Here is a 72,089-nt window from a genome sequence, read left to right as displayed (position 1 = left end):
TATATACAAAATATGGCAAGTATCTTTCTACTAATCCAAATTCAAGATGAGCCCACAGTATTGACAATGACATATCCTAACTTGACACTGCTCGTAATAGATAAGAAATGTTAGGTGAGAAAACTAGGGTATTTCACCCCTAAAAATTATCATATTCTCTATCACATTGAAGCTCGCAGAATGATGTACGTTTTCAGATCAAAAAATTGTGTGTGCAACCCATGTAGAATGGGAGTACTCTTTTCCTTTGTACCCAGGGACGGATCATCATAGTGGGTTGGACGTGCTCCAGTCCACCCTTAATTTTTTTTATTATAAAAAAATAGCTATGTATGTATTAAAGCCCAGCCCAATTAAAAGAAGACAAAACATCACCTATTCACCCATCACTCACAACAAGCACGTTTTCATCTCAGCATGAGTTAGTTATTTTAAGAATGAAATGCCTCTTTTAGTTAGTTAGTTAGTTTAAGAATGGAATGCCTCTTTTATGATGTAGACATGCGTTTTGAGTTAGTTAGTTTAGGAATAGAATGCCCCTTTTATGAGGTAGACATGTGTTTTGATCTCAAGTTCCATAATACATAATTACATATTCTATTTCTGATTTATGTCGTCAATTAGTTGAAACAAAAAAGTTAGATTTCTTTCTTATGATTTATAGATTGATTTGTCTAGTGTTGACTCTTCATGTTTCTACTGCAACAACGGAGCGAGTATTTTCATTTTTGAAGATTATTAAAACTCGACTTCGAAACAAGATAGAAGATGAGTTTTTTGATGATTGTACGATTCTCCACATTGAAAGAGAGCTTTATGATAGTATAAGTACATATTCAGTAATTAATGATTTCTATGTTTTGAAGAAGCGTATGGTTCAATTTGCATAGTCTTATCTAGTATTTGCATTGTATGTTTCATTGTTTTGTTGTTGTTTTCTAGTCTATGTTTATGTATAGATATGCATTTTGAAAGGGTAAGGCTTACTATGTCCCCCCTAACTAGCTAGGTGTATCTTTTTTATTTGTTAATGAAATTTACTCATATCGTTGAAAGTTTTTTTGATTTAGCCCCCCGAGTTTTAAATCCCGGCTCCGTCCTTATTTGTACTACCAAATCTAATAATCTATATAGGGGGTTTATACCTTCGGTGTAGTAGAGATCATATACCCTACACTCGAGATCAAGATTCGGTTCCCAACCTGGCATCTCCTTTCGATCAAATATTAGATCTCCTTTGTACCGAGAAAAAAACATCCACCAAATATCCTCGGGATAAAAAAATTGTAAGTGGAGACAACCGCAGTAAGATTGTAAGAGTACCATCTCTCAATCCAACTATATATCTTTATATTTTCTGATTTCCCCATTTATTTGTCTCCCATCTTATCATCTTTTTACTATTATCCCTCTTTAAAACCCTCCATCATGGCCTTTTCTCTCTTTCACCATCTATTTCACATTTCTGAAAACCCCAAACCCCAAACACATATACTGTACAAGAGATAGTAGTTCATCTAAGAAATGTTGGAAAAGACAGTAGTTTATCTAACATGCCCGAGTAATAACCTGATTAGCATCTGAGAAGCAGCCAAAGGTTGAAAATATATTTGGCTGCTGCTTTTATACCAACCTCGAACTGATGACTCCATCTCTCTCGCAGCAGCTGAAGCAGCAAACTCCTCTTCAGCCTCTCCTCATCACATGAAGTTGGGCGGAAGCAGCTTGCACTTCAGAATTCGATTGAGCAGCTTTTGCATACTTGCGTAAAAAAGCGTGCGATCGATCAACAGATCTTCAATGTTAGGTGCAAGCTCTTCTTTTGCAGGGCCAAATCCTATATCATTATGTTCTAGCATCAATGTTGCATGCTTGCATTCACATAGGAGATGATCACAAGTGCCAATGGATAATCATTGGCAGGTGGGTTTTGGTTAGATTCTAATCCAGGGCTTTTAAATGGGTTATGTGAGGATAAACACTGTTGCACTTTCTTGATTAGTATTATTATTATTATTTTTTTAGTTGGAGGAGAGAGATTGAACTTGAGTGTATTATGGATAATTTTACGATCCTTTCAACTGAGTTATCCAACAACTACTTCTTGATTGATATTGTTGATTGGTATTAGGAATGCACGGGAATTACATTATGCACATGAAATGAATAGTGCCTAATTTTAAACACCCTACTCACCAAAAAAATTTGTCTAAACCCCCACCCATCTAGAAACTCTTTCAAAACCCCCTAAAACTTATAATCCTAAATTACCCTTCTGACGCATGCTGACGCGCGCTGACGCATGCTGACACATGCTGACGCGCGCTAAGGCATGCTGACACATGCTGACGTCACTGTAACTGTATTTTGGTGAAACTGTTTTTTTTTTTTTTTTTTTTTGAAATTGAAGTTTTTGCTAAAACTCAATATTTCACTAAAACTAAAATCAAACACTGAAATTGAATTTCATTACACTAAAACTGAATTTCAAAAATTCAGTTACACTGAAACAGAATTTCAAGAATTCAATTACACTGAAACTGAATTTCAGAAATTCAGTTACACTAAATTGAAGAATTCAGTTATGAATTCACTTACTGAAACTAAATTAAGTGATGAAACAATTACACCTCGACTAAAATGCAATTACACCTTAATTAAAAAACAATTACACCTTTACTAAAACAATTACACTTCACTAAAACAGTTACACCTTTACTGAATTCCGTTTCACTAAAAAGAACACAGCAACCTTATAAAAAAAAAAAACAATAACAATACAATAAGCCATTGAGATGAGAGGAGTAGCCAACAATACAACGTCGTCCGATCATCTCACACGCGACGAGTACACGACAGTCGCCACTGCCTCGATCTGTTTCTACCTGCAAATTTGATTCATCATATTTCAGAACCATAATTTCATTCAAAATTCATTTAAAACTCATGTTTCACGAGCTGAAACTGTTTCACGAGCTGAAACTGTTTCATGAGCTGAAACTGTTTCACGAGCTGAAACTGTTTCACGAACTGAAACTGTTTAATCAATAAATGTAGGCTTAAAGTTCCCTATACACAGTTACAACAACACACAATGAGATTCGATTTGGGGTTTTTTGATTCATCAGCAATTGGTCCAATCCAAACACATAGCATTGAAGAGTACAATGAGGAGAAGAATATTAGTACCTGACTCGACGGAAATGGCTGCCGGAAAAGCAAGATCGCCGGCGGAGAAGCCGCGGCCTTTGTGGCTTCGATCTGCCGCCGTGGCTGATCAGATGGAAAATCCGAGCACACCATCGTGCTCAGGACGTCGAGAGAAAGAAGGCTTGGGTGGTTTGGCATTCCAACTCTGCCGAAAAAGGCAGATCGCCGGCGGAGAAGCCGCGGCCTTTGTGGCATCGATCTGCCGCCGTGGCTGATCGGATGGAGAATCCGAGCATACCATCGTGCTCAGGACGTCGAGAGGAAGAAGACTTGGGTGGTCCGGCATTCCAACTCCGTCGAAAAAGGCAGATCGCCGGCGAGCACCACCGATCGTAGTCGCGGCGATCTGGCATCGACGTTTAGTTTAACGGCACGTGGAGGGCATAGGGAGGAAGAGGAAGGAGATGCGAGTCTGATGGGACCGGTCTCGCCGGCAACCGTCGCCAGACGGCGGCGCACGCGCTGGCGACAGCAGCGGGGAGAGAGAGAGACGCAGAGGGGATAGAGGCAACAGATAGGAGAGAGAGAGAGAGAGAGAGAGAGAGAGAGAGAGAGAGAGAGAGAGAGAGAGTATTAGTTGGCTGAAAATGAAAATAAAACAAAAGGGGTAAAACTGGAAAATTAAAATATAGGGAGTCAAAGTTGACTGGGTATTAGTTGACTAGGGGGTTTAGGAAAATATTAAGTGTAAGATTGGAGGTTATAAGAGAGTTAGATTTTGGGTGGAGGTTATGAGAGATTTTATCTCTAAGTAGGGGGTTTATAATTATTAACATTGAAATGAAATGAGGTATTAGATGGGATTACATTATGTTGGTCCAACCCAAGATGTTGGTGTGCTGAACCATTAATTGGTCACCATGGAAGTTTGTTGAGTTGGCATTGGAAGTGCTACCTTCACCATCCATTATGACCAATATTATGTGTTTATTTAATTATTTTCTTCGGTTAGCAGACAAGAATAGAGTAAGTCTCGACAACAACAGTGGAGCTTCTATGAAGACCTGGAACATTGACATATGATCTGTTTTAGATAATGTAGCAATGGAAAATATACTATTTTGTACTTTCAGATATTGTAGTAATGGAAAATCTATATGTAAACAGTTGGAAAAGTTTGTTATATAATGAAATATCAAATTATCAATAGCAAGATTGAACAAAACAAAGAACGCTCTCCTCATAAGTATTCTTTTTTTGGTCAAAATCCTTATAATTATTCAACCATTGATTATGGATTAACTGTCTGATTATAATATGGCCAACATCTGCAATCATTTGGGGGAATCAATTTAGTGTCTTGGATAACTGGGTTATAGGGCTTTGTGGGCTTTGTGGGCGGGCTGAAAATATTAATATTTGTTATGGCGTTATAGAAACACTGGTGGGCCAGAAGGCCCAGAATTGAATATAATTTTTTTTTTTTTTTTTCTGCAAGAACATATCTTGCCATGGAAACTTAAAGTTGGTAAATCATCCCCTATCTCCACAAAAAAATAAAATAAAATAAAACCTTAAAAAAAAAAAAAAGGGTGGGATTGTTCCTACCACATGGTAGTGTCAAGTGGCAGGATATGTGGATAACCCACTTGAAAATGACATGTATAATTTCTCAAAAGAATAATTGACATGTATTAAAATTTGGTAATAATTCTTTTTTGTTTTTAATTAAAAATTTAAAACTTAAGTTTTGCTGGACATTGGCTTATAAAATGGGCTAGCCGGCTTAGGAAATGAAGGCCCATGCCCTTCAAGTATATACTGTTTCGGGCCTTCGGCCATAAGGTTTGGATAGGCAGGCCGGAACAACTTTATCCAAATACGTTAGGCCATGCTCTGACGAAGAGCCTAAAAACATTTGTAGCCTATGGTTGGATATTGTATATATATATATATATATATATATATATAAAGATTTTCTTTAGGGCGGACGTGTCCATGTTTTTTATTTTTATTTTTATGGATTCTCGTCGTCCAGTACTCAGTGATTGTACTGAGTGATCAGCAGTGAATTTCTTATAATAGCTGAGCATTGCAATAAGCGCTCGACACCGTTTCCTCCGCCGATTGTTTAGGGTACTTCTCGAACGGTTTACCTTATACTCTTCTAGGGTGTAGAATAAAACTTGTGAAGGCTGCATGTTAAGTTTAGCAAAAAATTTTGAAATTAAAACCTAATATAAAGCCGATAAACCAGTACCGAGCACTCGGGAGAAGAAGAAAATGACAGTACCGAGCGCTCGACGCTGGAAATCCGTGAAAAAAGAAAGCGGATGCCCACCCTAGAGAAAGACTGTATATATATATATATATACACATCCCCTTACATTGAGGGATTATTTAAGGGATCTCTTGTGGGGCTGGCCTACTCTATATTATATTTTGATGATCAGAACTATTTGTTATTTTTTTTGTCTCCATTGAAGGATTGTCTTTGCAAAAAATTAGATTAATCGGAAACCATTTGATCATTGATTAAATGGTCACAATTTTAAATGTTTATTGAAAATATATATTTTGTTCGTCTATTTATTTGATCAAAGAAAAAATGACAAAACCAAGTGCTTGGTGATAAGATTCAGCAAAAAAAAAAAAAAAAGTGGACGCATCGGCGCCTAGAGGAAAACTGTATATACATATATATAAGAATAAACATTGCTATATGCAAAATAAGATTTTATTATATTTGGCGCAAAAGTGTTAGGTAGGTTGACAATTATGGTACATCATTAATGAAAAAAAATGTTACTACCATTATAGATTTATATCATTCGCTCGTATCAATAGCAGCTGGCTGTAAAGTTCTTAGATTATATAAAACGCATGGCAAGTATTTTTGGCTACCCAAAATTCAAAACATGCGCGCTCATAGTATTGACAATAGCATATTCTAATTAGACACTACGAATATTCGCAACAAATAAGGAATGTTAAGTGGGAAAACTAGGGTTTTTCTCCTCCATAAAATGTCATATTCTCTAACTCTGAGACTCGCCGAATAATGTAGATTTTCATATATGCAACCATGTAGAATGAGAGGTACTCTTCTCCTTTGTACCAAGTCCTCCGCCAAACCCACATAGGGCTAAAGACCAAAGTCCGGTTCCGTCCTCCCCTTCCGATCAATCTTTAGATCTCCTTTGTACCTAGAAAAAAATCCTCCACCAAGCACCGTAAGAGGATCTCTCACTCCAACTATATATCCATATATTTCCTGATTTCCCCATTTATTCGATCTCCTCCCATCTTATCATCTTCAACTGTTTCTGATCCCTCTTTAAAACCTTCCATCATGGCGTTTCCCCCTTTCACCATCTATTTCATATTATTAGAAACCCCAAACCCAAAACACGTCCATCTACAAGAGAGATCGATGTATGAAAAGATAGTAGTTTATCTAAGAAAGGTTGGAAAAGATAGTAGGTTATCTAACATACCCGAGTAGATAGCCTGATTAGCATCTGAGAAGCAGCCAGAGCATGTAGATATATTTGCTGCTGCTTGTATACCAGCCTCGAACTGATAACTCCGTCTCTCTCGTATCGAAAGAAGCAGGAAAATGCACCTTCAACCCCTTCATCGTCACTTGAAGTTGGGTTGGGGACGAGAGCAGCTTGCAGTTGAGAAATCAGTCCAGCAGCACCCTGAACAGCATATCTTGACCGCTCGATCGCTTTTTCACTCAGAAAGACTTGTGTCGAAGAGATGATCGATCACAAGTGTGTTAGAGGATTCATTGACTGGTGGGGTTTTTGGTTAGATGCTAATAATCCAGCGCTTTTAAATCGGATATGTGAGGGAAAACCTGTTGCACTATCTTGATCGACTTGAGGTACAGTCCTATGGTGGTCCAACACAATTAAAGATTGTTAATTGGTGTTGAACCTTTGGTCACCATGGAAGTTTAGGGTAGGAATTGGAACTGCTGTTTTCACCATCTATTGTGACCAATGTATTAGGTGTTTAATTAATTTCTTCGATTAGCAGACAAGAATAGAGCAAATCTCAACAAATACAGTGGCTCTTCTCTCAAGACCAGGAATATTGACATATGACCTTTGTTATATATTGTACAATGGAAAATATATATTATTTTCTACTTTGGGATATCTAATTATGTATACAGTCATTATTAAAATGTATGTAGACAGTTGGAAGAGTTTGCTACTTTGCTATATCAAATATCAATAGCAATATTGAACAAAACAAAGAACGTCTCTCCTCATAATTATTGAACCACTAATTACGGATTAATTGCCTGATAATAATGTGGTCAACACTTCCAATTACAACATAGAAACTATGAAATTGGAGGGCCACAACTGTATATAATTTTCTTTTTTACTCAAGACAAAAAAAAAAAAAAAACCTTTAGTTTTTAGATAATCAAAAACTATAGTAACAAGTGTATGCAACGCCTTTCTCGCTCTAACATAACAAAATTGGGTGGCATTGATCCTGTCAGATCAGATGGTAGTGCCAAATGCGAAGAAGTAAGAAGATAAGTTGGATAACCCACTTTAAAATGGTATATTGTTTTTTTTTTTTTTAATTCTAATTGAATATTTTAGATATCTTGGACTTAGGCCTGTAAAAGCCCTAAGAAAGGGAGGCCCATACTTTATTTAGTATGAATTGTTTTAGCCCTGGGGTTGGACGGGCCGAGCCACCAACTCTATCGCAAATAGGCTAGGCTCATATCCTGCTCAAGGTCTTAAAAATCTTCAGGTCTATAAGTGAGCCATTATGCCGAGTTCATTTGTCCCAACCAAATGCACCGCTTGTTGGGCCATTTGGCAACTCTTTGTTTAACAAAAGAATTATTTTGTTTATGAGAGAGTTTAAGCCTAGGATCTATTAGGTTCTCACACCATATTAATTATTTATGCCACTTGAACCAAGAGTTTGGGCCAGCCCATAGTCCTAAATATAAGTTTGGGCTAAAGCCAACCCATAAAATATTGGTTGTTTTTGCAGCCTATTTGCAAACATGTAATCTTTATTAGGTTGGTTGTTTTGCTACACACCAATGTCATGTGTCATTAATTTCCCCTCACCAAATTTTCTCCTCATATCTTCTCCACATGTGTTAGTTACATTATCACTTATTGTGAAAAATACATTGTATACGAATACTTAAAATTTTGAAAGTTTGAGAAAATTCTAAGAATTTAGGCAATTTCTAGCTAATTATGTCAAAAATTTTCTTTCATTTTTTATTTTGATAGAGAATAAGTGTAGGTTAATCTATTAAAGTTGAATAAATTGTATATATATAATATATCATTATGATTAAATTTTGCAAAATTGCAAAATAAGATTTTATACCATGTTTGGCGCAGAAGAGTTAGGTAGGATAACTTTTATGGTTTATCATTAATGAAAAAAATGTTACCACTAATCGCACATGCGTCGCGTGAGAGATCTAAACCGTAAATTGATCATGTGAAACTCATAGTGAGATCCATGGCTGTGGATGTTTTACACATCCGCACATGTCAATACTAGTAAAGAATTTAATTATATACAAAACCTGACAAGTATTTGCCTAATCACTAAAATTCAAAATGCGCCCTCAATTAACAATGGCATATTTTAGTAGACGTTACGAATATTCGCACAAATAAGGAATGTGTTAGGTAGGAAAACTAGGGTTATTCTCCCTATAAAATGTTATGTTCTCTAACTCTGAGACTCGCCGAATAATGTAGTGTCAAAGAATTGCATATACAACCATGTAGAACGAGGCTTACTTTTCTCCTTTGAACTAAGTCCTCATGTCGGAGCTTATACTGCATCTACCAACACACTCAAAATCAAAATTCGACTCTCATCCTCCCCTTCCGATCAAGACCTATATCTTTGTACCCAAAAAAAACCTCCACCAAACCTCGGAAGAAAATTTGTTGGTAGGAATATCTTACTCCAACTACATCTTATAGGATTTCATAGTTTCCCCATTTTATTCTTCTCCCATCTTGTCATCTTCCATTAATTTCCCTATTTCAAACCCTCCATCATGGCCTTTTCCCTCTTTCACCATCTATTTCATACCATTGAAAACCTCAAAACACCTACACAAGAGATTGTTTGAAAAGATAGTAGTTTATCTAAGGGATGTTAGAAAAGATAGTAGTTTATCTAACATACCCAAATAAATAGCCTGCTCAGCCTCTGAGAACCAGCCTAGGCGGAGAAGCAGGGGGCACCCTTTCAACATAATTACCAGATGGTGTCTAGCTCCCTATTAATGCCATTTCAGAGTAAGAGATCTGGCTGCTTGTATGCCCACCTCCAAGAGCAAGCATTCTAAGACTGGCGCTGCAGCTGGAGCACCTAATTGTTGGTGATCCAAAACAGCTGGGTAGTGGTAAACTGGTAACGCAATGCTCGCAGGTTCCAGTTGGGTTTTGATCAGGTTTTTAATCCAGGGCTTTTTTATAGGTTATGTGAGGGTAAACATGTTGCACTATCTTGATTGGAATTGTTGGTCATGTTGATCTCAGTTGCTGCATTACTCATATTCATAATATTGTGATTGGATTGGTGGGATCTCACATTGTCTTATAATGCAGATAAGATTCTATTATGCTGGTCCAACCCAAAATTTTTGGTGTTGAACTTTTGGTCACCATGGAAGTTTCTTGGGTAGGAATTGGAAGTGCTACCTTCAGCATCCATTATGATCAAATATTATGTATTTATTTTCTTCCGTTAGCAGACATCAATAGAGCAAAGTCTCAACAAAAACAGTGGAGCTTTTGTGAAGACCTGGAATATTGACATATATGTAATCTGTGTTAGATGTAGAAATGGAAAATGTTTATCTTGTACTTTTAATATCTCAATATGTAAACAGCTCATTATCAATAAGAAATTGTAAGCAGTCGGAAAAGTTTACTTTATAGTTTATTCATACGAAATGAGTTAAATATCATGCAATATTGAACAAAACAAAGAAGGATTTTCTCATAATTCAACCATTGATTACGGATTAATTTCCTGACATTAATATGGTCAACATTAATTATAGTGGCTCAATTGATATAGGGCCTCATAAAAAAATTTCTTAAGTAACGGGTGTATATAATAAATTGGGCCAAAATATGTTGGATAACCCACATAAAAATGACGCCTATTCAAATTTGGTGATAATTTTTTAATGGAGGGGGGTGGGGCTATTCAGACCACCCAAAATCACTCAGTTGACCACCCTTTTATTTTTTTGCCCATTTTTTTTATTTTGCCCCTGTATTAAAAAAAAAAAAAAACTTATTTTCCAATTTGGCCGGCCACCCCTCCCCGCCGCCGGCGCAACCCCAACCCTCCCAGCCGCCGGCGCGACTCCACCCCTCCCATCGCCGGTTGACCCTACCCCTCCCCATTGCCGACGCGACCCCACCCATCCCCGATCTCCCTTCTCTCTCTCTCTGCCTTCTTCCTTCTCTCTCCCCTCTCTCTGCCTCCCTCCCTCACCGGATCACCATGGGTGGCCGGTATGGGGTAGCGCCGGCCACCCATGGTGGTCTGGTGAGGGAAGGAGGCAGAGAGAAGGGAGAGAGAGGGAAGAAGGCAGAGAAAGGGAAGAGAGAGAGAGAGAGAAGGGAGATCGGGGTGGGTGGGTCGCGCCGGCGAAGGGGAGGGTGGGGTCGTGCCGGCGGTGGGGAGGGGGTGGGGTTGCGCTGGCGGCGGGGAGGGGTGGCCGGCCAAAATTGAAAAAAAAAACTCCTAATACAGGGGCAAAATAGGAAAAAATGGGCAAAAAATTGAGGGGGTGGTCAACTGAGTGGTTTTGAGTAGTCTGAATAGCCCCCCCTTTTTAATTTCTAATTAAAAATTTAAGTCATCTTGGACATATAGGCCCATAAAATATGGGCCTAGACGGCCATAAGAAAAGAAGGCCATAGCCTTATCTAGTACAGACTTTTTTATCCCTGAGAGTTGAATGGGTTATGCAAGACCAACTCTATTGTAAATCGGATGGGCCCAGGCTCTGCTCAGGAGCTTGAAGACATTTGGTCATGTATTCGGGCACTGAGCGAGCCCATTTGGCCTTACCAAATGCACTTGTTGGTCAATTTGTCCCCTCTTTGTTTATTTTTTATTTTTTTTGTAATGAGGCTTGAATTGAGATCTTATCGGCTCTCACACCATATTTATCTCACTAGAACAAATATTACCACCAGTTGCACACGCGCCGCGTGGGTGATCTAAATCATATATTGATGTGAAATTCGTTGTCAGATTCAAAACTATACATAATTTATATCTATGACACGTGTCGATTCAGTACAATTTTTAATTATATGCAAAATGTGACATATTTTTTTACTACCTCAAAATTCAAAATGCGTGCCCAGTATAATAGAAATGCTATCTTCTAAACAAGGGTTTAAATTTCGAAGTTTTCGGCGAAATTTCGCCGAAAATTTCGTTTTTTAGGGGTTCCGAAATTTTATCACGGATTCGACTATATTTCGAAAAATTTCGCCGAAATATTCGAAATTTCGCCGAAATTTCGCTCGAAATTTCGAATGACCCAACAGCACTTTTTTTGAATTTGAGCGAAATTTCGCTCAAATTTCGCCGAAATTTAGCGAAATTTCGCTCAAATACCCAGAACACTGTAACAGACTAACACTAACCCGAGCAGCCGAGCTCAAAATCTCAAATATGAAATACCCAGTCTAACCCTCGCTCAAATACCCAGCCCAACCCTAAGTCCCTCACTGCCTCACATTCTCACAAATCAGTAAAATCACAAATTCACAATCGGTCTCACCTGCACAGTCGATCTCAAACCCGATCTCAAACCCGATCTGCCGCATCCTCCGTCTTCTCGGCTCTCTCTCTCGCCTCTCTCTCTTCTCTCTCTCTCGCCTCTCTCCTCCGTCGTCTCGGGTTGCAGCAGCGTCGTCTCGGGCTCTCGGGTTGCAGCGGCGTCGTCTCGGGCTCTCGGGTTGCAGCGGCGTCGTCTCGGGCTCTCGGCTTGCAGCGCCGTTCTCGACTCATCCGGCCCCCTCGAAGCCTCCGGCCACCTCGAAGCCCCGGCGTTTCTCGAAGCTTAGCCCCCCTGAAATTTCTGAAATCAGTTTGTGGGCTTGTGGCTAAGTCTCAACTCTCAAGTCTTTGTCTTTGACAGCTTTGTGCGATCTGCAAGTGTAAGTGTGTGAGTATTGACTATTCAGTCTATTTGTGAGTATATGAATATATGATATATCTGTCTTGGAGACTTGGAGTATATCTGTCTTGGATATTCAGGCTAAGTCTCAATTTCGAGTATATGTATATCTGTCTTGGATTTAGTAATAGACATTAGACAGTCAAAATGTGTAAATTGAATAATTGATCTATATGATTATATGATTTATATCTAAGTATATGATGTATATCTAAATTGATCTGATATATGATGTATATCTAAATTGATCTGAGTATATCTAAGTATATCATTTACTGATTTACCCACTTTTAAATATTATCTAACATCAATTGATCAATATCATATTTTGGGTTTATATGTAAATTATATTGATCTTGGGTTGATTTATATAAGATAAATTATATTGATCTTGGGTTGATTTATATAGATTTGGAATTAATTGTATAATTTTGGGTTGATTTTGATTTGTATAATTATATGATTTTGGGTTAATTTTAAATCTTTAATCGTATAATTTTGGAATTGATTGTATAATTTTAGGTTGATTTTGATTTTTATGATTTGTGTAATTTGTATGATATATAAATATTGATATGGAAGTTGAAAGTGGTGATATGATATGATATGATATGATATGGAATTGGAATTGGTATGATTTGTTAATAATTAATATGGAATTTGTATGATTTGTTAATAGAATCTAATATGTATCATGTATGGGATTTGCCGAATTGGTAATTTAAAATTAGTGAAATTAATATGGAGTTGGTAATAAATTAATAATTAATATGAAATTAGTAATATGGAAATGAAATTGGTAATATGATATGAAATTACAAATTAGTAATATGGAAATATGGAATTGCCAATTGGTAATATGAATATGATATGAAATTACTAATTAGTAATAAGTTAATAACTAATATGATATTAATTTCTTGGTGATATACTGATATGATATTAACATGGAATTTAATTGTTATTGTTATTGTGTTACTGTGTATGTCTTTTTGTTATTAGGAATTTAGGATTCAATGGCCAGTGGAGGGAGATCACGTGATCCAGCTTGGGATCATGCCGATCCATTACCAGGTAGCAGACAAGGTTCAGTATGCAAATATTGTGGCCTTGTAATGAAGGGTGCTGGAGTGACACGATTAAAATACCACCTTAGTGGTTTGGATCCTGGACACAATGTGCAACGATGCAATAGTGTCCCACCAGAAGTGAGACAATTCATCATTGCAGGGATGCAACACAAACAACACCAAAAAAGCAAAAAAATACAAAGGATGGAAGAGCTCAGAGAAGAGCTTCGAGGACAAAGTCAGATTGAGCTGAGTGATGATGAAGATGATGATGATGAAGATCATAATGATGATATGGGGCCTCAAGAGCGAAGAGAATTTCGATCTGCACTTCGAGCCTCTAGAGCAGCAGAATGGGAGAGAGAACACTCACATAAAGTCCCAAATAGGGGACAAGGTTCTGGGTCTAGTAGTGGTGCACAGATGCAAAGAGCATCAAGCATGAGGGAATCACGAGATTCACGACCAACACCTCCAGTGGCACCAAGCTTGTACAAGGCAGCTCAAGCACGCCAAAAGAGTGTTAAAAATCTCTTTTCCGGAGGGTCAATCAAAGATGGGATGCAACGCTTGATCAGCAAGTTCTTCATATATGAAAATGTTCCTCCTTCAAAAGCAGCATCTCATCATTTCAAAAATTTGGTGATAGGATGTCAACAGGCAGGAGTAGGAGTGGAACCTCCAACACCCTATCAGATACGCACCGGATTTTTGGACCAGGAGTTTCAAGAAATGCAAGAGCATGTTAACAAATTGAAGACTGATTGGGCAACTTATGGTTGCACAATCATGTGCGATGGTTGGACAGGTCCAACCAAACTGTCTATCATTAACTTCATGGCCTACTCAAGAGGGAAGTCGGTATTCCTTAAGTCCGTTGATTCTTCAGATTGCATAAAGGATCATAAATATATTTATGGGCTACTGAAGGATGTAATCACGGAGGTTGGAGAGGAGAATGTTGTTCAAGTTGTGACCGACAATGGTTCCGCATTTGTCAAAGCAGGTAAGAAGTTAATGAACAAATACAATGTGTACTGGACGTCGTGTGCAGCACATTGCATTGATCTAATGTTTGAAGAGATGGGGAAGAAAGAGCAGGTTGCTAATGTGATTAAAAAAGCCAGAATGATCACGAATTATATTTACAACCATAACTGGTTGTTGGCAAAGATGCGAGAGATCACGAAGGGAGATATTGTTCGTCCTGGTGCCACCCGATTTGCTACAAACTATATTGCATTGGATAGTTTGTATGGTAAGATGATGGGGCTGAAGCAATTGTTCACCAGTGATGATTGGGGTCGTAGCAATTTCCGGCGTTCAGATGCAGGCATCACCGTTGAAAATATAGTTCTTGATCACTCTTTTTGGCAACAGGTGCATAAGGTGTGCGGTCTGTTTGAACCTCTCTACGTAGTTTTACGTATTGTGGACACAGAAGTGTATCCTACAATGGGATCCATTTATGAGTTAATGCGTGTCGTGAAGGAAGAACTAGAAAAAAAACAGGGTGCACGGTGGGTAATAAAAATCATCAATGATCGATGGTTTAAAACGTTACAACACGATTTGCACGCAGCAGGTAACCCAATAATTTATTTGTTATTTTGGTTCCGCATTTTTTTAATTGATTTAGCTTTCAATTAATGAACTAAATTACTAATTATATATTTCTATATTTACTTGATGCATGATTGCAGCCTATTATTTGAATCCTCGCTATCAGTATAGACCTGGCGTTGGAGATGATGGTGAACTTATTCGGGCTGTGCACAACGTATTCTCCAAATTGGATCCCGATTCACCACAAGTTGGCCAATTTGGAAATGAGGTAAAAATAATTTGCCATAAGGCCCATAAGAATCCTTACGAAAAATATTAATACTTTATAGAATTTGATTGTCTTAAATTATATATTTGATTGATATTGTATAATTTGTATTGTATTTGTATCTAGTTAACTTATTTTAAAGATGCCCGGAAAATGTTCGGAGAGCGAGCTGCAAAGGCCGCTAGATCACGAATGTCTCCTAGTGAGTATACATCTTACTTGTATTAGTTAGATTAACTTAATTATTTATTTTTATAGTTACACTTACACAAACAAATTTTTCATTTCAGGTGAATGGTGGATCATGTATGGGAGTGATGCGCCTACTGTGAGGAAGTTAGCCATCAAAGTTTTATCACAAACGGCGTCATCATCAGCTTGCGAAAGAAACTGGAGCACTTTCGCACTCATACACACCAAACAACGAAACAGGCTCTCATATAGTAGGTTAGAAAAAATGGTATATTGCTACTATAATATGAGGCTTGCACTTCGAGATAAGAAAGCAGAGGAGGATCGCGTTGATGAATATGATCCGCTGGATATATATGATGCTGCTATAGGGGATGATGATGTGGAGGAAAACCAGCTTTATCAGTGGATTAGGCCCCTCCATTTAGATGATGATGCAGGCAATCCAGACCCTGATATTGCAGCTCAAGCACGTCAGGAAGGTATCAATGTGGACAGAGTTCTAAATGAGGAGGTGAGCCCTACTACAAGTTTGAATGACCTTATGCAAACAAGGTCGACACATCGTACTGAGCCAGTTCCCACTAATCCTTCTCGATCAGGCAACTCTAGCACAAGATCGGGCACTCCTACCAACAGTGGAGGTAGAGGTAGTGGTGGTGGTAGAGGTAGTGGTGGTGGTGGTGGTGGAAATGAAGATGTCACTGGACATTCTCAAGAGTATATGAGCCCATTTTCTGTCGAAGCACACTATACACATGCAACACAAGATGAGGATCATGGGAGTAGGCGTGCCGGACCAGGAATTGGTGCCATAGGAAAAGACTATAGTCGCAGACAAAGAGGTCATGAGAGTTTGGCACAAGAAGAAGAGGATTCATTATCCACCACTTTTGGCTCTATGGGGGTAGGAAGTGACAATTACAATTATGGACAAAACCCTCCAATATTCTACCCACCACATCTGCCTTACTTGGTTGAGTCTGATAGTAACTCATTGGCACAACAAGAGACAACCTCTTCAAATGAGTATGCTTATGGGCAAATTCAACCACAACAGGTTCCTGATCCATATGGTTGGCATGTTGGCAATTACATGCAAAATTATGCTGGAGAAGTATCTTGGGATGATTATTCTTCACAGTACACCTACTCTGGACATGATGATACTGAAGACAGCGGAAATTTTGAACCTCCTAGAAACTCTATGTGGTATTGATTACTTTTGTAATTCATGTGGCAATATTATAGTAAAAATAAAATTGAGGTGTTATTGAAGTAATTATTAATTAGTGAAGCATTTTTTTAACAGTATTTGCCTCCAGCGCGCATTATATTCATCATATATCACATGAAACCTACCATATAATTTGGTTTTTTTCAATGTTTTTTATCAATGTAGTAGATAATATGTTAAATAAACATATTGTGAAGTTTCATTCAAAATTTCCGTATTTTGATAATAATTTCCATCGTTTCCGTCGAATTTTTGTCAAAATTTAAAAATCTTCGAAATTTCCGTCGAAATTTCCATCGAAATTTCCATCGAAATTTCCTCGAAGCTCGAAATTTTATTCCTTGCTTCTAAATAGACACTAAGAATATTCGTAACTAATAAGAAATATTAGATGAGAAAACTAGGGGTTTTCACCCCTATAAAATGTCATATTCTCTAACTCTAATGGTGTGTTTGGATGGAGAAAAAAAAACTTGGAATTTAAACAAAACTCAGCATTTAAGAAATTACATGCTCTAATTTCCTTGTTTGGATCCATAAATATAGAATTTTGTAAATTCTATGTGGAAAAAAACTTGGGATTTGAAGGCTGTAAATTCCAAGTTTAAATTCCACCTAAATTGGTGTTATTTTCAAAATTCCAATTTTTATAAAAATAAAAAAAAAGTCGTGTCTACCAATTACCTTACCAATTAATTACAATACCACCACCACTACCACCACCACCATCGTCACCACCACTGCCACCACCACCGCCACCTCCGCCGCCACCATCACCACCACAACCATCGACACCACCTTCGCCACCACCACCACCTCTGCCACTACTACGACCGCCACCGCCGCCACCGTCACCACCACCACCACCGACACCGCCACCACCACAACCACTGCCGGCTGCCACCACCACCAACACCACCTCCGCCGCTACCACCACAGCTGCCACTATTGCCACCACCGTCGCCGCCACCATCACCACCACTGACACCGCCACCGCCACCACCACCACCGACACTGACACCGCCGCCGCTGCCTCCATCACCAATGCCATCACCACCACCATCGCTGTTGCCGTCGCCACCACCATCACCATCACCGCCAATGTCGCCGTTGCCACCACCTCCAATACCCCAATTTTTGCCACCACCATTTCTCCCACCGCCCGTGGGCCATCACCCCTACTACCATTGTCAACTTACCACAAACATCATTTTTATTGTTGCCACTATCACCATCACTCTTTTATAAAACTATTATAAATTTCGTATTTAAATTTCATTATGATTACATTTATCCAAACAAGAGAATTTACAAATTCTAGAATTTTAAATCACGTCATTTTTAATTCAGTCATTTGTGAATTCCTTAGTAGTTTTAAATTACTTCATCCAAACGCACCATAAGGCTTGCCATTATAGAATAATGTAGGGTTTCATGTTAGAGAATTGCATATGCAACCATGTAGGAATTATATTTGGGGAATTATACCTTCAGTAATAGAGAGCATCTACCCACACACTCAAAATCAAAATTCGACACTCATTCTCCCCTTCCGATCAAGCCCTAGTTTTTCTTTGTACCCAATAGAAAATCCACCACCAAACCTCGGAGGAAAACTTTGTCGTAGGAATAATATCTCAGTACTCCAACTATATATATCTCCATTTATTTTTCTCCCGTTTTATCATCTTCAATTACTTTCCCCTTTTCAAACCCTCCATGCATCATGGCCTTTTCCCACTTTCACCGTCTATTTCGTATCATTAAAGACATCTACACAATAGATTGTTTGAAAAGATAGTAGTTTATCTAACATACCCCAGTAAATAGCCTGCTTAGCAGCCTAGTCCGAAAAGAGATGTTTGGCTACTTGTTTGCCCACGATCGACCCAACAGAAGATCCTCCATCTCTCGCGCAGCTGCTACAACACCTAATTATTGGTGACTCAAAACTATCTTTGCCCTTCAGACTCTGATGGGTCAAGAACTTGTGGGTTTGGAGTACTCTTCAGATGGTCACAAGTGGCAGGTGGATTAATTTTGATCAGATTTCTAATCCAGGGCTTTTAAATGGCCGGGTTATGTGAGGGTAAACATGCTGTACTATCTATGACTGGCATTGCTGGTCACGTTGGTCTCAATTGCTGCATTATTCATATTCATAATATTGTGATTGGATTGGAATGTGGAACACATTGTCTTATTATGCAGGGGAATCAATTGGAACTACATTGTGCTCATGAATTGAGGTATCAAATAAGATTATATATAATATATATATTATGTTGGTCCAACCCAAAATTGTTGGTGTTGAACTTTTTGTCACCATGGAAGTTTCTTGGGTAGGAATTGGAAGTGCTACCTTCAACGTCCATTATGACCAATATTATGTGTATAATTTCTTCAGTTAGCAGACAACAATATAGAGCAAGTCTCAACAAAAAGTGGAGCTTCTACGAAGACCTGGAATGACATATATGTAATCTGTGTTAGATGTAGAAATGGATCGAAAATGTTATTTTTACTTTTAATATCTCAATATGTAAACAGCTCATTATAAATAACAAATATATTGTAAACAGTTAGAAAAGTTTTCTATATGAAATGAGTTATTTACACTTATATTTTTTGAGTTTTATCGTCTTTTCACATACACTCTTTGAGGTTTCAAAAATTACACATACACCCTCTTGAGGTTTTAAAATTGTTGTACATAACCTCCTGCAAGAGAAAATATTAGGCCATAATAAGAGGAAGTGTCCAAATAAGAATGTTGGAGAGATGCAAAGAGGTGGTGTGAATGTTTCAAGGAGAAAATGAAGATGAGTGGAGGAGTCAATGCATTAAGGGGAATGAGGTTATGTGTAAAAGTTTTGAAACCTCAGAGTGTATGTATAATTTTTGAAATTTCACGTGGTGTATATGAAAAGACGATAAAACTTAAGGGGTGTAAGTTTAAATATTGAACAAAACAAAGAAGGCTTTCCTCATAAAAACCACTGATTAGGGATTAATTACCTAACAATAATATGGTCCGCATCTGCAATTACTTGGGCGAACTCAATTATAGTGGCTTATAAACAAGTGTTGTACACACTTGTAACAATTAAGAATTTTTCCACAAGGCATGTATACAATGTGGAATTTGATTAATGAAAATTAAACTTAGTTTTGAATTTTTGATCCTATATATGCAAGAAAAAAAAAAAAAGTTTGCCATAGTACTCCGGAGTTGCACCATGCCAAAGAGATAGAACTTAAAAATGAAACTATCTTCTTTAAATTAATTAACAATTTAATTGGAACCCTGGCAAAAAAAAAAAAAAATTAATCGGAACAAATTAATGGTGGATGTCCATGACATGTATACTGTGGAAAGATGCATGGTCCAAATGTCCAATGATATATAATATAGTTTTATAACTCAAAGTAGCTAGGTGTTTGAGCAATAAATATGGATCAATGCGTGCCTAAAGATATATATAGGTAGCTCTTCTAAAAAAAAAAGATATTTATGAATTTTTCTCAAAAAAGAAAAACTCCTAATTATGATTTATTAGGTAATGATTTATCATAATTGTTAGCTAATTATCATTTTTATTAATTTTTATCAGATGTCCCGAAAAAGTTAGGATTAGACATATCATAATTCAATTCCTCCAAAATAACTATTTTTTTTATTTTTTAATAGAAAATAAATGTAAGGATAATCTATTAAGGGTGTGTTTGGATGAATTAGTTTGAAATATTAAGTAATTCACAAATGACGGAATTTAAAACGACATGATTTAAAATTTTAGAATATGTAAATTCTCTTATTTGGATAAATGTAATCATAATGAAATTTAAATACGAAATTTATAGTGATTTTATAAAAGAATGATGGCGATGGTGGCAACAATAAAAATGATGTTTGTGGTGAGTTGACGATGGTAGTAGGGGTGATGGCCACGGGTGGTGGGATAAATGGTGGCGGTGAAAATTGAGGTATTAGAGGTGGTGGCGATTGCGGCATTGGCGGTGATGTTGATGGTGGTGGCGGCGGTGATGGTGATAGTGGTGGTGGCGACATTGGTGGTGGCGATGGCGGTGGCAATAGTAGTGGATGCAGAGTTGGTGATGGCGGTGGAGGTGGTGTCAGTGGTTGTGGTGGTGGCGGTAGCAGTGGCAGTGGTGGTGACGTTGGTAGAGGCGGCATGGTGGTAGTGGTGGTGGTATTGTGATTAATTACTAAAGTGATGGGTGGACACGATTTTTTTTTTTTTTTTGTAAAATTGAAATTTTGAAAATGACATCAATTTAGGTGGAATTTAAACTTGAAATTTATAGCTCTCAAATCCTATGTTTTTTTCCACATAGAATTACAAAATTTTGTATTTATAGACCCAAACAAGAAAATTAGAGCATGTAATTTCTTAAATGCTAAGTTTTGTTTATATTCAAAAAAAAAAAATTTTCTCCATCCAAACACACCTAAAGTTTTTTTTTTTTTTTTCAAAAGGATAATCTATTAAGCTTTAATAAATTGTATAGAAATGTATGTCAATATAATAAATATTGCATATAGTATTACTCTAGCTATATGCAATACAATATTTTACCATGTTTAGCACAAAAGAGTCAGGTAGGATGACACTTATGGTATATTATTAATGAAAGAAATGTCACTACTAGTCGCACACGCGCCTTTTGAGTGATCTAGCCCGCAAATTGATGTGAGACTCATCGTGAGATCCACGATTGTGCATGACTTATATCATTCGCGAGTGTTAATACCATAACAATTCTTAATTACATACAAAAAGTGGCAAGTATTTTTCTAAAACCCAAAATTCAAAATGCGCACACAGTATTGATAATGGCATATTCTAAGAAAACACACGAATATTCGCAACAGATAAGGAATGTTAGTGGGAAAACTAGGGTATTTTGCCCCTATAAAGTTTCAAGTTCTCTATTACTCTAAGACTCGCCGCTGAGTGATGTAGAATTTCATGTCAAAGCATACGTTCACTAGTAGTGAACATCTACGTCCAGTAGAAGAGGGAGTATGATCTTCTCCTTTGTACTGGGAGTACTTATACCTTCAGTAGTAGAGAACATCTACCTCCACACTCAACATCAAAATTCGACTCTCATCCTCATCTTTCAATTAAGTTTTATGTATATATCTTTTGTAACTAAACAAAAAATATCCTCTACCGAACCTTGAAAGACAAAATTAGTGAGTGGAGAAAACTACACTAAGATCGAGCACCTAACTAGTCACTCCGAGTATAAATACATGTATTCTTATATGTATTTCGCCAATTTCCCCATTTATTCTTTTCCCATCTTTAATTATTTTCCCTCTTCAAAACCCTTCACCATGGTCTTTTCTCTGTTGCACCATCTATTTCATATTTCTGCAAACTCCAAAACACAAGAGATCGATGTCCGAAAAGATAGTAGTTTATCTAACATGAAAATTCTACCATACAAACATTGTATGGTAGAACTTTCATATTACCCCTTAAATTTCTCTTGGTTCACCTTTCCACTAGTGTCTCGCACCATAGCCGAGCTCTATCTAACATTCCCCATCGATTTAATAGCCTAATTAGCGTGTGAGAAGTGCAACCATTGTTTGGAAAAGTAATTAAGGGGGCACTCTTTCAAGATTATTGCCAGATTATCAATCACAGAGTCAGAGATATTTGGCTGCTGCTTGTATACCAACCTCGAACTGAAGACTTCATCTCTCTCGCCGCAGCAGAATCGATCACCTGAAGGTGATGGTCCAAAACTGCCTTGTCCTTCAGACTCAACAGAAACGAAAGATACTATTTTAAAAGATCATGTTGCAGTGGAAAATATTATTTTGTACTTTGTACGTCTTGATATGTAAATAGCTCATTATCAAAAATAAATGTAAATAGTTGGAAAAGTTTGTTATGTGAGATATCCATAGGCAATACTGGAATAGCAAATATGTAAACAAAACAAAGAACGCTCTCCTTACAATTCAACCACTGATTAGAGATTCCAATATAATAAAATAAAAACACTGATTAGAATTTAGGGATTAATTGTCTGATAATTATATGGTCAGCATCTGCAATTACTTGGGGAGAACTCAATTGTAGTGGGCTTGGGCAACTTGGTAACTGGACCTTTTATTTGTGCTGAAGTTGGTAACTGGACTTTGTGGGGGGCTAGAAGTATAGGTTATGGCCTTATAGAAAGATTGATGGGCCAGAACTGTATAAAATATATTCTTTAAGAAGAAACTCTCTTGATTGGCCAAAAAAAGAAAAGAAAGAAACTCTTTTGCCATAATAAATGACATGTTTATTAATCCGTAATTGGAATTTAATTTCTCCAAAATAAAGAATTGGATTCTGATTATGGATTACTCCTGTATTTACTAACCATACAAGAATAAAAACACAAGTGGAGCCTACATGATATCAGGAATTCAATTTCTTATTTTGAAGGAATTGGATTTTTGAGTGGGGGGTGATATTCTGATTCCTTATTTTTTCCCATTATATTCTTACATTATTAACTAGCATATAAAATAATTTATTTAGAACAATGACATTTTAATAATCAAATGTCCACATGATATCATTCCTACTCTGATTCCAGATAGTTTAGCAAATAACTTCAATGAGAATCCAATTCTTCTTCAATCCAATTTCTTCTAACCCGATTACAGATTAGTAAACGTGTCATAAAGTTGCTAATTATCTATAATTTGTCCCCCCACCCACCCACCCACACACACAAGTTTTTCTCCTTACAGCAATGCAATATATCCTCACGTGTTAGTCCCATAATCATCTTTTTTCAGAGAAACATTGTAATATTGTATACATTTGTTGAAGACATATATGTACCACAATATCATGTATGAATTATGGATGCATGATATAGATCACTTGCGCATGTATAAGAAGACATTCATGGTTTTCAAATTACAAAATTAAACCCACAATTATTTATTTATTGTTGTTAACTTGATAGCACACATTTCGGAGAAACATAGAAAAAAGACTTAAACAAACATTTTCGGAAAAAGGTAACTAACTTTAGCTAAAGAGATAAAAGGAAAAATATTTTGAAGTAAAGAGCTAGAAGACACATGAGAAATGAATGATCAATGATGTGAGAGAGAATACACAAAGCTATTACTTAAAGGAAAACAAAAAAAAACACTATATAAAATTGAAGTTTGAATTTTGGTTGTTAGTTTTTATCTTATGAACCATTCTGTTTACATTTTTTTCGATCTACCCTAGCATCTATCATCTTTCACCTCTCTTCTCACTTTTCACCCATTTTAGTTTCTTCCTCTATCTTTAATTATCATACAATAAAATTTTCTATTTTTTAAAATTGAGGCTTTAACACATGGGAGATTTGCCCTTGAGCTTTCCTAGAGGTTCTTTAAGAACCAAGGCTGTCCTTTTGCAAATGGGGCAAGAATTATTTAGCAGGAGCCACTGCTTAATGCAGTCGAAGTGAAAATCATGTCTGCAATCCAACTTCCCAATATCTTCTCCATCTATAAATTCATCCTGAAAATTTGAAATGAAATAACGAATAAGAAAACCGTCAAAATAAATAAGCTAAATGCCGTTACATATATCAATATATTACTTGCTAGAAGTAATGAATTGCATAATAGTTGTACTCATTATTTGGTGAAAGAAATTTGATAATTAAAGATACAAGGAAGATCAACAATAGTAAAGTGGAGTAGTAAAGTGGAGTAGTGAAGCTCTTACTTGACAAATGCAGCATCGTTCATCTTTCAGTGGAGCTCCTGTTGTGATTGACTGGTATTTTTGCGGCCCCAAATGTGCCACAATAACTTCCTTGCTCAATCCAGTGCGCCTTCTACCAATGTGGTCTCCCATAGCCAATAGTTGCTAATAACAGAAACCAACTCCATAGTTAATGGCAAGAATTCAACAAGTAATTGGCAAAGATCGAACATCCATGCTTAAATAAACCAAACTGAATTAAATTTTAATCTTACCTCATAAGACATGTTATCTACATCAAGACGCATATCTTCATGTATGTCATGATCAGGGTCCTAATTAAGGCACATAGAATAACATTGAAAATGGTAAGTGAGCATAAAAACTTTTAAAATGTACATTATTTCCCAAATTAAACAAAATGTTTCAACTTATATCACAAGAAATTTGATTAATACAGAACTTGGTATAATCAACAAAAACACACATAAATCTAGCTGAAACCTACCTCATCTTCTGAGTTTTCATCCCTATGCATATTTGCTATAGTACTTCGAAGCTGCGCCAACCAACAAAAGATAGTACTCAAAATGAAGCCAACTTACTTTAAAATTAGCATTAATATGAACAAATTAATGGTGGATGATGCATTACATGTATGTTTTAGAAAATGCATGGCGCAACGATACATAGTTCTGGGGCTTTTAATGATAGACCTCTGATCTATATTTTCTCATATTCATAAACTTGCATCACAACATCCTTTTTAAAAACAATAAGTCCCTACCACTGCAATTTCACTGTTGCATTATAGTTACAAAAATTATTTTATTTTATTGTTTCAAAAATACTCCTAACATAGATAGCAGATAGTAGTTTATCTAAGAAATGCTGGAAAAGACGGTAGTTCATCAGACATACCCGACTTAATAGCCTGATTAGCGTTTGAGAATCGGCAACAGTCCGAAAACCAGGGGGCATTCTTTCAAGATAATCAGCAGATTGTGTGATGTCCTCTGTTGGCCATCTCAGACTGAGAGATAATATGCTGCCACCTCGTACAGAAGACTCCATTTCTCGAGCTGCAGCAGAAGCACCTGAAGGTGATGGTCCAAAACTACCTTGCATTTCAGACTCTGCTGCAAAAACACCTTGTGGGTTTGTAGTTGCAGTAGTTCTGGATCGAACATTTCTCTGGAAGCTCTGTTCTTGACTAACATCATCATCAGCATCACTTGCATTTTGGGCAGGAACAGCTTGTGGTTTAGAATTTGGTCCAGTACTTGTCTGATCATCAGCAGATGTTGAGCTTTCACCCACAAGAAGTTGTGTTGGAGCATGATCTTCATTGGGTGGTCTTCTTTTGCAGCAGCCCAAAATCCTATCATTTTCTTCTAAAATGGATCCTGCAATCACAGAAGTGAATTAGAGTAATCACTGGCAGGTGGGTTTTGATTAGATTCTAATCAAGAGCTTTTAAATGGGTATGTTGGGATCAACCTGTTGCCCTGTCTTCACTGGCATTGTTGTTGTTGTTGCTTTCGATTGCTGCATTACTTGTTGTTGACATTGACCCACAATGCCTCTCTTCAACCCCTAGAATCCCTAGATCACCGGTTCTTGCAGGGGCATGAATTGGGATTACATTTTGCTCAAGGTGAATTGAGGTATGGTCAAATGGGACTAAATTATGGTGGTCCAAACCAAGATTGTTGGTGTTGAAACTTTGGTCACCATGGAAGTTTCCTGGATACGAATTGGAAGTGCTACCTTCACCATCATCCATTATGATTTATGACCAATATGTCTTTTTCTTGGGTTAGCAGACAACAATATAGAGCCTAGTCTCAACAAAAACAGTAGAGCTTCTATGAAGACCTGAAATGACATATATACAATCTGTGTTAGATCATGTAGAAATTGACAATACTATTTTGTACTTCTAGATAGCTAAATATGTAAACAGTTCATTAAAAAATATATATATATATAACAGTTGGAAAATTTTGTAATATGAAATATCAATAGCAATGTTCAACAAAACAAGGAATGCTCTCTCACAGTCGCGGTCACAGCGTTACACCCAATCCAGTCCAAGCTAGGATTATAATCTATATAGGCATGAGTGGAGCCTATCACCCTCAAGCAAGTAAATTTTCCTCATAATATTGTCTTAATAATTCAGTTTATTCATTCATATTTTTTTTTTCTGGTAAAGACAAGATACTTAATAAAATGTCTAAAAGAGACTGAAGTAAGCAGCTTGTTATGTATTCTACCCCATGATCAAAAAGTCAAAATCCACCATTGTTAGGTATGAATAAATCCAATTAGCAAACCAATTAATTGGGGAAAGCAAAAAAAAAAAAAAAAAAAACCCCAAAGAAAGCAGATTAAATGGAGCAAAGCAATTGAGAAACAAAAGTTTGGCTATAAAAAGCACATACAACAAAGAATCAACAGATCATCACAGGCACAAGAGCATGCACTAATCTCACATGGGAAAGTAACAAGTAATATATACAGAAATTAAGTGAAGGAAGGTGTTATACCAAATGGTGTGAGATCGAAGAGGTTGAGACAAGAATTGGGTGCCTTTGCTCTGAGCCTGTGAGTGTAAGCCTATAGCACAATCGATTTCTTATATGTCTTCACTCTGTTTCTCCCTTATAACCTTATTTTATCTTGTGTATGAGAACCAAGTGAATTGGGAAGTTGGTATACATAGAGATGAAGAGGAGAATTGGTGATTTTCAAGGGAAATCTGGGAAAATGCGAAATTTCCAAAGCTGGTTTGGAGTCATTAATGTTGCAATTGAGGAGTAGACTACAAAAATGGTAGCAAGGTGTCATGCATGGTTTCTGTTGACCACACCAATTGGCAAATGCTTGTATGGTTAGTGAGACTGTGAGTCTGTGTGAGCCTGAGAATGAACCTCGTGTCAGCTCCATCTCAGTAAATACAACAAAACAAAACTCGCTCGCTCTCCAAAGCCAGCCGTTATTCCCTCTCTCTCTGCCTTGCTTGTTCAAAAGATGCCCAAGAGGGATGAAAAGGTTCAAACGTCAAACTCTAAAATATAACGGTAGATGTTGTTATCAATAATAAAAAATAAAAAACAAATAATCAAGAAAATCAAAATCAGACATACATGCAAGTTAAGCCTGGCCCAAAACTAACACCAAATTCAATTGGATGGCCCGAGCTTTAAAATTTTGTGCTGGGCCGGCCTATTGCTGATGCCTCAATGGGATATTTTACATTGAATTCATTTTTGCTCACCACCATTACATTCAAATAAAAACTTGACAAGTGACTCTTATAAGGATAAAAGTGAAAGTTAATGACAAAATTACTCTATCTTTCTTCATTAAATTTTCAAAAAATATCACTTTGTCAAATTTTTATTGGAAGGTAATGCTTCACCACCTTTAAGGATGGTGAGCAAAAATGGACTCATTTTACATTTTTACCACACTACCAATTTGTTCTTTTGTTTAACCTTATTTTGTTTCTTGCAACCAATTCGATGTCATCCATATATAGAGACGCCCAACTTCAAAGAGTTCCCAAAGTGAGAGAGCCCATCAGATACCTCATTCTTCATATAAAATAACTGATATGATTGAGCTCACAAGCCCAATTCCTCCCAAAGTAGTGAAAGCACAGATCCCCTATTAAATATACCAGAGAAAAAAGCTGGGTGCCATCCCCTCCTATTCTTGTATTTTTTTTCTTTTTTTCTTCAATGAAGTATCATTTCGACAAAAAAGAAGAAAGAAAGTCAAGTCAAGTCAAGTGCTTTTGGTAAATTACGAGTAAACTTAAAGTGTGTTTAAGCTCATAAGAGTTTAAATTCAAGATATCTGTGTTTATATTTCATCTCATACCATGCACCGTTTTTACCACTGGCCACTGCCACTTAATGTACTCAATATGTCTGCTCTAGAAATAATAAAGGCATATAATATAGCTAGGATGGGGTGGTCCATGGAGTGAGGTCTATGAAATCGAGCTAACAAAAAATGTTACTAAAAAACAGCCAATTGGGCCTCTTTCAAAAGACATATCGATCGAACGCAGTGCCGGTAATAGCTTCCAATCACAAAGGGCTGCAAAACCAAACTGTTGGAGTGGAAATAGGCCTCAAGAGTATCATACGAATAAATTTAAGTATTCATTCTAAAATTAATTGGTAATGAAAGGAGTAGTTCAAACTCTTATAAGTTTTCGATGTGAGATCTTTATCTCAACATGCTTTGACACTTGTGGCGCTATTCAAGTTTAACACGTGAATAATTTATATTGGATAACGTAAAAGCACGTGTGACTGTTTGGCATAACACGTGGATAGTCTGCTTTGATACCATGAAGAAATTTAGGCATCTATTCTAAAATTAATTGACAATAAGAAAAGTAGCCCAAATCTTTATAAGTTTTCAATTGAGATATTTCTCTCAACATCTTATAGAACAATGCTCTTTACCAAGTACTTTTATATATCTTAATTGAAGGTCCTCCTAATTCTTGCATTTAGCTCTACTTAATATGTTATTGATCTTTGTTCTTTTTTTCTTTTTGGCATATTACATACTTGAAACTAGTGTATATCCAAGGGAGCCAGAACCCATGAAAGAACTCCTCCGGTTGACATCAAAACACCCTTGGTAGTTGGTAAAGTGGCGCTATCATACATAAAACTTTACTTTGGGGTAGTTAGATTTACATCCCTAAGTTTCTATTAGACGGATTAGCTTATAGTTTTAATTGTTTTGATTTTAGTCTTGTACTTTACAAACCGTTACAATTCAATAACACGTTAGCATCTTTCATCCATTAATTTGTTAAAACCATCCTTGAATCGCTAACATGACCAAAATCAAAATCGTAACGTTTTGTAAAGTACATGACCAAAAACGCCATAAATTTGAAAAGTTAATATATCCTTGAATTACAACTGTTTTTATAGTACATGGTCAAAAGTAGAATAATTGAACTTACATGGACCAAAATGAGACTTGATTTAAACTACAAGAACTAAAAGTGAAATTTGACTATTTTTTTTTAAAATTAAGTTAGAGGAAATCCAAACCATATACCCATCATAAATCCAAACCATATACCCATCATATACTACTTCCTAACACATACCCTCCCTACTATTTCTCAGAGGATAATCAAATTAAGATGCAGCTCTAGGAAGACCAGGATCACATGCATGAGGTTGATAGGTAGGCAGGATCATCTGTAGAGACTAGAGTTAATTGGACTACCTCAATCCATATCATTTAACAAACCTCAGCTGCAAATCTGTGTTAGACTTGAATTGGTTAAGGATTTTGGTCCTGATTTAAAGTACTCACTACTCTCCGACCCAAGAAGCCTTGTACATAGACAGCATGGGCAAAGGCTGAGCCCAGACGTCCAATCAAAGGCCCATAACCACGTGGCTCCAATGGACATTTTTCTTCTCTTCTTTTAACGTTTTCAATGTTCTGACCCGTGACAACGATAGACGATGAATGCAAGAAAAGTACCCAAAACGCATGTACATGGACAGCCGACCATAAGTTCCAGAGCCATATATTATACAACAGAAAATGTAAATATACGCAAAGGCGGTGAAGAAAACAAAAAATATATTCTGGAAGCTGAGATTCTGAATCATGAAAATAAAGAAAAAAGAGTGCTAATTGTACCTCTCACTTGTAAGTGAGAAATAAGAATGAGTAGTGTTTACATACACAATAAAATTGAAAGTTTTGAATCTCAAACAATGCAAGTGTTTTTATTGACCAAAAAGCCAAATTAAGTGTGTGCCATGTTCAAATATAGATTTATTTTGAACCTAATTTTCCTTTAAACACTATGTCAACTGCCAAGTTGATGATTAGTATTTATAATAAAAATTATAAGCATCTCAATTTTTTTTTTATCTGAATTGGGAATTTAAGTTTGAAATTAACCTCTTCATACCATTCATGTTCCATATGATACAATAGTGTAAGAAAATACATAGTATAAAAGAGAAGTGGGTTGAAAATTCCCATATTATCCATAGCTTTTAAGTGTATTATGAATTTTTTATAAATAATAAGTTACATTTGGAATTTCATAAATTTTAGTTGACAGAGTTTATGATGATATTGAAATGAACAATATTCATTATTTGAGAAATATAGCATTACTCAATTTAACAAAAGATTATTATATATATATATATACTTTTCCAAGGGTTTAAATTTGAAAATTTCGGCAAAATTTTGCCGAAATTTTCGATTTGAGGAGGGATCGAAATTGAAACCTAGTTTTGTTAAATTTTCGGGATAATTTCAGCCGAAATTTTCGCCGGTGATCTGGTTTTGAAATTTTGGGTTTTTGGAGAGGAGGCTGGGTTGGAGAGAAAAAGATAGTTTTGGGAGAAAAATGGGGCAGTGGCAGGGGGCGCGGCAGGGGGGAGATCGAGGGAGAAGAGGAGGGGGCGGCTGCAGGGGGGGCGTGGCAGGGGGAGATCGAGGGAGAAAGAGGAGGGGCGGCGGCAAGGGGTGGCCGGGGGACGCGACAAGAGAGAGATCGAGGGAGAAAGAGGAGGGGGCGGCGGCAGGGGGCGCGGCAGGGGGGCGACAGTGGAGGCGTGGCAGGGGGGAGAAAATGGTGAGGGCGGGTTGGTGATGGATTGGGGAGAGAGAGGGAGAGAGAGAAAGAAAGAGAGAGAGAGAGAGGGAGAGAGAGAAAGAAAGAGAGAGAGAGAGAGAGAGAGAGAGAGAGGAAAACATTGGAGGCTTTTGCTGAAGACTCGGGGGGAAAAGAAAAGAAAGGGAAGGAAGGAAAGAAAAAGAAGAAAAAAAAAAGAAAGGAAAAAAAGAAAAAGAAGGAAAGAAAAAGAAGAAGAAAAAAAGAAAAGAAAAAAAGAAAAAAAGAAAAGAAAAAAAGAAAAAGAAGGAAAGAAAAAGAAGAAGAAAAAAAGTAAAAAAAAGTAAAAAATAGAAAAAAAATTAAAAGGTTTAGGGTTGATTGGGGTTTGGGGCCTTTGGGCAATTGTAAAGAAAAAAAAATAGTTTGGGTTTTCATTTGGCCTTTTTGGAGTTTCGTTTAGTTGTTTTTAAACCCTAAATTTGTAAACTCTAATATATTTCTATATAAAAAATAATTTAAAATACTCTAAAGAGCTTAAACCCTAATATCATATACCATATCCTAGTTTGAGGTTTTTGGGCAATTGAAAAAAAAAAAAAATTTTGAGATTTCATTTGGTCGTTTTGGGGTTTCGTTTAATTGTTTTTAAACCCTAAACCAATAAACTTTAATACATTTTTATATAAAAAATAATTAAAAATATCCTAAAGGGCCTAAACCCTAATATCCTATACGATATCTTAAATAATATAGAGTATAAATTGTAAAGTATATAGAATTTAGTGTATATATTATAGAGTATAAAGAATATATTAATTTTATTTATTCATTATACTAATTTTATTTCACAGTATTTATCTTCAGCGCGCATTATATTCATCTTATATCACATTAAATTTATTATATAATTTGGTTTCTTCAATATTTTTTATCAATGTAGTAGATAATATGTTAAATAAACATATAGTAAAGTTTCATTCAAAATTTTCGTATTTTGATAGTAATTTTCATCATTTTTATCTAATTTCTATCGAAATTTAAAAATATTCAAAATTTTCGTCGAAATTTTGATCGAAATTTTATCGAATCTCAAAATTTTATTTATATACTGATATACATCACCCGCGTGTGCGCGGCAACCGCTTAATTATTAAGGAGAGGGGTTGATTACTTAGATTCTTTGAAATAATGACGAAAAGATGAGCACATCATGTGTGCCTTTCCTTGTATTTATGGTAGGCTAGAAACTAGAAAGTACATGTTACTCTTCTATTTTTTACTAGTCTACGACTCTTTCAAACGTGACCAAAGCTTAGGAGCTGAAAAATATTTTTGGAAGGAAATTTTGGAATGGAGGGAGAGGCAGAGATTGAGCGGTTGCCATTGGACCTTTTGGCTCATATCTTTGTCTTGATCACTTCCTTCACTGATTTGGCCCAGTACGTTTTTTAATCTCTTTTTTTTTTCTGATTATTTTTTGGTCCTGATTGTCTTGAATTTTTTCTTTTTACTATGTAGTTTTTGGGTTTTTCTTTGAAGGGGTTGGTCTTGTTGTTGTTGTTGATTTTGGGTATGTGGGTTTGTGTGTGTTTGTGAAGGGCAAGCAGTGTGTGCCGGAAATGGAAACAAGGGGTGAAGCAGTCTTTGGGTCGCAGAGAGAGTTTGAGCTTTGCTGGTTGGAAGATGGATGATGACTCCACTGCACGTCTGCTTCGCTATGCCTACAGCCTCAAAGAGCTCGACATGTATGTACTCTCTCTGTTTTCTAGGTGTTTTATTATTTGTTCTTTTTAATTTTCTGTTTTTATTAAATGTCTGAAGAAAATTTTCTTAAGTTTTCCCTTTGGTGGTTTTTTCTGTAATTTTCTTTATCTCTAGAGCTTTAAAAACTAAAATTGCCAGTTATAATCCACATTAATATGTGATGGGCTTTCAGAGTCTAAGAGAGTGAAAATTGAAAACCTACTTCCACAGGGAAGGCTACGCACATTGTTTTCTGGGGTTGTTCTGAAGGTTACAAATTTATGTTTTATACTTTTATGTTTATGTTGTTGGTTTTAAATAATAGCTCTGGGAGTATTCGGAGTTTGCAAATAGCATAGCATGGGTGTAGTCACTGAAATTGAGACAAAATACTTACAGGAAGAAGAGAGAATTGGACTCTGAACTATAAGTGGTAAATTACATTCATGAGTGCTTCCTATCTAACATAATGCAAGGTTAGAAGAGAGATGTATGAGTCCCGTTAGATGTGAAAGATTCATAGAGTGGCGTCTGCACTATTGAGGAGAATACGAAGTGGCTTAGGATGAATTCAGGATTTCCTAACCCAACTTGAGTGTCCTCTCACATGATCACTCAAATAACCTACCTCTGAGTTTTTGGGTGAGCTATGTGATGATGCGTTAGATTGCATGTTCTCATTCAGTACCAGTAGTTCAATCACTTTTGTGAGTTTAGGTTTTACTCCAGAAAAGTTCACCACATATGAAAGTGTTCTTATCTGGTGATGCATTGGCAGCAACTTGTTTGGGTTAGTATCACTGATAACCCACGATGATCTATACCAAATACAGGGTTTGGCAGCATAAAGGATTTAATAATTGGTGGACATATTATGCTTTCGCAGATTCCTACCATGTATGTTATGTACTCCCTTTGGACTTCTTAGAAGTTAGAAGGTGTGTTGCCAGCTTTGTCAATAGCTAAACTCAGACTTCGACAATATCTATACTTTTTTTTTTTTTTATAACAACTTTTATTTGCATCAGATTTGAGTCTGATACCATAAATATTTGATTTGGAATAGTCTGGTGTCATGTATAACATTATATTTAAGTAGGGTCATAGGAGGGAATGCCTAAATATGATCATAGTCTCAGCATTTGGCATGAAATGGCCAACGCCATATATCTTTATCAATATTCAAGATGTACCAATTAGATTTATTGATGATTTAGTTCATTTGTCTTCTATGTATACTCAGATCAAGGAGCCGTTGGGGTTGCCAGATAACTGACAATGGATTGTACAGAATATCTTTAACAAAGTGCATCAGCAATTTAACATCCATATCCCTATGGGGTATTACTGGGATCACAGATAAAGGTGTTGTTGAACTGGTATGTGATAATTATAATTTCAGAACACAAACACGCTTTAGCAGTACATGTTATATTGTGCTTTTGTTTAGATGAGTCATGGTTCATCTTTCTCAGTTTACTTTACTTTCCAACAGATATCAAGAGCCAATTCCTTGCAGCACCTAAACATTGGTGGCACATTTATCACAGATGAATCATTATATGCCATTGCTGATAGCTGTCCACATTTGAAGGTAAGTTGTTCAGGAGAACTACATTATGAGTTTCCATTTTGGGCCACAATATTCAGAACTCCCTACTCCTAGTTTATGAGTTCAAATTCATGTCCTCCCCTCTAGTTGCCATTCAATATATAAGGATCTGTTTGAAAATGCTGATGGCAGTGCGAAAAACGCTTTCAAATAATCAGAAGTGATTTCTATAATGTTTGACAGAAATAGATATAGTGCCTTTTGGGTTATAAAAGTGCTTCATGGAGAAACGCTTGATAAATTCCTTAAGAACTGCTTCCAGGTGAAGTACTTGAGTTTTCAATGAAATTTTCTGTGTTTCAGTAAAAGCGCTAATGAGCTGAAACATTTTCTTCAAAAGCTTTCTCATTTCACAAATAGCCCCGTAGTTCATCAATATCTATCATGCAATAGAATAAGCCATTTTCCAAAATGAATTTTCTGGAATCTGTTTGTTCCGTAGATGAATGCTGAACATGCATGTCTACTGTTTGTTTCCAGACTATTGTCCTGTGGAGCTGCCGTCATGTAACAGAGAATGGGCTTCTTGTTCTTGTAAATAGATGCAGCAAGCTAGAATCGATCAATGTATGGGGGACTAGAGTTCCTGTGGACTGCTTCATTGTTTTGCTTACTATCAGTCCGGCTCTTAAGATAAAACCCAGAGGACTGCCGTTAAATGTTGCTGCTTCGTTGTGGCCCGTTGTGTAACATGGCCATCCTCAGAGTTGCTTTCTTATGTTGCCCTATGTATGTATTTTCCTTCTTCGGCTCAATGCCCTAGATGGGAGGTTGAGGTTTATTTATCAGCTCAATAACTGCTGGTGGTTGTATTATAGCTCGCGCTCTGTATATAATTCACATGAATCACATCCAACTGTATTCTTTTGTTCAAGGTGTGAATGAGATTGAAATTTATTCAAATGCAATAATTCTAAAGTCATCTTAACCTTTCCCAAAGTTTGTTCATGAGACAAGCAACAATATCTTCTAAGAAAAAGATAAAGTTTTTAGTTGGTCCATATATAATAAACAAATGGAATCCAAAATTTTGAAAAGTGGAAGCAATGTTCCTTGTTCAAAAGAGAGATGGGGTAGAGAGTAAATGCCATGATTGTTAGTATGAGATTTCAAATTCAAATAATTTAGTTGTTATTGTGGGGTTGAAATATATGCCTTTAGTACTCAAAATCCCAGAGTAGTCCAATTTTGTATTGGAAATTGGTCGGTTTTTTCTTTTCACAGGTGGTTTTTTCTTATCATGTGGGACGTGTAACAAGAGTATCCATGACCAAAGTCAATCATCCAACAGTATTCAAATATGGGATACCAAATTCAAGTTTAGAAAATCAGAAGGTTGAATTGAATCTGAGTACTGCATTATGATAAAGTGTAGAAACTAAATTTGATCTTCAATTTTTACAACTACAAACTCCGAATAAACCCTTTTTATTGGAAAAAATTTAAAGACAACATGACCTTTTAAGGGGGAAAGCAAACCAAAGAAGACGTGGAATGTTAAAATACAACTATTAGGAAAACCTAGTACCTAGGACTGATAAATAACTATCAGGAAAACCTAATATAAGAACTTCTACAAATGCTACGCCGTACATAGCCCTATTCATACTACATACTCACCATTCTCTGACAGAAGACCTGAACACACAAAAGAGACATGGAAATATTGATTACAAAGTGGAAACAAGAAGACAGATAAAAGGAAACAGAAGTGAAGATAATGCAGCTTTACAGCATAAACTTTCAGATCAGCAGACAAATGAATGCAACATAGCAAGTAAAACCAGTTCTGGCAGTTGGATATGTCTTTTTTCGCTTAGACTCCTCGATGGATGGGATTTATATACTCCTGTTTGGTGCCATGGTTACTGATGTGTGTGTGTGTATATATATATATATATATATATATATATATATATAACTGTGACCATTTCTACATATTTTAGAGATTTGGTTATGGAAACAGCTCAATGCGATGTTTGATTTCATAACATACACAAATAATATCTATAAATAATGGACCAAATTCATTGCCACTATGTTTATCTGACCAAAAGGATCGATGTCTATTCAAAAAACCAGTCCCAGTGACCTCTTGACCAACCTTATGTAACAAAGTAAAAAATTGAAATGATATTGATATGTATTAGTGGGATACATGTATTGAGCCTTTAAGGTAAGAGGCTAAAAATTATAAGGTGAAATTATCAACATACAGAGCATTGCAATGACTGAACAACCAGCCATATCATGAAGTCTACTACATACCTGAACCAATCCCTGGTGCATTCTTGGTTCTTCATGGTCACTATCTACTTCAGATGCCTGTGCAACTCCATAATTCTTGTCACAATAGAATCACAAAGTTTTTTCCTTTACAATCACGTCATTACTCTAGCAACCACAGGAACCACTCCTTGGCCTTCCACTCAACTAGGCAGTGTAACGGTTGTCAATCTAAATTTAGTTTGACATAATAGAACACCTCAAGAAGTAACTCACTAATAACTATCCTAGTATTTAGATGTTGCAGTCATAACCAAAATTCCATCAACGGAAGATAAAACATAAAGATAACCAAGTGAATTGGAGAATAGACTGTTGAAGCAGAACTTGCAAACTGAACAGAACCAGTAAAGCTTCCTGCATTATTGGTCATTGGACTTCTAGTAGGTACAGAAACATTCTTGCAAGATCCAAAAGGTGCTCCAGCCTGTGAAAATCCAACAATACAGAGTTTTTTTTTATAATCAACGCCACTACACAAAATGGTGTCATCGACTCATCAAAGAGTATGGGTACAACAGTAGAAGCAACCTAAACTTGGCCTTTGAGAATCATCAGAAAACAGAGAATCCAGAAAGGCCTTGAATAAAAAGATGTTGAATCAAGTTCAACTCTGACATATGATTTTGCAAAAGATGTCAGTATTGGGACAAAATGAATGTGTAAAGATTATAATACATCTCCAAAAATAATGCTCAATGAACTGGTATAAAACCCTTCAATCTTAACTGAGCACCTCAATATTACTCGCAAGATGATAGGAGGGAAAAGGAAAAAGGATATATGAAAAACAGCAATTAGTGTTGACATGTAGACCAATTCTAGATTCAGATAGGCACCTGTAGCTAAGTTGACATAAAATTATAAAAGAAACTAATAATTTATATAAACATATTTTGGGCAAATAGAAAGATAGGAATATTTAGTGAAGTTTTAAAATAATTCTTCAGGTTAGTGGCCAAAAAAAAAAATATATATTCTTCAGGTTGGACAAAGTTGGATTCAGGCCACAAGAGTTTTTGACCACTGATTTGGATGGAAAAAATCAATAAAGAAGTATAAAGAACAAAAGTGAATGTGGAAACAAGTAATATACACAAACCTGGCAGGCAGCGACAGTACTACACCCACAAAGTGTTGGGCCATTCATTCTATCAACAGCATCAAACACACCTCCTCCATCACTCCTCTGCATTAGCATCAATTTATGCTTAGTTAAAATGCCTAGTTGGATGATGTTTTAGTATGTTTCCCTATCTAAAACTTCCATACCATGTAAAAGTTGACTGCCAAAAAGTTTGGCATCAACCCTGCTGCTTTGTAGCAGGTACCGACCATCGCTTCAAGTGGAGTTGAATGCTCTTTGCAAGCTTCAGCTTCAACTGGATATGTTGGGAAGTAATTTTGGAAGAAAAGAGACGCACTTCTTGAATTCAGTGGCTTTGATTCCTTTCTCTTTGGGCATGAGCCTGGTTTCACCCCAGGATCTCCAGCTGAAACCCAATAAATAAAAGACTGTTAACTACACGATCCAAAAAATATTTGTAAGGCATAATGATATTTCATGGATATGTACTTACATTCGTTTTCCACCATGTACTTCCACTGGTAAGCTATCCCTTCCTGTGCTTCCTTTGAAGAATCAGAGGTGAAAACAATAAGCCGGTGATTCTCTTGCACCATCTCAGTTACAGTGGGCCAATCTTCACCCTTTCTTGGCATTTTGGACACAGGAAACCAATACTTGTCTAACCCAGCATTGGTAAACAATGTTATTAACCCTTTTGAAGTATGTACATAGTCCTCAATTATAATGGTCACAATCTCCGTTGGGTTCTGGCTTAGAAATGCCGCCACTTCCGTCAAAGTGTTAATTGCAGGTTGCTGAGAAAAATCCAATAGACACATTATAAACAGCTTTGCAAAACTATAACCATAAAATTCACATATTGGCAAATTGATAAGAAGGAAGAAACATTACAAATGCAGTGAAGTTGTAACATTGCCCCCGAAACGAATGGCAAAGCCAGATATCATTCTCGAAATCGTACATATCCAACATCAGCCCCCTCACTCCATTCTAAAACAATAGAACATAAATTAAGACAAATATTTGTACTATTAAATAATAAAAGAAGCAAACACAGGACACTTTCATTCTAATTTTAAATTCCAAGAAACAAAGTAAAGAAAGGAATGGCATTCCAAACGTATCATACTCCGCCATTTCAGTGACTTGGTCCTTTCGTTAAAATTCTATGAAACCAAAACTGGCATAAATAGAACATATGCAAAAAACGTCACATACTCTCAACTGGTTAGTAACAGTGTCTTCTTGATTGTAAAATGTCAATCTTTGAACACCAGGCAAAGGCGGTGCATCGACGATGCTGAACGAATTATGAGTCACCAACCACGTGTACTTGTTGAAGGGCAATCCATTAACCTACAACATCAATAAATTGCAAAAAACCGCTCAGACCCATCACCAAACCATGCAAAGCAAAAATGGGATGACAACCATTTCTTGAATTTAGCTCAAAATGACTCAGACAGTCAGACCCATCACCAAATTCACAAATTCACAAGTCCAAAAAGCTTACAATTGAAGTGGGTATGACTGGTTGGCCTCTGGTACAGACGGGCTGAGTCCTGCCCAAAGCAGGGCAGTTGCCACAGTAAAGACTCGGCCCACAGTCCGTGGCCGCTGCGCAAGCTTCCAGAACCTGTAAATTTTTCTAACTTTGACGTCAAACCCAGATCTTGAACATTCAAATGGAGGCAGTAAAGATAGAGAAAAACCTGGCAATTGCCACTGGAGCAAGCAGTGGAAGTGGTTGCCAAGGCCGAGAAGAAGAGCAGCAACAGAAAGAGGTACCCGATTGTTGATGAGGCTCTGCATAAGCCACGGTGGTCCGCGAAACAGGCTAGCATGGCAGCTTGCTTATGCAGAGCTCCAGAAAGCCACCGCCCACCAGAGAGAGAGAGAGAGAAGGAAGGAGAGGCAGTGAGTCTCTCGGACACAAAGCAAAAGAGAGAATTTTTACTGTAGAGAAGGGTGACAAGTTTTTGGTCTTAAACGCGGGCTTTATCACCTTTAATAATTAATATTTTCTCTTTCTTTAAGGTACCAAGTACCACTTTTTCCTGCCTCCCAAGGTTCCATTTCGAACCATGTCGTTTTGTTTTTTTGTTTTGTTATTAATTTTCACTAACCTGTTCCTCTAAGTTTAGCCAATTGTCTTAAATTCTTGAGTACACTACTGCCCCCAAATTACAGAAAATTATTCCTCAATTTTGACCAAAGTTTCATTTTGATCTCTCAACTTTTATAGCAATCATTTTAGTTTTTAGATTTTGACTAAAGTCTCAAAATCTAACTTATGTTAAGTTTTTTGTTCAAAATGATTATATATATTATGCATGACCGCTAAATCATGAATAATTTAATCTTTGTAATCACACAATACATGTTCACTAAACTGGTACCTTTCGTCCAATTTTATACCCCACTCCCGCCTTTTTCTTCTTGACACTTCCATCTCAACCCTAAAAAAATAATTTCAATGCTCTACAATTGCAAGAAGATTTATCTAATGCATGTGTACCGTTTGACTTTTTTATGTGAGGTATTTTTTGTGTGAATATCCTTAATGTAGTGATCATGTGTAACAGAAGCTAGGCTTTGTCGTTACTGAACACAGATCTTAAAATATGAGCACAAAAATGATTGCTATGAAAGTTTAGCAATCAAAACAAAACTTTTAATTACAGTTTAAGGACCATTTGAGTAAAGACCCTTTCCAACGGCTACATCAATAATAGTGGAGAAGAAAGAAGATGAACGTTTGAATACAAGAAAATGAATTTTAAGTTATATTTTCAGGTTTTTTAGAGTGTTATTTAAAAAAAAAAAAAACACACACACACATAGAGCAGGACTATTCTTGAAAAAAAAAAAAATTCTTAAGAATGACCATACCCTTGTCCTTGTCAAAGTTTGCCTCGGTTGAAATTGGTCGTTTGTGTATTAAAGCTTTGAATTTTTTCCCCACATGATAAGTTACATGCAAGTGCTTCTCACATGGTGGGGTAGGTTTGCTTCTGCTCAGCGGCTTCAACTGTAGTGTAGGGCACTCGGGTGTGATATCTGTCCACTACCGTCACGCAATTGCATTTGTTGGCTTCATACTCGTAGGAAACATGGTTGTTAAGAAATAAATGCCTTCTTAATTGTTGGTTTAGACAACTTATAAAGTGGGTCCAAGAATATATCAAATGAAAGCACGTAACGCTTCTGATTAATCAAGTATATTATTAATACACCAAAGATTTGCAATAAACTCCGACCCGAAAGAAAGAAAAAAAGATTTGCAATCAATTAACCAGATAAATAGTTGATCCAATCAAGGGCAGTATGGGAATTTTGGATAAGCACCACGCCAGAACTAGTTGGAAACAGTGGTCACAAGGACGTATTTGACTTCTAAGTCGCGTTAAATGAATTTCATGTCAAAGTGCTATTTTTGATTCACTATGCTTGCACCCTTTCCAGCTTTGCAAATGCAATTAGCTTTGAAGTAAACATGAATTGTTAAAAATACTATTCGGTTTCTCATTTGAGAAGGCAATGGCCTCTGTAACAAAACGATCAAGAATACATCTGTGGTCAATGAGAATGATGCATCTTCTACCTGTAAAAGAATGGCCAAAACAAAAAATGGTAAATCTGATTCAAATAAATCTTCGGGTTAAGCAAGCTTCTTTGCACGACCACTTGAAGGAGCACCGTCATCCTTTTTTGACCCGGATGCCTCAGGCTTACGAGCCCAAGCAGGAGCTCTATCAGGCTCATAACGATAATCATAGAAAAGTTCCTCTCCTGAAGCAATTCGTTCCTTGGCAAATATGCCCACCCTGTGATCTCCAGCAACCATAATTACCTGCCATCGAATGGTGTAATGTAAAGTCTACAATGTTGTTTTAAAATAAAAATAAATACCCTATACGAAACCCCAAGCAAAGACGGTCAAAAGGGTACCTTCGCATAGCAATTTGGATCTGGAGAATGGTTGGCAAACTTTAATTTATCACCCTTTCGATAAGCATCAAGAACAAACTGTACAACACCAATGTTTATTCAGACTTTATTGAAAAGAAGATGTTAAAATATCAAATGGAATCTAATGAAAGTATATAACACATGCCTGATCATTCAGATTGAAGAGAAATGATGAATTTTCACGGTCATATATTTTTCCGCGCTTATCTGCTTCTCGATGTGAGATCAACTCCCCAGTATACTCACCAAGGTATTCATGCTTGCTGACGCAATTCTGGAGGATGGCTAGGAAAATTAGCCAGCAGCAAAATGAAAAGCACGGATGACATAAGATCGATGCTTTACCTTTAAGAAAGCACCCCAGCCAGATATGTCAGATCTTCCAAGTAAGACCTGTACATAAATGAGAATGAAAGCACTCATTAGTCATTACTAGAGGACTTCACCCCATTGAGCATTTCTTCTGACAACAGTTCATGAAGTAAATTTTCGCATAAACACTAGCTTTTGACCATGCATCTATAGAAGGAAAGAAGAAATGAAACAAAAAAGTGAAATGTCAATACCCTTTGTTGTTGTTTCAGAAGAAGCTTCATATTTCGACACTCATAATTGTCACCTCTTTGGTTTGGAACCCCAAGAGTACCATCACCACAACTGCAAAACGAATTTTCTCAGTTCAAATAACAGAAAGTTGAACAAAGAGAAAAGAACAACAACAATCTATATTTATAAAAGTCAAAGAAACTGAAAATAATGTAACCTCCAAATGTTATTTTTCCAAAGAAAAAAAAAAGAAAAAGAGAATAAACTAAATCACATGACAAATTTCAAAAACTAATTCATGGAGCAAAATTAAATGTGCATTTATCAGGTGATCATCAGAATGGTGAAAGTATATATACGTTAATGGTTTATTTTCATTTGTCATCACTTAATTATGACTATCTGATTCTAGAATGTCAACACAAATGTATATGAGACATAATTTAGGCATAGAAAATTGGCTAAGTTAAATGTTCTCAACACCAAAAGTTGCGAAAAGATGAATTCAATCACAAGGCAGCATGAGCAGTCTGAAGCACATTGATGATATCATGCATCACAATTCAAACCCATTACGAAAAAAAAAACAGTTATAAGCTCACCTGACCCAACAATTCCTACAAACATCCGGATCACATTCCCTGTCTGCAGCAAAGCATGGGCACTGACGACTTCGGCATTGACTTTTAGCACAATGACAGCCTCTAAATCTATTCTTGCAACTCTTGGGACACCTAGACAAATAAGTTCCAAAAAAAAATTGGCGATATCATGCATCGCCAATTTTTTTTTTATACAATCCAAAGGCATATGCACTATCAGAACACTTAAATCTATAAACCATGTAATTGACAATTTGGTGAGGCATGCAGCTGACCAAGTGGAAAGTTTACGAAGAGAAAATGAATTACCTATCCCTTTTTAAAAATAATAATTATGAGGAAATAAAAGCTCACCCACAGTACTTCTCACAACAAGTCCCATTTTGAAGACAAGCACACTGCTTTCCACAAGCTGTCTGGCAACCACATGGATTATACTGCCTACATGGCTGATCTTTTCGCTCAGTAATTCGTTTCCTTATTGAATGGTAAGCAGCAGATTTCCAAGTATACTTCAAGCGGCGAACTCTGCCCCTTCTACGTAAAAATCTTGATCTTCTTCTTGCTTCATTATTGCCCTAAAGTTCATTTCAACATAGACAAAATACAATCACTTGTTAGGGCAGGGAGGGTCCTGTTCAATAACAAAAGAGCATATTGACAAAAACTGAATAGATCAATTAAAATCAACCTTGGAATACCCTTCAACAAGGGAGTTTGCAGCATCACCTGCTTGGCAGGACATCTTACTCTCTGAGTAATTCATATACTGAAAAACCTCCCAACAAGTTTTCATACCATTTAAAAGGTTCCTTGCTATTAAACAGCTGTGATGAGAGATATATACCCATTATTAGATGGAGACAGGAAAAAGTATATCAAGTAATTTACAAATCCAAAGGATTAAAATGATATTTCCCACCACTAGCACAAATCCACCATTTTTTTTTCAAGGCTAGATATTCTTAATCAAATTCCAAAAGTACAGACAAATTTCCAATATATAATACTCTAGACGGTAGATTGATTGTAAAATTTAGGAGTTTTATATCACAAACTCAAGGGGGCTTATACACATGTGCTTAAACTACAAAAACTTTTTTTTTTTTAGACACTATTACACTAAAATGCTTAGGCCCCACAACTTTTCAATCTTTCAATATTCCCATAACTCCTTCACCTCCGTTTTAAAACTTCCAGGACAAAACCGCACCGATCAACTGGCACTTCATGCCAAATGATCAGTGGAGAAACTGCGGTTAACTGCTATGGCAGTTTCAACATTTCAGTTACACTATCTATACCCAATGGAAAAACACTAAGGGCCTGTTTGGTTAAAATTTTGGAGGCTTGGAAATGGGAAATCAATTCCATTCCCACATTTGGTAAGTACAGGGATGAGAAATGGTTTCCTGACCCATGTGAATCTGATGCACCCAAATGGGGGAAAATGAATCCCTCTTTCCAGCTTGGGTTTTGTTTTCCCCCCTCTTGGGAAAGCATTTATTGCACTTTTTTTGGCAAATATACCCCTGCTAAATTTTATCCAAAACAACTCTTCACATTCTTTTTATTCTTTGTTTAATAGATGTTGGTATAATTGGAAAACTGAACAATTTTTATTTCCTATTCATGTTCAAACCAAACATGGGAATGGAAATAAAAAGTTAATTCTTGGTTTACTTTCCCAACATTACCAAAAACAGTAATGAGAATCTTACATTCCCTTCCCCCTGGAAAAGGCATAGGAATTGATTGTCCAAGAAATCAATTCCATGAACCAAACGGGCCCTAATTCTAAATCTTAAACTCATAAATGCTCTAAAATATATTAAATCATACTTAAACACACTCAAATATACTCTAACACACCCCAAATATATTAAGATACAAGTAGAAAATAGGCAAACTAAAATTTTGCACTGCAGTTGCCGATCGATCAGCACCTACAGCAATCAATTGGCGGTCAATTCAGTATCACATGAATTCCTATTTGGCAGTCAATTTAATGCGACACTAAATTTCAGATATTGGACCACACTTAAGTTCATGCCTATCTAAAATCATCCCCAACATCAGTACCAATAAAAAATTTCAAAAAACAAAAAAATTTAACTGAAGAAAACACAAATTATATCCACTGACCTGTTCCTGCCAAAAATCTCTATTCCTTTCTCAAAAAGGCCCTTTTCAATAGTTTTCCAAGTTTTATCATCACTTAATTCTTGTTTATATATGTTTTCATCTACACACTCTTCTTTCCTCAGATTGTCATCACTACTAGTGGCAGGTGGACCAGTGATCATCTCAATTGATGAATCATCAGGAACTTCAACCAGAACTACTTTGTGACTGTCCTTAATAGGTGATTCCCTCATAAACCTTCCACTGGTAGAAGATTTCAGATTCTTTTGTGAAGAAGAACTAGTCTCTTCATTATCCTTGCATGAATTGGATCTAAGCTTCACATCACTTGGACAAGGACCACCATTAACAATAGAATCAGAATCAGAAACCACCATTTTCTTCTGCTTTTTCTGCATGCAAACTAGAACACGCTCTGCAACGCGCTTGCTGTTCCTCTTACGAATTCCACTTTTTCCTGCTAGTTTAGTCTTTGAGGAAGTTGGGTGATGGATATAAGTAGCATCCTGCCTGGGTCCATTCTCTGAATCACTGCTTTCTGAGATGTTTTTTGCATTTGATGAAGCACTTTCACTTTGGGAGGACTTTACCTTCTTTCTAGAAGATGGACCAGAAGACTTCTTTCTAGTTGATGTTTGAGCACCAGCACCATCCAATGATGTGACAGTTTTTTCTTCAAGATCACCATTCATTGGTGAGCTCACTCTAGCAATTCTTTCAGACTTCAGTACCTGAAATGAGACAGGTTGAAACTACATAAATCACATGTTTTCCAATTCTTTACAAAATTCCCAGCTACACAAATCACAGTAATCATACATAACACATACTGATCGATAGCAATTTGGACCACAAGATATATTCTCGTCATCTGGAGGACTCCATGAAGATTGTTTCTCAGCCTGACAATATTTTGTATCAGCATAGAATATAAAAGTCTGGTGTCACATTCAGACAGCCAATAAACATTACTTACAGGAAAGACAAGATCCTGTGAACATCCATGTAATCTGCAATCAAAGACCTGCCAGAAAGAAACATCAGTGGAACATACTTCAGTACAAAAAGGATAGCACAAAACAACATGCAAGTGAAAGTACAAATAGAATACTTACAAGGCATCGACGACAAAATAGGTTGTCAAATGAATCAAGAGCTGCATCCAGATCTTTATCAAGAACAGAATTCTCATTTTGTGAAATGTCTTCATTATCCTCATTCTTACAACTCTCCACAGCCTCTTCTTCCTTTATAAGAGTTTCATATCTTGCCTGTATAAGATGTTTGATGGTGTTTCATATCTCTGTAAAGCCAGCACAAAGCAAATGGGAAACGGCTGGACCAAAGCTTACACTGACCAGTTTTTATCACACTATAAATTGGACAGAGAAGCATGGCAGAATGGGAAAGAAGTGTAGTCCGGCAAAATGGAAATAGGAAAAGTCCATACCTTGACTTCAGAAGGGCTTCTAGAGAAACACTGTGCCAATGACTCCAGCACAGGATTAGAGAAACCAACTTCTTTTATAGTCATGCTGGTAAATGTAATAGAATAACAAAAGAATTATTAGTTGACTTTGCACACAGTATAAAATCATATATACTTTCAAAGTCAGATTCTCCATGTCGGAAAAAGAAATATATTTATCAAACTTCAATGATGGATTAAAGATAAAAACATGGGTCTCGGACTATTCTCTAGACACTAGAGAACTGAATATATAGGAAATTTCAAATTCCATAAAGTACACACATAAAATAATTCAATGAACTCAATTGTACTAAGCACAAAACTATACTACCATAATAAGGTTGACAAATGAGTACTAAACCATTTTTTGGGACAATAATTAAACATTTAATGAATTGTTATGATTAGAATTCTTCTTTGCATGACAACATTATGATTTCATGCAACTGGCAACCAAGAATCCATGGAATATGACAACAAACAGTTTTACAATATATTTCAGTATATGAAACAAAAGAAGAAAAAGGAACAAACTCATAGTTGATCACATTAGTTAACATGGTTATACCAACCGAAGTATATAGTCTTCCGATTCAACAAAATCCCTCTTTTCCTCTTCTTCATCAACTGCTTCCTCCTCACTATCACTGCATATAAGAGCCTCACCTCCATTTTGATCATAATAAATTCTTCTTCGACCTACCACTGACTGATCCTCTGTCATTCTTTGATTTCTGCACAAAAAGTATAAAAAAGCAATAATAATATTTCAAACAAGCTCAAATGAATTGAAATAGAAAGATAAGGAAAACATGATTATATGAGATCAGTTACACATTATTGCACAACATTATAAACGTTCAACTAATAGAAGTCACAACAGCAAATCTAGAAACTCAGAAACTGCAAGTTATTAAAATCAATAAATTGCAACATAAATTATGATAAACATTTGAACAAGTGCATTTGAAAATGATCTATATTTGAAGCAACACAGGGTGCATGCAATCATGCAATATCCTCTAAAAATTGCACAATTCAATTGCAAATGAGGCAGAAGAGGAAAAAGATTCTAATAAATTCTATGGACCTTATCTTGCAGCCCTTATAGAAAGGTATTCACTATAATGTTCTAAACATAATATTAAATCTATTTCATCTACCCACTGTTCTTCAATAAAAAGATCATATGATATTAATTTCAAAGTACAAAACAAAAGGAAATGACAGTGCTTAGAGAAATGTAATCAAGTTCTTTCCTAAAATTTTACAGGCAAACACACACACTTAAACAAACAGTATATAATGATAACCAACTCTGGTGCAGGTTACAGTGAACATAGATAAATTTATACAATATACTTGTAACCAGCTGAAGCTTTGTAGAAAGGCTAAAAGTTTCATATGTCAACTCATAAATCAAAATCGTTTTGATGATGTCCCACGTTGTAAAACATATAACTCCAGCACTTCACACAAGAAAACTAGGGTTATGGCACATGTGAGCTTGATATGAACCTACACGAGTATATAATTTAAATTTAAGTATAAAGATAATGAAAATAATATCAAGTGCTTAACACACCTGTCCAAAAATATCCATGTAGTATAAGGAGGTAGTCTTTTGATTTCAGGAAGCTTGATAGGACGAACAGCATTCTTGACTGCAACATTAGATTCTAGAAGAACCGCTGTGGAACCATGGCCATCTTCTTGAGAGCTATCCTTGTTCTCACCACTTACATCAATACCATTTTGCATGTCAAATGCATCTTTTTGCCTCTTTGTTAATAGATCTACACTTTTACCAGTATCAATAATCCTACCACTTCCTCTTTCCATTGACACATTGTGCAAATATTTAGTGACGCCAGCCAATTTCTGCCTGTTTATTTCCATTCTTTTCTGCAATGAAAAAAATCCAAAGTATTATGAGGACAAAACTCAATATAGTACTATCTAATACCAATACAACAATAACCGTAAGCTCCATGGTAATGCACCTTTACAGAAACACCACGGTTCGAAGTAACTTGCTTCTTACGAGAATCTATAACCAATGAAATCTCCTTGAGGGTCATAGTCAGCGTATTTTCTTGTGGTATCGTCATCTGTAGCAAATAATGATAAGTTTGAGCCCACTTAAAATATCATAAATCATACAAAACCCAGCAAAAAGTAGAGAGTAAATAAGCTTGTACAAGTCACACTGGAGTTGAATGAACACAAAACAAAGGGTTCTGTGTTCAAAGTACATGATAAATTAACCGGAATTTAAATAACATCGTTGAAATTGTCACTAAAAATCAAATTGAAGCAGAAACCAAATAAGCTAAATCACACACAAATGCAGCTAATTATGTCTCTATACATCAACCCACGCTTAAAACTCATACATACAAACACCTATGTACATGCATTTACTGAATATTTATAAAAAAATAAAAAAATATGCATGCATATATGTACAAGCACATACATTGACCAGAATGAGCATTATCCTAGACCAGCCAATAATGACCGAATTTGAACCTAATTTTCATGCATTTAGAGAGACAAAAAGATCGAGCAAAAGAACCAAAGGCTGATACCGGAGGGTCATTGCGAGGCTCCGATCTATTGGCAGAAGCTGAAGGCGAAGCCTTCGACGCCATTGTCGGAGACGAAGCTCGGGTAGGTAATTCGGACCCGGAACTGCGATTGCGGTTCGGATCGGGATCCGATTCATGCAGAACGCAATTCCGGATAAGACTGAGAAATTGTATGTAGGGTAGGGTTTGGGAGAGGGAATTTTGGCGGGTCGGACTTGAAACCCTAGTCACGTCTCAATTTGGGAGGGGCCGGCCCAGGAATTTTGGCCGTTTATTTAAAACTTTTATTTGAAAAGGAAAATACGAATAAGAGGTATTCTTTCTTTTTTTTTTTATTGCGTTTTATGGGTCGGAGTGTCGGACTTAGAATTTGGTAAAGGTTCGGAGAATGTGACTTTTTGGAAAAATTTTAATAATTTGGGGGGAAAAAGAAAAGTGATCCTCCATTTTGAATTGCGCACTGTAGTCTGTAGACATGTCCCTATAGGATTTCTGTAAATTTTTTTTTTTTTGGCATGGCTGTTTTTGTAAATTAATTAAGGCTTTAAAGGAAAAAAAAAAGTAATAAACAATAAACACAAATATACATATATATATATATATATTCATTTTTAAGTAGGGAGTGAATGTTGTTAATTAACTACTGATGGTGTTGGATAAATGGAGTCAACTCATTTCATTATTAAAAGAAAAATGTTTGGCTCATTTCCCTAAGGTGTCATCAGCCGGGTTCGAATCAGTAAAGAGACTTGCCAAAATTAAAATAAAAAATTTTGATATTTTTTTATTTCAATATTTAAAATTTAGAAATATTAGTATTTAATTGTTTCAATCTGTTTTCGGTTTATCTTTCGTTCATAACCAATTTATTTATAGTAATACTAATTATATATCAACAAAGTCATTCAGGTGCGAACGTCACACATTCGCACTTGATACCGAGCGCTCAGTAATGCCACTAAAAGCTCGATGAAACTTTTTTAATACAAGCAATCATTTATTGCAGTGCTTGGCGCTGCTTCCTCTGCCATTTTTGAGGTATAAGCTGACGAGTTCACCTCATACCCTCTTAGGGTATAAAATGACCTTTATGGAGACGTTATGTTAGGGTTTATCTCGAAACAGAAAAAGTTGAAAAACCAAGTTCGAGCGCTCGACACAGAAAAATTATATACTATCGAGCGCTCAACAATGATTACCGCACTTGGCGCTATTTGCAAACATGCGAGCATTCGCACCTGAAAGAGCCTGATATATCAATATAAATTAATCACAGTTTAATCAATATGATGTAAAACAAGAAAAACTCATCTCATCCATGTGTCTATCTCTCTCATCACACAGTAAGTTATGTGATGAGAGAGATAAAGATAATTTGTTTATACACCGTCACATGAAAGTTTTACTTGATGCAAAACATATAATATGTATTAGCACTAATATTACGATTTAGAGTTTAGTATTAATGAACACTAATATGATAATGTGTATGGTTTAATATATTATATATATAAGAGGAACTTATATATATATCTATTTTGGTAATTGATAAAATTATGTTTATTCTTGAATTCATCAAAATCAAATCAACTTTTTTGGTATCTTTTTCGTTTCGGATTAGAAAAAATGCTTACAAAAAAAAAAAAAGATGGTTGAAAATTGGTCGGTTCAATAAAATAGTAAAAACAACACCCTTACATTTCCCGGAATGAGAGGAACTCACCTATATATCCCTTGTTGTATACAACATGTGAGACACAAACATGGTCATGTGATACCTTGAAGAAGCATGTCAATCTTCCCCATCTCACCGACACAAACACATATAACCTTTTTTGTCTTTTTCATTTCATGTATGAATTGATCTTTGTGTTTGTGAGATTAGGAAGGAGTAGGTGCTCCTCCAAGGAAAGGAGCAAAACATTTTTCTTAATAAAATCTCTTGTGTTAGAATTTATGTCTAAGACTGATGAACACTCATAATTTGATTGAACCATTGCAATTTGATAGATAGTTTGATCCAATAATAAAATATCGTGCAGCCTAGAATGTTGGGTCCGAGAAATTTGAGCGTGTGTGAATAAAAGCATTTAAGAGAGAGGTTAGGAGGTGTGGCCGAAGGGGGAAGCTAGGACCTCTGGCATCGAGGTCGGTTAGCGGAGAGGAGGGAAGGGTTAGGGCGGGACTGCTTGGTTTGGTGGTGAGGGGGCTTTTTTGACTTTTTCATTTTCTTTGATTTTCTTGTGTAGTGCGAAAGTTGAGGTTTTGTGAATAAAAACACTTTGAGATAAGTAGATAACTATAATAATATTCCATGTTAAAACTTGGCAAAAAAAAAAAAAACATCTTCCATGTTAAAAAAATAGAAACTAAAAATTAAATAAACCTTCCATCATGTGATGAATTTTTTTCTAATCTTCATGATTTGCACAAAAAGGGAAAAAAAAATTATAAGTTTGAAAGATTGCATCAAAGTTTGTGGTAACATGCTTTGGTTGATCATAAAGAGAAGATTATTTTCTTTTTTGGAGAAAAACTTATCTAACTTGGGTGTATATAATGTATGTATCCATCTCGATCTCTTATTACGTGATAGGATAAATGTATACACTCGTCTAATATAAATGTTATTTACACTTTTACTAACCATATATATGAAATGACAACTTGTAGCCTTGTAGGCTCGTGTAGAACTTATGATGTGATTGGTGTACAAATTTGTGTGAATTTAAGTCTAGGGCAATACTATCCACCTTATTCAATTTACCTTTTTCATTGACCTTTTCTTTTATTATTCTTATTCCGCAATGTATTTTCATGATCAGAATCATTCATTTTTCATATCATTTTTAAAAAATCATCTCTGTAAAAAATCAACTAAATCAGAGATCATGTAATCGTATCAAATAAACAAACGGTGAATCAAACTGTTTTCAAAACCGTCTATTTATTTGATTACAGTTACATAACCAAATGATTTCCAATTTGGTTGATTTTTTGCAGAGATAATCTTCATAGATAGATCTAAAAAATAAATGGTTTTAATCATAAATTTACACTGTAAAATGTAAATAATAAAGAAGAAAGTCAGTAGAGAAGGGAGATTGAAAAAAGTAGATAGCAGCTTGGACTTTGAAAGGAAGCTGATCAATTGTTTTATATATGTTGATCACTTTTTACTCTAGGATTAAGTTAATTTGCTGATATATATATGTGAGAGGGAAATAACTTGCCTATTCCTGTTATTAGGGATGTGGCATCACATAGAGAGAGAGAGAGAGAGAGAGAGAGAGAAAGTGCGAGAGAAAGAGAGGTGATGCCACATCCCTAATAACGGGGATAGGCAAGTCCCTCTCTATGTGAAAGAATATATATCTTTCATACGTCGTCTTGTTGTCTCTTTCCCAAGGAAAGGCACTCTATCAAATAAATTGACAAATTTGCAAGCAATACTAATCTTATTTACCCTCTCTTTTTTTTTTTTTTTTTTCTCATGTGAAGGATCATCATGACCAAGATACGTACATAAACAATAAACACAAATATACGTACATATATATTCATTTTTAACTTTTTAAGTAGGGAGTGCATGTTGTTAATTAACTACTGATGGTGTTGGATAGATGGAGTCAACTCATTTCATTATTAAAAGAAAAATGTTTGGCTCATTTCCCTAAGGTGTCATCAGCCAGTTCGAATCAGTAAAGAGACTTGCCAAAATTAAAATAAAAAATTTCGATATTTTTTCATGAGGGTTGCTATTTGCATTTTTTTTTCTTTTTGCACACCCTTTAAAAAAAAAATCAAAAATCAATGAAAAAGACACATCTCTCTTTCCCACACCCAAAATTCAATTCCATTTTCTCTCTTTTGCACACTCCATCAACAAACCAAAAAAAAAAAAAACACACACACACACGCCCCTTCCTCTCCCTCACCCACCCACGCAGCCCTTCCCTCATCTGCCCTTTCTTCACCTAGCCACACCCACCTAGCCCTTCGCCCCCTCACCCGACCACTGAGAACAACATCCGAACCCCACCCCTAATCCGCTCCTCTCTCTCTCTCTTTTCTTCTCACCTCCCTCCCTCCCTTTTTCTCTCTGCTTTCTCCTTCGTTCAACACTGGTCTGTTGAAAATTTGAGTTCTTTTCGGCAGCCACCCACCGAACATCCACGACTCATTCGACAGGTAGCCGTCGAACATCCAAGTTGAATAATTTTATTCTGAGACTTAGAAGCAAACCTCTTTTGAAGAGACTCCCAAGTTGTACGAGCAGAGTTGTGCCTTGTGACGGTACCAAGCATGCTCTCACTCATTGATCCATTGATCTAGGAAATGACTAGTTGATCCTTTTGAATCCATTCTTCATAAGAAGGGTTCACGGCATCAATGTCTTTTTCTGTCTTAGGATTGACTAGGAAGGCATTAGGACATTGACTAGAAGCATCAATAACAGCAGTAAGTCCTATGCTCTTAATAAGAGGAATAATCTGGGCTAGCCAGATTGAATAGTTACTTTTATGGAGCTTCACGGTTACAATAGTTGGGCTGGAGATAGAGGAGGGCGCAGATTGTGAGACGTTACTGCTATCCGCAGAAGACCACATGATAAAAAAAATTGAGATTGAATGAACTAGAGTTAGAAAGCAGTAGAGTGTTTGTCGTTGGACTCTAGTGCTCTGATACCATGAAATCACTTAGAGAATGAACCACACTTGTGGAGTCCATTGTATTCCAACATATAGAACATAGATACAAGAGTCCTAAATGTATGACTAAGTTTACATCATTATCATATAAAGAGAACTGAGATAAATACATAATATCTAAGATAAGTATATACAGCTATAGTATGAGTTGTCCTTTATCTGGAACAAAGGACAGAAAAGAGAGACAAAAATGGAGAGAGAAAAGACAGAGGAAAGAGATGGGAGAAAGAACAGAATTGGAAGGTTGAACTGCCGGCGACCTTGCCGGCGGCGGGGGTGGCTGAGGGTGGGGTTGGGGTGAGGACATAGAGGGACAAAAGAGAGATAGAGAGATGAAAGAGGAGATAGACCAGAGGGAGAAAGGAAAAAAGGAGAGAGAGAGAAGAGAGAAATGAAAGAGAGAGAATAAGAGGTGCCGGTGATGGTGGAGTCGGGGTGGGTGTGGACTAGGAGGTTGTGATGGCTGGTTTAAGGTGTGTAAAAATGGTATTATGGTTATTTAAGTTAGAGGTTATAATTGTAATTTAATAAACGAAAGAAAAGAGTGTACAAAAAGAAAAAAAAAAAAGTGTGCAAATAGAAGCACCGTATTCTTCTCACTATATTAATTGGACAGCTTTAAAGTTGAAGCCTTGGTGGTGTCCATATGGTGATAGATTAGAAATTTACAAGGCAACGACAATTTTAATTTCATCGTCTCTATTGAACTACTGGGCTGAACAATAATAAATAAACATATAAAATCAAAATCTTCGACGACTTATTTAAGTGGCAAGGTGGCATTCATGTAAGCTAATTAAGTTGCAATTATTAACAAAACAATATATGTTATAAAACCAGATAAACAATGGGTATTTATGAACATATATAAAATAATAGCCGTAAGACAAAGATAATCTAAACTCAGACTGGTCCAATCCAAAATTAGGCATAGGGCATAATAGAACAGTAAAACACGGATAATCTAAATTTTTATTATTCAAGTTTTTCTAACATATGTTTTTCAATAGTTAACATGGTTTATTCATTGGAAAATTGAACTCAATAACCCCATAATGGGACAAATTGTTTTTTATAACTTACAGTCATGACCTTTTTTATACATAAAAAGTCCACAATGCCCTTCATAAAAAGACTCAATTATCGATTATGTAGCACAATCAAGTATCAACATGAATTGGGGTTGATTTAGTTGGCCGAGGACAAAAGTTTCCCTCTACACACTCGGGTTCGAATCCTCCCCTCTCCCCTTTAATAAAAAAAGAAAGTATCAACATGTGCAGATTAAATTTTATGATTTCCTGATAAATCCTTTTGAAAAATTACTTTTATTAGAGATGCTTGATTCATCTAGTTAAAAGCTAGTAATCCTCACCAACATTTGGATCAAGCAAATTAATTAACAAACTTTAATTTTCAGATCAACAGCCTCCATGAACTCTGCATCGTCTGCCATAGCTTGTAGAGTCTCAGGCAACAGGCAAACTTCAAAATCAACACTTCCTTCTTCAGCCCCAGAAAACACTGTCAACATCCCATTCCTTTTATCAGCAGCTCTGCTTCGCACAGCAAGTGGCCTCCCCCACCCAAAATCATTGCCATACACATTGAACCGCGGCGAGCTTCCCATGATCAGCAATCCAGTAGTTGTTGGACCACTCGGACGTGAAGGTATTATAGGGGTTTTTGCCCAATCTTCCATAGTTTTTCTCACTTCTTCAACTGTCACTGAAGCAATCATTTTGTTTATTTGCAAAGCCGCCCAGCCTAGTCCGTGCTGTAGCATCTCACCTGTAGTGGACTTCACAGGACCTGCTAGAAGCGCATTCCCAAGGTACTCTTTTGGCAACGGTGGCTTCAGTCTTTGCCTCAATCCTACTGCAAACAAATAAGTAACCTCTTGATCAGGGTTGAGATGTCCGCTACGTGTTGTGGCTTGCCAAAGATGAGCCATGAGTGCCTAAAGGGATGAGATCATGTTGTTGGAGCCTATTTCAGCATTGGCCTTTGCTTTGAGCTCCGCAACTTTTTCCTTAGAAAAATGAAATACCCTTTGCAATAAAGAACCCGGATACGACATCTGTTGAATGAGCATATCGGGGATTTCTCTGTGGAAGGAGTGTATGGGAATTGGTACATCAATTACGCCATCAAGAAATTGACGACTCAAAACTGGATGAGGTTGAGAAATTTTATCAGAGCCAGAACGAGAGACTTCAGACCAAGTACTAAAGAAATGCTAGAAAGAGGTGCCATCCACAACTACGTGGTTCATGCTGCAACTGATGAAGATGCCATCAACAAGCTCATTCACCTGTACTGTTAGCAATGGCTTGGAAATGCCTTCGAAGTTCCGAACCCCATTCATGGAAAAGAGGTTGTACACAATGTCATCAGGAACGTATACAGGGTCAAGGATTTCGGCCAGTGTGACACTATCAGCAGCTGCATGCACAAACTGAGCTGCTTCGCCATTACAGTTGATGAAAAAACAAGTGGTGTTATCTTCATTTTCAGTCACGGCTAGGTGGCCAGCAAGCGGGTTGAAGATATTCAAGGTGCGGGAAAGGGAGGCTTTGAGGTGTTGTACCAAGCTGTTGCTCAGTTCTGCCTCGGCAGGTTTGTGGAAGAGAAGCCCCTTTTGGATGTAATCAATTTGAAGGAGGCGCAAATCGCATGGAGTTTACTCAATTCTATTGGTTAACTGATCATTTTCATGACTTGTTGGGCGGATGGTAGTCGTGGAGATATGACGAATCTGAGTCATTTTCTCCCCAATATAATTGGACAACACAGTAGGTATATATATAGATTGGAAGGCTTGGCCATTTTCAATTAATTGATTGGATCGAAATGCTGGGCTCAACAATGAACAAACACATAAAATCAAACCAAATCTTATAGAAGTCAGAATTTTTCATTCATATTAATTTCTGTACATTGTGTGATATATATAATGGCTATGTACAACTAAGAGGCTTCCATGATTGTAGTAATATATTACAATAATTCAAGGAGAGGGTGAACCAACAATTATTCTCTTGACAGAATAATAGAGCAGATTCATAGAGAGGATTGAGGCTATATATGATGATGCATCTGTATCATTGGAGGAGGAGTTGACTTCCCTTTGAGGTTTTGATGATTCAGCTTTATTATTGGAGTTAACTTCCCATGTTCATTCCATTACAACTTATTATAATTAATTTATGAAAGATTCTTTCTTCTCCCTTATCTCATCCTGTTCTTAATTTCAATGGCATCAATTTTTTTCACACTATTTTTAACAGTTAGTGGGTGGGATAGAATTTCCAAATATCATTGTTGTACAGTGTGACTCATCTAATTAACCATGAATGCTCCATCTTTGTTCTGCATGTTTTATGTTCTTGGATCCAAACTGCATGCCTTTCTCTGTTTGTTTGAGAAATGAACAAATTGATGGTTTCTTTTCTCTTCTTTCAATTGTGATTCCTTTTCTCCTTATTGATTCACACTGATGCCATGAATCATGCACAATTAAAAATATGTATCAACCATGTGCAGAGTAAATCTTATAATTTCCTTATAATTCTTTCTGATATATTAGTTTTGTCAGATTCATCTAGCTAAGCTAATATCCTTACCAACCTTTGGGAATAAGCAAATTTACACTTTAATTTGCAGGCCAATGGAACAGAGTTCATCATGTAACAGCCTGCATGAACTCTGCATCGTCGGCCATAGCTTGTAGAGTCTTAGGCAAAAGGCAAACTTCAAAATCAATACTTCCTTGTTCAGCCCCAGGAAACACAGTTAACATCCCATTCATTTTGTCAGCAGCTCCACTTCGCACAGCAAGCGGCTTCCCCCACCCGAAATCATTACCATACACATTGAACCGTGGCGAGCTTCCTATCATTAGCAATCCAATACTTGTTGGACCCCTCTGTTTTGAACGTATTATAGGAGTTTTGACCCAATCCTCCAAGCTTTTCCTCACTTCTTCAACTGTCACGGAACCAATCATCTTGTTTATTTGCAAAGCCGCCCAGCCTAGTCCATGCTCTAGCAGGTCCCCTGCAGTGGACTTAACAGGAATGCTTAGAAGCGCATTCCCAAGGTACTCTTTTGGCAACGGTGGCTTCAATCTTTGCCTTGAACCCACTGCAAACCAGAAGGAAACCTCTTGATCAGGATTGAGATGTCTGCTACGTGTTGTGGCTCGCCATAGATGAGCCATGAGTGCCTGAAGGGACGAGATCATGTTATTGCTGCCCATCTCAGCATTGGCCTTTGCTTTGAGCCCTGCAACTTTTTCTTTGGAAAAATGAAAGACCCTTTGTAATAAAGAATCGGAAAACGTTTGTTGAACGAGCTCATCTGGGATTTCATTGTGCGAGAAGTGTGTGTGAATTGGGAGATCAATTAGGCCATCAAGAAACTGACGACCAAAAACGGGATGAGGTTGAGAAATTTTATCAGAGCTAGTACGAGAGATCTCAGACCAAGTATTAAAAAAATTCCAGAAAGAGGTGCCATCGGCAGCCACATGATTTATGCTACAACCAATAAAAACGCCATCAACCAGCTCAGTTACTTGCGCTGCTAGCAATGGTTTGGAAATGCCTTCGTAGTTCCGAAAACCGTTCATGGGAAAGAGGTTGTAGACAATGTCATCAGGAATGTAAAGAGGGTCGAGAATATCAGCCATCGTGACACCATCGGCAGCTGAATGGACAAACTGGGCTCCTTCGCCGCTGCAGTTGATGAAAAAACAAGTGGTGTTATCTTCATTTTCAATCATGGCTAGGCGGCCAGCGAGTGGATAGAAGATATTCAAGGTGAGGGAAAGAGAGGCTTTGAGGTGTTGTATGAAGCTGTTGCTCTGTTCTTTGTCTGTTGATTTGTGGAAGAGAAGCCCCTTTTGGATGTAATCAATTTGGAGGCGTCTTAGATCCCATGGAGTTAAATCAATTCTACAAGTAAACTCATGACTCGTTGGCCGGACGGTAGTCGTCGAGATATGCCGAATCTGAGTCATATTTTTTTCCCAATTTATTGAAGTTTGAGGGTTGAAGCCTTGGTGGACAACAGAGTACGAATACACAGCTTTAAAGGTGAAGCCTAGCTTGGTAGTGAGGATGGTGATGGATTACAAATTTACTAGGCCACGCCATTCTCATCTGTCTCGATCGAACTGCTGGGCTTAATAATAAACAAACACAAAATCAAGATAAGATGCTTTTAGTATTATTTTTTTATCTGGAAAAACAAAAGACGATGCTTGGACAATTTATTTATTTAAGTGGAACGGCGGCTTCACTACAGCCTTTAAAATTGACATAGAACAAATGGCATAATGGTTCATGCAACAATTCGACCGCCATAAGGCTAAGAAAAGGAACAAGTTTCAGTCCGGCCCAGTGTTAGAAATTAGCCCATGATATAACGATTCGAAGGGAACGACGAGACAAATCCTTCGTTTAGGGCTTCAAATAAGCAATTTAGTGTTTTTGAATAAGTTTCCTGAATTGCACTTTATTTTCGTTTTGAATTTCGAACGTCTAGGGTTGTAAAAGTATTTAAACAACTTTTTTGGTTGCTTGTATTAATATTATTATCATTTTAATCAGAAAATCTTGAGATTTCTCTCATTTTTTTGGTGGACTTCAGATTCTTTCTTAGGGTTAACGCTGGTTTTCCCTATTCATTTTTACTTGCAGCTACGCTGCGTAAAAAATGAGGAAATAACTTGCCTATCCCCTTTATTGGGGATGTGGCATCACATAGAGAGAGAGAGAGAGAGAGAGAGAGAGGTGATGCCACATCCCCAATAACGGGGATAGGCAAGTCCCTCTCTTAAAATGATGGATGCTTATCCAAATGCGCAATGAATGAAAAAGAAAACTTTATACTTGAGTCATTTAAATAGTGAATTTGAAATAATACTTTTTTTAGAAAAACTTGCATGTAATAGATGTATGCACCTACATTCTAACAACATGTCTTCACATGCTAGTCATGTGACAATTTATTGTAAGAGAAATGATGTATATACCTGTTATGTACATAAAAGGTTTTCTCATACTTTTTTCTTGAATATCTTAAATCTACATAATTTTCATCAGCACGAAACTAGTGGGGCTTGCATGGTTAAGCATGAGTATACGGTTGAAGTTGAAGTTTTTGGCCCATTATCATGAGTACGAAACAAGAAAAACTTACTTATAATAGGGATATGAGCTGACTTAGCATACAAAAAGATATATTATGTTTTGAAATTAAAAAAATTATTATGTGATGAAGGATAAAAGCATAGGTGTCATAATGTTATTGGATTGAGATACCAAATTAGCCATATAAATGTTGCAGGGAAGTTTCTCGCGTACGAAACATATTGGGTATGGTAGAAGCATAAGTACATAATGAGCTTGAACTAGGCATGACTCATTTAACATTGTTTTCTTCCTTTAAAACAAAAGATTCAACAAGAAAATATAATTCTTAAAATTAAACAATCTTAAGACTTAGTTCTAAGAAAGAAAAAATATTCTAAGATAAGTTTGGAACGAGCATGACACTAGCAAAAAAATTTCCTACTAAATTTTAGACTCCAAAATTTCAGAGTCCCCCTGGTGATTATATTAAGAAAGACTTAGAGTCCAGTCCATTTTATGAGTCTTTCTTAGACTAAGACCGGTAGTAATTTAGGGTTTTTAATTAAGTCATTTTATTTTTCTTCTTTGACGGTTTTATGTTAGGTTTTAACTTCGAAATTTTGGGCGATCACTACAAAACTCACTCTATACCCCTAGGAGGGGAAATACCCTTCAAATTGGGGGATGACTTTATTATGAATTAAAAAAATTTTCTTATAAATTTTACAACACTCCCGGTCTCAATCTAAAAATTGTTTTTCTAAAGAATCCAAGTTTAATTATCTCTTATATTAATGTCAGAGATTCTCGCATCCACACTTGGGTCACTCATTTATGGTCTAGACGGGATCTTATACGGAAATCTTTTATGTCAATCATATACAAGAAGTTTTTCATGTGTAAAACATTCATGTATAGAATCTCGAATTCTCGTATAGGATACCGTTTGGACAAGCTTCTTGTATAAGATTGGTATAAAGGATCCCGTATAAGATCTCGTCCGAATCAGGTTTGGATGACCCGGATGTGGATGCAAGAATTACCCACATTAATACATAAATTAGTTAATTAAATAAACTTTTTAAAAATATATTATGAGTGTTTCTTTGAAAAATTTTCTTTACCATGAAAAGAGTGCAAAAAAATAGCCTTTTGATAAGTTACCTTTATTAAACTGGTTGTCATTAAGGAAATGGAAACCACTCAATAACCATTTGATCTAATTGTGAGTCTCCTTTTTGTGGGAGGAAGTCATAAGTTCAAATTTCATGTACGATAATTTTGATAATAATAAAAAAGAAAAAGAAAATAGAAAACCAAATACCTTAATGTGAAAATAACTTCAATTTATTAAACCTTTGGGGGAGCAATTCAAACCCATATTATGATTGAGACATGGGTTGAAGCTAGTCTTGGAAACAATTTGGTCCCCCTATATAAACTCATCAGCAGCTGCATGCACAAATTGGGCCCCTTCGCCAATGCAATTGATGAAGAAACAAGCGGTGTTATCTTCATCATTTTCAGTGATGGCAAGACGGCCATCAAGGGGATAGAAGATGTCCAATGTGCGCGAGAGGGAGGCTTCAGGTGTTGGATTAATATGCTTTGTTTTCATAATTAGTGGAATTTGGTTTGTGGAAAAGAAGACCCCTTTGGATGTAATCTGCAAGGAGTCGCAGATCACATGGAGTTACCTCAATTCTATCATCAGTAAACTGATTGGGGCTTGTGGGTCGAACAGTAGTCGTTGAGACCAATCGAATGTAGCGTCCCATGTATGTCTGATATTTCTCTGAGCAGAGAGGACTTATTAGTTCTACTTGCAGGAACTCAATGAATTGATTATTATAACATCAAGCGGTACATTTGAGATTTTCTATGTATTTAATGTAAATTATAGACCAGAAAATGTATATTATAGACCAGAAAATGACAAGAACTAACCCAACGTACAAACATGTTAGCAAAACAAAAAATTAAAGAAATCCCGAGTAAGTGCAATCACCACCAAAACCTCCCCGTGATTGTCCCGAAGAACAATACTAACGCCTTCAGCCCCTGTTACGGGCACAAAAGCTCTATCGACCACGCTAATTTTCAGAACAACAATTAACTAAATTCCTCACAAGCCAATTTTATTTATTTGGTCTTTGTGTTTTATATTGTTTTCAAATTTAATAAGACATTTTATAATCAACATGAAATTTGTTCTCAAGTTAAAATCAATGACTTGTTTAGACTCACAACAAAAAATCTTCTATGTAACCTTTAATTTGATTTTTAAACAAAAATGGAAAAATTGAATTTGTTAAAATTGTCCTCATATTGCAAATAATATAAAATACATGGACCAAATGTGGAGTTTTGAAATCATATGGACCAAATTTGTTGTCGGGGTAAATTAAAACAAAGAGACTAAAATCGTTTTTTTTTTTTCCCTTAAATGTATAATTATTGTTTTTTCTTCTTTCTACAGGTAAAATTCAAAGACAAAATTAAAATAAAAAAGGGAAAGAAATCTCTATATTATTTTTCTTTTTCTCATACAATTATACCTATCCTCAATGAATGTCAATACAAAAGAGCGCTTACCATATAATATGGCAGGCACAAAAGAAAGAGAAATCCTATCTCACACATTTGACCCAAACATTACCATTTTCTTTGTTTTGGCAATTGTTTGTCACTTATGTAGACGCATAATAGCCAGCTTGGTAACCCCTGTCGATCGTGTAGACTATCCACAATCCTTGATCCAATAGTGGTGATGATCTAATCGATTAAAATTCGAAGCCTCAATTCCAGATCTTCTTGTATATATATAAGAAGATATTTGGTTTTGTGGGGTTATAACTGGCCTATAGTACTTCACCCCCATGCACTCACCGTCCACCTGAGACTTCTGTCACTTCGTATCAACGCGTCAGTAGTTGATATTGCTCCTGAAATTGAAATACTTCAGCCACCAGAACAAGATATCGACCCCAATGAGGGTTTTATGTCATTGTACCAACCAAGGCAAGGGTAGACCAAGCTTACAAGGATTATTTTGACAAAAAGAAGAAGAAAGGTGTTTAGTGGCTCGGCTCTCAGAAAATTGGGGCCTGAGAAATTTCTTGATGGGTCTAAGAAATTGGGGCCTCTTGTACAATGGACACGAGTTTGTAGTTATTTGTGATAGATTCTGAAGAAGCCAGCGTGCAAATTATGGTGAAGTTGCCGCTGACAATGCCAGTGAGCATGCCACTAGGGATAGCTCAAATGAAACAGAGACCCTGTCTGTTAGATAAACTACTATCTTTTCAAACATCTCTCGTTTTGGGGTTTTTAAAAATATGAAATAGATCGTGAGAGAGAGAGAGAGAGAGAGAGAGAGAGAAGAAGCCATGATGGAGGGTTGTATAAGGGGAGGCCGGGGTTAACCCAAGTGGTAAGGGAGAGTGAGAAAATGGTTTATAAGATAGAGAAATGTTCAATCCCTTCCATATATTGTGACAAAAAATAAGTGAAATTAATTGAAAATGATAGATGGAAGAAGAGCAAATGGGAAATTACATAATAGAAGGATATATAGTTGGGGTGAGATACTCTTACTGTGGTTTCTCCACTCAAATTTTTTTTCCTCAAAGGCTTGGTAGAGGATTGTTTTTGGGTATAAAGGAGAACTAAGGCTTGATCAGAAGGGAATAGCCCGAATCAGACTCTAATTTTATGTGTGTGGATAGGTTTTTCGTCTCTACTACTGAAAGTATAAGCCCCCTGCGCGTATAGTTTTGGTGGAGAACTTGTACAAAAGAGAAGAGTACTCCCACTTTTACATGGGTTGAATATGCAGTTCTGTCACATGAAATTGTACATTAGTCGGCGAAACTCAAAGTAATAGAATATGACATTTTATATGAGCCAATTACCCTATTTTACCCACCTAACATTCCTTATCTGTTGCGAATATTCTTAGTATCCGTCTAGAATATGTTATTATATATCAATATTGAAAGCGCATCTTGAATTGTGGGTAAAAGAAAATACTTAGTCATATTTCTTATGAATCTCACATCAATATACTGTAGATAACACATGAGACGCATGTGTGGTAACATTTTTTATTAATGATATACCACAAATGGCATCTCACCTAACCATTTTGCACTAAATAAGGTAAAATCTTAATTTTTTAAGATTGCAACGGAAGGACCATGTGGCGGCATGGGCGGAAGTGCGGAACTACATACAGGTTAGCATGGGCTGCAGCCCATACAGCTTTTGCCTTTTGTGTAAAAATACCAATATTATGTATGTTTTAGCCTAAAAGTTTATATATAGCCCACCCAATTAATAGTTATTTAGTCTAATTTATTGAGTTTTATCCCAATTTTTTTGTCCTTAGCTCAAAAGTTAGCCCAAAAATTTATATATAACTCACCCAAATTTTTTGTTGTTGTATTATTGCATGTTTTTTATTAATAAATATTTGTTTATGTTAAATTTAGTTTGATTATAAAATTTTATTTATATCTTATTTGTTAGGAAGATATAGTATAACTGTATCCAGAGGGGAAACAAATAGTCATTAAACCTAAGAATCTAAGATAATATTATAGCTAGCCCCCATTTCTAAAATTTCTAATTCCACCATTGTGTGGCAAGTGATGTAACCATTCAATCCCATTTTGAAAAGAAAATCACGTACGTGGTGCTACTTTGACATACAATACTTGCTCCTGGATCTTTAGTTTCTGTTTTTGAGTCTGGCCATAGCTTCCACTATATGTCACAGCCATACTATCTAATTATATGTAACGCAAGGGTCTGTGAAATCTGAAATATAATTATAAATATATCACTGAATAAATATGCAAGTAAACAGTCTAGAAAGTAAATTCTAAAGATCAAGTGAGGCTGAACAATACCAAACTGCATCCACCAATCCCATGGTAGTACACTAGTACGAAAATCTTGATTAACCAAATTGACAAATTTTAATAAACATGCAGGCCAACGTCAAATTTTGATTATGTTAGTAGATCATCCATAAACTCTGCATCGTCCAGCATAGCTTGTAGGGTCTCAGGCAAAAGGCAGGCTTCAAAATCAATACTTCCTTCTTCAGCCCCAGGAAACACTGTTAACTTGCCATTCATTTTCTCCCCAGTTCCGCTGCGTACAGCAATCGGCCTCCCCCACCCAAAATCATTACCATACACATTGAACCACGGCGAGCTTCCTGTGAACAAACTAGCACTACTAGCTGTATCTCTCACATTTGGAACAAATGTAGGTGTTTTTACCCAATCTTCCAAGGTCTTCCTTGCTTCTTCGGCTGTCAGGGAACCAATCATTTTGTTTATTTGCAAAGCGGCCCAGCCTAGTCCATGCTTTAGCAGCTCCCCTGCTGTGGACTTCACAGCAACCCCTAGAATGGCATTCCCCATATATTGTTCTGGCAGTGGTGGCTTTAGTCTCGGCCTCAACCCTATCATAACCCGATAAGTAACCTCTTTGTCAGGTTTGAGATGGCTGCTACGTGTAGTGGCTCGCCAAAGATGAGCCATGAGTGCCTGAAGGGATGAAATCATGTTATTGCTGCCCATCTCTGCATTGGCCTTGGCTTTCAGCTCTGCAACTTTATGTTTGGAAAAATGAAATACTACCCTTTGCAAAGAATCTGATGATGACGGTCCAACAAGCTTAGTCATTATTTTACTGTAGGAGAGGGGTAGGTGAACAGGGAGATCAATTACGCCATCAAGAAACTGATCGCGACCAAAAATTGGAGGAGTTTGAGAAATTGTATCAGAGCCAGAAGTAATAGTATGAGAGATTTCAGACCAAGTATTAAAGAAATGCCAGAAGGATGACCCATCAACAACAGAATGGTTCATACTGCAACCAATGAAAATGCCATCAACAAGCTCAGTTACTTGCACTGCAAGCAACGGTTTGAACACGCCTTCGTAGTTCAAGGCCCCATTCATGGAAAAGAGTTTGTAGACAATGTCCTCAGGAACCAAAATAGGGTCAATGATATCGGCCATTGTGACACCATCAGCAGCTGCATGGACAAATTGGGCCCCATCGCCATTACAATTGACGAAAATACTAGTGGTCTTATCTTCATTTTCAGTCGCGGCTAGGCGGCCAGCAAGTGGGTAGAAGATATTCAAGGTGCGGGAAAGAGAGGCTTTGAGGTGTTGTACCAAGCTGTTGCTCTGTTCATTCTCTGTTGGTTTGTGGAAGAGAAGGCCCTTTTGGATGTAATCAAGCCGGATGGTTCGCAGATCGCATGGAGTTAACTCAATTCTATCATGACTTAACTCTTGACTTGTTGGCCGGACGGTGCATGTTGAGATATGCCGAATCTGAGCCATTTGAAGCCTTGGATGTGATCAATATGGTGATAGATTAGAAGGCTACGACATTTCCATTTATCCTACTGCTGGGTCTCAACAATAAACAAACACGTAAAAGAAAAATCAGATCCGTACGTAAGTATTTTATTTACATGGGAAGTGTGTATTGACCAACAAACATGATAGCATTCGGTAAGCATGAGTATTTCTGAACATAGAATAATAAATTAATACAGCCAAACAAACAATGCAACAACAAACGTCAAAAGATAAAAACTATCGGAGCATTTAATGGAATTTTGGAAAACACATAAAACATGAGCATTGATTACAAAGTTAAAATATGATTTGGATATGTGCACTACAAGAATATCATCAGATTGCAATTGATATATAATTGTCCCCTTCCTCCACTGTTAGGACTGTTCTCCATCACACAAGATCAATGGTGACAGTGCAGCCACGTACTTTTGCCTTGACAGTGTGTTAGGAACTTAGGATGGGGTTGATATACGGCTATCCAAACTCCCAGCCCATCCGGCATCAGTCCTTATCTTTTTTCATTTCTTTTTATTTATAAAACAACAACACCGCTGTGCTGTTAAAAATCATTTATTGCACACAACAGTCTCTGATCAAGTTTACATGATGACAAATAGAGTAGCAGTGCCTTGGTCAAATTTTCAAATTTTTAAAAGATTTGAGAAAAATTTGGGAGAATCCAACAATTCCCCAATTGTTCAAATTTTGTAATTATTCAGATATGTAAAAATAAACAGCAAAGACCCACAAACAAAATTTTACCGAATGACTTCAGGTTCTTTCGTCTCTGGCATTGATGCAGCAAACACGGGATGTGAGGATTGGGCAAAATCCTATATACTGCAAAAGCAGCCTTCTTGGTAATCTTTTGGCTGTTGGGGAGGAGGTGGAGTTCGATGGGCGTTTTGGTTTTGAGAGTGTTGGAGGCTTTGAGAGAGAGAGAGAGAGAGGGTTTGAGAGATTAATTCTATTGATGGATCACAATAGAGTAAATTCTAGTACTGATATCTCCACTATGAAGCACGGATACGAATATGGATACAATATGCCCCGATATGGTGATATGACAAATTTTTAAAAATTAAGATACGATATGTCATAGATATAACAATTAAAAATATATATTAATATATAATAATAAAAATATGAATAATTTTAAATATATTTTAAATAATATAAAAATTCAAATTCATCATCCAAATTCAAACTCTAAAGACTTAAAAAGATCATCCAAATTTTACATATAGAGGAAATTACAGATTTGGTCCATTTATTTTATACCTAGTTCAATTTTGGTCCACGATCTTTTTTAAGTTCTGTTTTGGTCCACTAATTGTTTCATTTGTTTAATAAAGGTCCAGATTTGTGACTTTAAATCCTTTGGGTTGTGTTTTCTTCAATTATAATTGAAGTATAAGTTATATTTATCATTCCTTAGTCATAAAAACAAATTTGGAGAATTATAATCTAAGAGAATTGAGATTAGGTGAAATTTGAAAAATTGGCAGTTTCGGATACCCTACTTTGGGGTCAATTATCTTGAGTTTTAGAATTTCAATTTGAATGATCTTTATATGTTTGTAAAGAAGAAATGCATAGCTTTAAAATAAGTATATATTTGCTGAATTTGGGTGAGATTTGATAGGATAAAAGACAGACCAAATTTGAGAAAACAAATCTGGACCTTTATTAAACAAGTGAAATAATTAGTGGATCAAAACAGAACTTAAAAAAGATTGTGGACCAAAATTGAACTAGGTATAAAATAACTGGACTAAATCTGCAATTTCCTTTTTACATATATATTGCATAGCTCATTTAAAACATATTACAAGCAAAACATATATATTATTAACTAATATTACACATGATACTGGGTAACATATATATTAACTAATATTACACATTGTACTGGGTAAAATATATATTAAATAAATGTACAAGCTGTTAATAATATAATATAATATTATATCAATCTCAACCAATATACTACTTTTCAAGTTTCCAGATTAATCTCAAACAGTACAGGCTAAAATTGGGGATGCAGACACCCAAAGAGAAAACAGTAAAGGAAATGATATGTACAGAAATATCAAGAAAAGCAGCAAGCCCACAAGAAATGGATGATTACGAAATACAAACTGATCTGGAACAGAACTCGTCAGCGGTGCAGCGCAGGTCGATTGTTTGGAGTGGGTTTCTGCGCATCCGAGTTGGGTTTCCAATTTGGGTTTTCAAAATGAAGAACTGAAGAAGATGAAGTGGCTGAAGAACATAAGGATACCCGAGTCAAGAGCAAAGGATATGCGTATCCAACGAGTCAAATACGTATTTGTTGACCTAGATACGTATCCAACGCATATTTGGCCATATTTGAGGCGTATCCGTATCCGATACAGGATACGACACCAAAATGGCGTATCCATGCTTCAGAGTATCTCCATAACAAACGTTTGTTATGGAGATATCCAAATAATTGGGTTTCTCCATTGAATATAAGTCGTATGTGCTGCATGTAATTAATGAAACACATAATTCAGATTAAAAATAATGAATGTCACTGGGCTTGCTTCTGGTTGAAAACGTTTTTTTTTTGTTTTGTGTGGGGTGAAACTATGAAGCAAAAAATTATAGGGTTGAATGATTGAATCCTATAGTAAATTAATTTGTTTCATGGACCTTAACTCATGTTGGATGTTCGGAATCTATTATATATTGTCATTAATTTTCTTAGTGGTTACAGATGAGTGTGGATATGACATGATCAGGAACAAGAAAATATACTAGTGAAGGAAATTTATTTGTGCCTGGTAGTGTATGAATTTTCAAACAATTAACATTCTAGAAAGTAAATTGTAAAGAAACTGAGACTGAATAATGTCAAAGTGCATCTACTGTAGTATTCACCGACAATACAAGCACTTTGACATTATTCAGTAGATGCACAATACAACCAATTTTTGCAATAAAATCAACTTTTAATTTGTAGGCCAACCTACGCCAATAGTACAAAGTCCATTATGTGAGCACAGCCTCCATAAACTCTGCATTGTCCGCCATGCCTTGTAGAGTCTCAGGGAAAAGACAAGTTTCAACATCAATACTTCCCTCTTCAGCCCCAGGTAACACCATAAACCTCCCATTTGTTTTGTCAGCAGCTCCGCTTCGTACAGCAAGCGGCCTCCCCCACCCAAAATCATTACCATACACGTTGAACCGTGGCGAGCCTCCCACAAGAAATGCAGCTCTTGTTGGATCACTCACATTTGAAATAAATGTAGGGGTTTTTACCCAATCCTCCAAGGACTTCCTTGCTTCTTCAGCTGTCACGAAAGCAATCTTTTTGTTTATTCGCAAAGCCGCCCAGCCTAGCCCATGTTGTAGCAGCTCACCTGCAGTGGACTTCACTGGAACTCCTAGAAGCGCATTCCCCATGTATTGTTCTGGCAATGGTGGCTTCAATCTCTGCCTCAATCCTGCTATAACCCAATAAGTAACCTCTTGATCAGATTTGAAATGTCTGCTACGAGTTACAGCTCGCCAAAGATGAGCCAAGAGTGCCTGAAGGGACGAGATCATGTTATTGGTGCCCATCTCAGCATTGGCCTTTGCTTTGAGCTCTGCAACTTTTTCTTTGGAAAAATGAAATATCCGTATTACCAAACACTCTGAAGACAGCCCTCGAATAAGCTTATCCGAAATTTCACTGTAGGAGAAGGGTATGTGAATTGGGAGATCAATTACGCCGTCAAGAAACTGACGACCAAAAACTGGAGGCTGAGTTTGAGAAATTTTATCAGAGCCAGAACGAGAGATTTCAGACCAAGTATTAAAGAAATGCCATAAAGATATACCATCCATAACCGCGTGGTTTATGCTGCAACCGATGAAGATGCCATCAAGGAGCTCAGTCACCTGCACCGTTAGCAATGGTTTGGAAATGCCTTGGTAGTTCCGAACCCCATTCATGGAGTAGAGATTGTAGACAATGTCATCAGGAACCCAAACAGGGTCACAGATATCGGCTACTGTGACACCATCAGTAGCTGCATGGACAAACTGGGCTCCCTCGCCATTACAGTTGATGTAAAAACAAGTGGTGTTGTCTTCATTTTCAGTCACGGCTAGGCGGCCAGCAAGTGGGTAGAAGATAGTCAAGGTGCGGGAAAGAGAGGCTTTGAGGTGTTGTATCAAGCTGTTGCTTTGTTCTTTGTCTGCTGGTTTGTGGAAGAGAAGTCCCCTTTGACTGTAATCAATTGGGATGAGTCGCAGATCGCATGGACTCAACTCAATTCTGTGAGTTAAGAAGTGATGATCATTAATATGACTTGTTGGGCGGACTGTAGTCGTCGAGATAAGTCGAATCCGAGTCATTTTTCCCCAATTTGAACAACACAGCGTTGAACTTGATTAGATTTCAGTTACCTCCAATTGGACCCAACGATAAATAAACAATGACAGATTAGTTAATTAGTTTAGACAAAAGAGAAAAGGTCAGATATATACTTGAATAATTTGTCTAATAATCTAAGTTGGAGCTGTACTTAAATTATTTGTTCATTAATTTGATATAAGGCTTTACTTAAGATGGTTGCTTGTACAAATGTGTATATAAGAACGAGTCTTTCTGCAGTTGTTGAAGTAGCCTGTTGGTGGGGTCATTACTCTCCTGCACTCAGATTTGATCTTCCTTAATAAATAAAAAAGTACGAGTCTTTCTGAATATAATTAATTAAAATAATGAAACAGTAGCATAAGATTACATAAAATGTTTCACTAAATGTGTATTTTTAATAGCAAAATTAATGAAGCCAATATACAATAACTAGCAGAAAAAGAGAGAGATTAACTTTTGTAAGTTTTATGAAGGGTCAAGAATGAGTGGAGAGAATTGAAGGTTTTCTTGAAGTAGTAAAAATGGAGTACTGATCGGCTACTTAAATAGCCAGCAGCTTATGTAACAGTCCACCAATTTAAAAACTTAAAATTTGTAAAACTGCAAGGCTACTAACTGCAACAGCTATGAAACGGTAGGAAAAATTGATAATAATTAAAGAGACTTCAACAGAAAACTGAAGAATATGAGATATATATCAGCCACTTTAAATTGCTAATAAAACAAGTCAATATTGTGGGCCACTAAAAATGAGATGGGCACATATGTAATATACTTATAATATACAGCACTACCACATAAAAATTTAGACCTCTTAGACTTGTGGTTTACTACCTAATTATAAATGAATTATATATGACTACCTAAATATTGGTAGCTAGTGGTATTTGTGTTTCCAATGAAGATGTTTCAAGTTTGATTTCCCCCTATTTATATTAAAAAAAAAAAAAAAAACTGTATAGATCAATCAATAGGAAAGTACTACATAACAAAAGGATTAATACCTGATCAATGTGGCGGAGAGATAACATAGGACATATTTGAACATCAATTCGGAAGAGATGATGGAAGCAGGGGTTCACTTTGGTCACTTTACACAAGTTCGTTGATGTTTTATGATGAAGTTTGCATTTTGTTAAAGGTAATTTAAAGTTTCAAATCATTTTAATAGCATATGAACGATCATACACAAAGTTTTTCTTTGCAACCTCTTAGCATAATATATGATTCCATTGCCATCATGGAAATATTGATTTCCACCTACGAGCAGAATTGT

General features: G+C 36.4%; 4 protein-coding genes and 4 pseudogenes across 5 annotated transcripts; 2 read left to right on the top strand and 6 right to left on the bottom strand.

Annotated features, from left to right (window-relative positions):
- Window positions 1-13,397: 13,397 nt before the first annotated feature.
- LOC147284421 (uncharacterized) lies at window positions 13,398-16,706 on the top strand. The gene is made up of 4 exons (XM_086243592.1): window positions 13,398-15,046; window positions 15,165-15,295; window positions 15,422-15,497; window positions 15,586-16,706. Exons 1-4 carry the CDS (start codon window positions 13,408-13,410, stop codon window positions 16,704-16,706), a joined length of 2,967 nt encoding a protein of 988 aa, XP_086099718.1. The 5' UTR covers window positions 13,398-13,407.
- Window positions 16,707-32,390: 15,684 nt separating this feature from the next.
- LOC147284420 (F-box/RNI-like superfamily protein) lies at window positions 32,391-35,409 on the top strand. Its single transcript, XM_086244931.1, has 5 exons — window positions 32,391-32,551; window positions 32,711-32,857; window positions 34,099-34,234; window positions 34,351-34,449; window positions 34,948-35,409. The coding sequence occupies exons 1-5, from the start codon at window positions 32,463-32,465 to the stop codon at window positions 35,155-35,157; spliced, it is 681 nt and encodes a 226-aa protein (XP_086101057.1). The 5' UTR covers window positions 32,391-32,462; the 3' UTR covers window positions 35,158-35,409.
- A 449-nt stretch (window positions 35,410-35,858) lies between these two features.
- Window positions 35,859-39,804, bottom strand: LOC147284419 (PLC-like phosphodiesterases superfamily protein). 2 transcript variants are annotated; one of them, XR_015122276.1, is made up of 9 exons: window positions 39,556-39,804; window positions 39,357-39,479; window positions 39,062-39,199; window positions 38,735-38,833; window positions 38,334-38,637; window positions 38,026-38,246; window positions 37,856-37,942; window positions 36,736-37,180; window positions 35,859-36,105 (listed from the first exon to the last, which is right to left on the bottom strand). XR_015122276.1 is itself a non-coding variant. In XM_086243259.1 (8 exons), exons 1-8 carry the CDS (start codon window positions 39,685-39,687, stop codon window positions 37,001-37,003), a joined length of 1,284 nt encoding a protein of 427 aa, XP_086099385.1. In that variant the 5' UTR covers window positions 39,688-39,804; the 3' UTR covers window positions 36,446-37,000. The 2 variants fall into 2 exon arrangements, 1 of the variants encoding a protein (XP_086099385.1); XM_086243259.1 differs by lacking the exon at window positions 35,859-36,105 and having other exon boundaries at window positions 36,446-37,180.
- A 1,323-nt stretch (window positions 39,805-41,127) lies between these two features.
- On the bottom strand, window positions 41,128-49,395 carry CLF (SET domain-containing protein). The gene is made up of 17 exons (XM_086243258.1): window positions 49,171-49,395; window positions 48,583-48,690; window positions 48,165-48,484; window positions 47,152-47,313; window positions 46,559-46,643; window positions 46,224-46,379; window positions 46,085-46,132; window positions 45,939-46,010; window positions 45,109-45,839; window positions 43,655-43,790; window positions 43,318-43,541; window positions 42,964-43,095; window positions 42,382-42,472; window positions 42,161-42,208; window positions 41,961-42,089; window positions 41,795-41,872; window positions 41,128-41,696 (listed from the first exon to the last, which is right to left on the bottom strand). The coding sequence occupies exons 1-17, from the start codon at window positions 49,231-49,233 to the stop codon at window positions 41,505-41,507; spliced, it is 2,775 nt and encodes a 924-aa protein (XP_086099384.1). The 5' UTR covers window positions 49,234-49,395; the 3' UTR covers window positions 41,128-41,504.
- Window positions 49,396-55,281: 5,886 nt separating this feature from the next.
- On the bottom strand, window positions 55,282-56,649 carry LOC147284417 (putative acetyltransferase At3g50280 pseudogene; annotated as a pseudogene).
- Window positions 56,650-57,447: 798 nt separating this feature from the next.
- On the bottom strand, window positions 57,448-58,947 carry LOC147284416 (putative acetyltransferase At3g50280 pseudogene; annotated as a pseudogene).
- A 6,090-nt stretch (window positions 58,948-65,037) lies between these two features.
- On the bottom strand, window positions 65,038-66,393 carry LOC147284415 (putative acetyltransferase At3g50280 pseudogene; annotated as a pseudogene).
- A 3,042-nt stretch (window positions 66,394-69,435) lies between these two features.
- Window positions 69,436-70,791, bottom strand: LOC147284414 (putative acetyltransferase At3g50280 pseudogene; annotated as a pseudogene).
- Between the last annotated feature and the right edge of the window lie 1,298 nt (window positions 70,792-72,089).

This window comes from Dryas octopetala, chromosome 5 (assembly GCF_963921425.1).
Source record: "Dryas octopetala chromosome 5, drDryOcto1.1, whole genome shotgun sequence".
Taxonomy (NCBI): Eukaryota; Viridiplantae; Streptophyta; class Magnoliopsida; order Rosales; family Rosaceae; genus Dryas; species Dryas octopetala.
This window is presented reverse-complemented; position numbering and strand designations above follow the sequence as displayed.

Excerpts from the sequence above, each read along its gene's own strand:
- LOC147284419 (XM_086243259.1), bottom strand. The coding sequence starts at position 39,687 with ATGCTAGCCTGTTTCGCGGACCACCGTGGCTTATGCAGAGCCTCATCA. Across the intron at positions 38,638-38,734 it reads GTTACAACTTCACTGCATTT|CAACCTGCAATTAACACTTT; the intron begins GTAATGTTTCTT and ends GATTTTTCTCAG. Across the intron at positions 37,943-38,025 it reads TGGCAGTCAACTTTTACATG|AGGAGTGATGGAGGAGGTGT; the intron begins GTATGGAAGTTT and ends ATGCTAATGCAG.
- LOC147284420 (XM_086244931.1), top strand. The coding sequence starts at position 32,463 with ATGGAGGGAGAGGCAGAGATTGAGCGGTTGCCATTGGACCTTTTGGCT. Across the intron at positions 32,552-32,710 it reads TCCTTCACTGATTTGGCCCA|GGCAAGCAGTGTGTGCCGGA; the intron begins GTACGTTTTTTA and ends GTGTTTGTGAAG. Across the intron at positions 32,858-34,098 it reads AGCCTCAAAGAGCTCGACAT|ATCAAGGAGCCGTTGGGGTT; the intron begins GTATGTACTCTC and ends ATGTATACTCAG.
- LOC147284421 (XM_086243592.1), top strand. The coding sequence starts at position 13,408 with ATGGCCAGTGGAGGGAGATCACGTGATCCAGCTTGGGATCATGCCGAT. Across the intron at positions 15,047-15,164 it reads ACACGATTTGCACGCAGCAG|CCTATTATTTGAATCCTCGC; the intron begins GTAACCCAATAA and ends GCATGATTGCAG. Across the intron at positions 15,296-15,421 it reads TTGGCCAATTTGGAAATGAG|TTAACTTATTTTAAAGATGC; the intron begins GTAAAAATAATT and ends ATTTGTATCTAG.
- CLF (XM_086243258.1), bottom strand. The coding sequence starts at position 49,233 with ATGGCGTCGAAGGCTTCGCCTTCAGCTTCTGCCAATAGATCGGAGCCT. Across the intron at positions 42,209-42,381 it reads TTCTGAAACAACAACAAAGG|GTCTTACTTGGAAGATCTGA; the intron begins GTATTGACATTT and ends ATTTATGTACAG. Across the intron at positions 42,090-42,160 it reads GCTGGGGTGCTTTCTTAAAG|AATTGCGTCAGCAAGCATGA; the intron begins GTAAAGCATCGA and ends GCCATCCTCCAG.